The 72,089-nt window shown below is 36.7% G+C and overlaps 2 protein-coding genes and 2 pseudogenes across 2 annotated transcripts; 2 read left to right on the forward strand and 2 right to left on the reverse strand.

Moving 5' to 3' along the window:
* The first annotated feature begins 7,990 nt into the window (after positions 1-7,990).
* Positions 7,991-9,514, forward strand: LOC120174332. Its single transcript, XM_039181222.1, has 2 exons — positions 7,991-8,264; positions 8,691-9,514. The coding sequence occupies exons 1-2, from the start codon at positions 7,991-7,993 to the stop codon at positions 9,512-9,514; spliced, it is 1,098 nt and encodes a 365-aa protein (XP_039037153.1).
* Positions 9,515-14,900: 5,386 nt separating this feature from the next.
* On the forward strand, positions 14,901-19,252 carry LOC120174321 (annotated as a pseudogene).
* Positions 19,253-20,001: 749 nt separating this feature from the next.
* Positions 20,002-39,613, reverse strand: LOC120174320 (annotated as a pseudogene).
* A 5,035-nt stretch (positions 39,614-44,648) lies between these two features.
* LOC120174333 (spliceosome-associated protein CWC15 homolog) lies at positions 44,649-45,834 on the reverse strand. The gene is made up of 5 exons (XM_039181223.1): positions 45,733-45,834; positions 45,574-45,625; positions 45,407-45,494; positions 45,035-45,134; positions 44,649-44,711 (listed from the first exon to the last, which is right to left on the reverse strand). Exons 1-5 carry the CDS (start codon positions 45,832-45,834, stop codon positions 44,649-44,651), a joined length of 405 nt encoding a protein of 134 aa, XP_039037154.1.
* Between the last annotated feature and the right edge of the window lie 26,255 nt (positions 45,835-72,089).

Below are 72,089 nucleotides of genomic sequence, written 5' to 3' on the forward strand. Positions count from 1 at the left end.
TAATCAAAGATTTACAAATCAAACTAGAAGAGTTTGAAAAGAAAAATACTGATTTGCAAAATTTACTTTCAAGAGTCAATGATGATCATCAAAAGGAAATTGATGATCTTAAAGCTTCTTTTGATAAAGTTGGATCAAAACGTTTTCAAAAGAAGAAAATTCAAAAACCAACTTTGTTAGAAAAAGTTTTAGAAACTACAACCATAGAGGTCCCCAAAGAACCTCTAATGGAAAAATCGTTAGAAGTATATGGGTTCCTAAAGAACTAATTACTACTAAAGATAAGGATATCCTACACAAATGGATATCTAAGGGGACTAGGATTTTGGAAACTAATGAATATGGACCAAAAAGAATTTGGGTACCAAAAATCAAAAATTAATCTATGTTTGTAGGAAAATGAGCATTACTACAAGGCACGAGAAAAAAACTCAAACTCATGGTACCTTGATAGTGTATGCTCAAGACACATGATCGGAGACAAGCCGGTTCAGAGAGCTCAACACCAAAAATAGAGGAGAGGTGACTTTTGGTGATAACTCAAAAGGTCATATTGAAGGTATAAGCATTATAGGTAATACCTCTTCCATACAAATTAAGAATGTTTTATATGTGAATGGATTAAAGCATAATCTTTTGAGTATTAGTCAATTTTTTGATAAGGGATTCAATGTCATGTTTGAAACTAATGGTTGTAAAGTTATTGACATTGCATCTAATCGGATTATGCTTGTTGGTCATAGAATAGGAAACATTTACATGGTGCATTTAGATTCTATAGATATGACTAATTTATGCCTAGTTGCTAAGGATGAGCATGATAGTTGGTTATGGCATAGGAGACTAGGACATGCTAGTATGAGTATTTTGCAACGGCTAATTCAAGAAGACTTAGTAAGAGGGTTGCCTAAACTAAAATTTGATAATGATAAAATCTGTGATGCTTGTGCTAAAGGAAAACAAAAGCGAGTTTCTTTTAAATCCATTAATGACGTATCAACTAGTAGAGTATTACAATTGATCCATATAGATCTTTTTGGGCCAACTATGACTACTAGCTTGGGTGGAAAACAATATGAATTTGTCTTGGTAGATGAATATTCTAGATATACTTGGGTTCTATTTTTAAGTACTAAAGATGAAGCATTACAACATTTCATCACATTTTCAAAAATAATCCAAAACGAAAAAGGTTACTCTATAACTAGTGTTAGGAGTGATCATGGAACTAAATTTGAAAAAAATCTCGGATTTACTGAGCTTTGTAATTCTAATGGTATTAGTTATAATTTTTCAGCACCTAGAACCCCTCAACAAAATGGAGTTGTTGAGAGGAAAAATCGAACTTTAGAAGAAATGGCTAGAACCATGCTTTGTGAAAATAATTTGCCAAAATATTTTTGGACAGAAGCCACAAATACCGCTTGTTATGTTGTAAATTGAGTAATGATTAGGCCAATTTTAAAGAAAACTTCATATAAAATTTTCAAAAATAAAAATCGTAACATTAGCTATTTTCATCCTTTTGGATGTAAATGTTTTGTTTTAAACAACGGTAAAGAAAACCTTGGCAAATTTGATGCTAAAAGTGATGAAGGATTTTTCTGGGTTATTCCTTAAACTCTAAAGCTTATCGAGTATTTAATAAAAGAACTTTAGTTGTAGAAGAGTCTATACATGTTGTTTTTTATGATAATCCCCTTTCGAGGAAGGATTCTTGTGTTAATGATGATGTATGTAATGTACAAGCAAATGACGTTAGACATGACGTTGGAGATTCATCATCAAAGGAAGAAACAAAAAATGAGGAAACTCATGATCCCCTTGAAAATCCAACCATTGAAGAAAGGGAAGTGTCTTACCCAAGAGAGTACAACTATGTTAAGAATGGTGAGATTATAGGTGATTCATCCAAAGGGGTAATAACTAGATCTTCTCTTAGAAATATTTGTAATTATGTTGCATTTATTTCATGCATAGAACCTAAGAACATCAAAGAAGCATTAAAAGATGAACATTGGATTATGGCTATGCAAGAAGAATTAAATCAATTTGAGAGAAGTAAAGTATAGACATTAGTTGAAAGGTCTAGTAATAAATCTACTGTAGGTACTAGATGGGTATTTAGGAATAAGCTTGATGAAAGTGGTAATATAGTGAGAAACAAGGCTAGACTTGTTGCTCAAGGGTATACTCAAGAAGAGGGCATAGACTATGATGAAACATACGCTCACGTAGCTAGGATGGAAACAATTAGAATGTTATTAGCATTTGCATGTTTCAATGAATTTAAATTATATCAAATGGATGTTAAAAGTGCATTTTTAAATGGTTTTATAAAAGAATAAGTGTATGTGGAACAACCTCTTGGTTTTGAAGATTCAAAATTTCTAGATCATGTTCTTAAATTGACAAAAGCACTTTATGGTTTAAAACAAGCTCTTAGAGCTTGGTATGAAAGATTGTCAAACTTTTTAATTGAAAAAGGTTTTTCAAAAGGGAAGGTTGACACTACATTGTTTTTAAAGCATAAAGGTAAAGATTTATTAGTAGTTCAAATTTATGTTGATGATATAATATTTGGTTCTACTAATGATGTTCTTTGCCAAGAATTTTCTAAGCTAATGCAAAGTGAATTCGAGATGAGCATGATAGGGAGCTATCATTTTTCTTGGGACTCCAAATCAAGCAAAGAAAAGATGACATCTTCATCAATCAAGCTAATTACGTCAAAGATATGCTCAAGAAGTTTGGACTGGAAAATGGGAAACCACATAACACTCCAATGAGCTCATCAACAAAGTTTGACATAGATGAATGAGGTAAATGTGTGGATATTAAATTATATAGGTCAATGATTGGATCTTTGCTTTATTTAACCGGAAGTAGACCAGACATTATGTTTAGTGTTTGCTTATGTGCTAGATTTCAATCATGTCCTAAAGAATCTCATTTACTAGTCGTTAAGAGGATCTTTAGATACCTTAAAGACACTCATAGTTTAGGACTTTGGTATCCTAGAGACTCTAGTTTTAGCTTGCATGCCTTCTCTGATGCGGATTATGGAGGATGCAAATTAGATAGGAAAAGCACCTCCGGTACTTGCAAATTCCTTGGAAATATGATGATTTCTTGGTTTTCAAAGAAACAAAATTGTGTTCATTATATATCACTGAAGCGGAATACATTTCAGCCGGTAGTTGTTGTGCACAAGTTTTATGGATGAAACAACTTTTTGATTATGGAATTGAAGTAGGTACTATTCCTATCAAGTGTGACAATACTCATGCTATTTGTCTCACTAAAAATCCCATCCAATTATTTAGAACTAAGCACATTGAAATTAGACATCACTTCATTAGAGACCATGTCGCTAAGGAAGATATAGTTCTAGAATTTGTTGATACTTTGCACCAATTAGCGGATATTTTTACAAAACCTTTAGACAAAGAAAGATTTTGGACACTTAGGAGAGAATTAGGTTTAACTAACCTATCTTCACTTAGTGTTTAAAATAATTTTAGCACTTTTAATTAGTTTTAAGAAAATGCTTATAAAAATAACTATTTTGATTGCATTCTTTGCTAATAGTTAGGGGGAGTTTATGATTCATAGTGAAAATTTATTATATGTTCAAATAATGTTTAAGGTTAAAATTGATTGATTGAACATAATTAATTTTCAATAAATGAGTTGCCAATACCACTAGAGCTAAATAATTTAGCATTTTAAGTGTTTAAAATGGATTTTTGACATTTTTGTGCTTAATGTATCGATACGCATAATAGTGCATCGATGCATCCCTTTGTATGTGCATTGATACATCATGAAGATGCACCGATACACTCCTTGAATGTGCATCGATGCACAAAGCCATGCATCGATGCATCCGCCGGGTTTTGGGGTTTAGAAAGCTTATTTTCTTATTTGTTTCAAACCCTAAAACTAAACCCTCTCCATCCATTCGCCTCTCTCCCTCTCTAAATTCTCTTTTTGCTCAAAATCAACGAAAAATAGTCGAAATCTTTAAGCTTTTCATCTTCATATTCTGCTAACATCATTAAATCGTGTAAAACAACTTCTCATTCTCATCAGTCCGAAATTTTCGAGGTATTTTTCTAAAAACCTCTATTTTATTATATTTTGATTTTAGAACTAGTTTAGATTAGTTATAGGATGAACATTATATCGGGCATTGATTATTTGGTGATTAGGAACAAGATTTTACAACAAATTTCGTCAAAAACACACAATATTTCAAATTTTTATTTGAAATTCGAAAAAAAATTAAAATCTTTTGATTTATTTAGATGATTTTGACTCAATTATGTTGTTTTTCATGAAAACTATATATATTATGATTTTTCAAAAATTATTTTCAAATAGTTTTCAAAACCTTGCCCATTAGGATTTAGTATAGAGAACCTTGAATTATTACAGACTCAATTGAGTTTTGGGATTGATTAAATTGCATACATGTGTTTTTCAAATTGGAGGTTACTTTCCTTATTTCGATTCCTTAAACCATGTGAAATCCTAAACACCCTAGGACCTCTTCTAGTCGTTCTACCCGACCTTCTAATCCCGTTCCTCCTCAACCCTCAAATCTTATAAGATCCTATTTTAATATGCCTGAACGTCGTAGAGAAGAATTGTATCATAGGTACATGAATTCTTTCCAATCTTATAGAATCCGGGAAGAGCGTATTCCTTCTGTTCAAGCCATGATTGATATTGACTTCGAATACCTTCTGATTCTCAAAACATGGAAGTTTGATAAACTATTTTCCCTAAAACCTATCGTCTATCATCAGTTAGTCCGCATTTTCTACTCTAATGCGGTATGTATTCAAAACCAGACTCAATGTGGAACTATAGCAATCAGATCTTACCTTTTAGGACAATATGTTAATATTGACTCCGAGACTATAACTTCACATTTTGGGCTAGATGACGATGGTTTATATAATAAGAAAGAAATTGTGGAATATCTCTATGTTCCAAATGCTAGTGTTAGTACCCTACGATCTCATCACGATCGCTTTATTCATTTGATGATTTCTTGGTGGTTTAGATCATCCGGAGGTAGGTACTCCACTCTTCGTATTAGGGATTTATGGTAGATGCACTGTATCAAGAATAAGAACAAAATAAATTTTCCACACATTATATTTAGTGAGCTAGTGGATACCATAAACATTATTCCTTCAAAACATGTTGAAACATTAGTTTATGGATGCCTTCTTAGTAACCTTTTTATCAAACTCGGTCTTAACGTCTCTCTTGACAATCCCATTCCTCTTCAAAATCAAATCAATCTCACCTCGTTGAAGAAAGTTGATTGGAAACTGGATGAGGAAACTGGTCAATGGGTCTTTCGACCCTCTAAGGAAACTCAGGGAGCAAGTTCTTCACGAGCACCTCCTGCTCCTAGCTCTTCTCGTGCTCTTCCTCCTCCTCTGGCACCGACTGCAGATGATGATCCCGAGCTTCAAGGATTATTTCAAGACATTGACGATCCTGACAATACGTCGGCACCATACGAGGATCAAGTGCCTCCATATTTTCGTTCATTTTTGGAGACATTTGATCTACGGTTTGCTTCCATCAAATCCCATTTGACTACTAACAACAAAGCAGTGAATCATCGCTTAGACACTTTGGAAGCTCAACAAATAGAGTTTCAAAGGCAGATGCTTGCATGTATGGATGCTCTCTCTCTTGAGATGCAAGCACGGTTTCCTCCTCCTCCCGATCCCCTGATGGAGTAGATTTTTCCTTGTTATGCTTTCTTGGATTTAAAACTTGGATTGAATTTGATGTTTCTGGATTGTTTATTTTGGATGATTGAATGCTTGAATTAATGTTTTGGTTGTTTTGGCTATAAGAACTTAATACATAAATGTTTAGTTTGGTTAGAATTTTCTTATTTTTGCATCATTAGACATATATGACCAATTTACCATTTCACATTCGATATGAATATTGATTATGAAACTAATGACTAATCTCTCTTTTGATTGGGATCTTAGCAGCTTAATCTTATTATTAAATAACTTGGCTAAATTTTTTTAGAGTATTTTTGATTTAACAAAAAGGGGGAGAAACTGTATCATAGTATGGTGGAGTAAGTAGTTTTGGAGTAAGTAATTTTCAACTTTTCAAATTGATTTCAAAAATAATTTTTTTAAACAAATCTTAAAATTACTCAAGTGTTTTGTTATATCAAAAAGGGGGAGATTGTTGAAAATATTTTGATGTTTCGATATAACAAACTAAGTATAAATGAATTTTAAGATTTTTATAAGTATATTCGATTCAATTAATCGAATATCAAATTATTACTCCAAGTCTTTCAAGATCAATTTCAAACCTTACTAAATGTGTAAAATTGTGTTTTATACTTAATATATTTTTGAAACAATTTTCACAAAGTATTTTGAACCAAAATAGAGCCTAAAATCAATTTTTCAAAGGAATGCACCGATGCACCAATCTATGCATCGATGCACCAATGAATAAATTGAATATCGAATGCAATTTATGCATCGATGCACCCTCCATGCATCGATGCACCCTCCATGCATCGATGCACCCTCCATGCATCGATGCACTCAGGTTTTAATGAAAACATCGATTGCATTTTATGTATCGATGCACACACCATGAATCGATGCAATTAGGCTTATTAAAAACATCGAATGCATTTTATGCATCGATGCACACTTAGTGCACCGATGCACTAAGTGTTTAAACGGTCAAAATATTTGAATTTAACACTTGATGCACCTATGCACCTTGTGTATGCATTGATGCACTGACGCTCCCAACTGATTTTATTAATTATTTTCACACTTAAACGGCTCTATTGACTCCACTAATCATCCCCAATATTCAAAATCAATTGAAGGAGTATTTAAACAAGCTTAGAAGCCATTGATCAAAAACAAGAAACAACAATCAACAAGAATCAAGAGAGAATCAAAGAGAAAGCATCAAACCTCAAGTTTGAGCATTTCAAGCCTATTTTTCATTCAATATTCATTTTGCTTTCAATAACACTACTTGTATTCAATTGTATTCATTTTTTAGTGTTCTTTTCTTTGTTCTAGAATTGTTCAAACATCTTGCCTTGTGTGGATTTTCTTGTAAGTTTGCAAAATTTGTATTGTTCTCTTTGGGAGAGAGTGTTCTCAAGAATTTGGGTTATAATTATTGAGGGATTTGTAAGGTTACTCTTTGTCCTCAAAAGAAAGACAAATTAGTGAATTTGTGGAAAATCCTTAGTGTGGATAGCTAACATAGTGGACTTAGAATTTAGTTAAGAAAGTCGAACCACTCTAAATTGCTGCGCAATTACTTTCAATTTTCTGCAAAAGCTTCCACCAAAATTTTAAATTGCCAATTCACCCCCTCTTGACCATATTCGTCGATCGATTAACTCAATATATTGAAACGAACATTTGGTTCATGGAATATAACATTACCTCAGGGAACAAGATTACCAGAATGTTACATTACCTGACACATTACTGAGAATGTTACATTATTGTGTTTGGTTTGTTTGATAGGAATGTATAATTGCAGTGTTCGGTTAAAGGAATAAAATTTTACTAGAATATATATTTTACCAAATTTTCATTGTAATAGTTTTTTAACAAATTAAATTCCAAATATTCAAATGAAAATACTTATATAAAAATTCATAGAAAATATATTATTGTATTATTTTTAATTTATATATTTTTATTAAATTTAAATTCATAAAATTTATATAAATTTTTTACAAAATTTAAAAGATAAGTGGGTAGATTAAAAGAGTAAATATATTATATATTCTTTTAATCTTAATTAATATTAATTTTTGCAGTTATTGAAACAATTTATTTTTATAATCTTTTCGTGTATATTGAATTTGAGATATTGCTTTTGAACTTTGTTTATAATAACAACAATAGTATTGTTAATAATGATAATAAATAAAAATACCATGAAACCCTCTGAAGCTTCCAGCGCTGACCTCAGTACCGACCCCAGACTTCAAAAAAAACAACGACGAAGAGATGAAGACCCGCCCAATCTTTTCGCCATGGCAAGAGATGGTGCTACTTCTCTGATGGAGTGCGACGACTCCTCACCTGCTATCTCTTACAAGGATGATGTAACGAAGTCCACTGCTGCTCAACCAGACTCTAAAACTGTTGATCTAGAAGATGATGATATCGAACTACTCGAAGAGGATATCACTCTTGGCTCCTCTAACGGTATTCCAACCATAGATTTTTCAAAACGAGTTCAATCTCTTACCGTTAAAATCATGGATTGAACGCTCGTAGTTAAAGTTCTTGGACGAAGAGTGGGTTATAATACCCTGCACAATTGCATATACGGTATCTGAAAACCTTCTTACCCTCTCAAACTTATTGATATTGAGAATGATTACTTTCTTGTGAAGTTTAGTGATCATGGTGACTACCTAAAGGTGCTCACAGAATGACCTTGGACCATTTTCAGGCATTATTTAACAGTTGAGCTATGGTCTATCGACTTTCAGCCGAACTAAGATTATCCTAGCCACCTCATGGCATGAATTCGATTAACATGTCTTCCAGTAACCCTTTACAAAAGAAGTTTCAGTGAAACTATTGAAAAACAGGTTGATTCAGTGATAAAAATTGATTTTCAAACAGATAATGGTTGTAGAGGGCGTTTTGCATGCATAGCCGTTAGCCTCAATCTTCATCGGCCTTTGGTATCCAAACTCCTCATCAATGGTTGCCTCCAAATTATAGAGTATGAATCGCTTCCCACTATTTACTTCCATTGTGGCATCTACGGTCACCATAAATACATTTGTCCGCAGCTACCAGCACAGAGAGATGTCCAACCAATGACTGAGATTCCTCCGCGACAACCTCAGACTACAGAAAACTCAGTTTTGGATGAAGCTTTCGGGCCATGGATGCTCGTGGAAAGGAAAAAACGTAATTCCAGGAATGTTAATTATGTAAAACAATTAGTCCATGATTCCAGCCCCATCATAGAAAAATCAAATCCCGTTTTTAAAGCTATCCCTAATAATCAGGAAAATAGGTCAAAATCTAGGGTGATTGAAATGGAATCCACGATGCCATCTTTAGTATCGCCTTTAAACCCTAAAATTAGCTCATTAATTGAACCAAAGAGTAATCCTCCAGATAAAAACAAATCAAATGATAAGGCTCCAACAAATCCAAAAAAAGCCCCAGCTGTCCCTTACGCCCCCAAGAAGCAAACCCACCTTGGAGGTAAACCCGCCAAACTGCATGCATTAATTAAAAACCCCATGCAAGGATCACGTAACACAACTAATGGAGCTTCTTCCTCCAATTTGCCACGATTAAACTCGGCTGAGAATCTCGACCCTAACAAGCATCACGCTGTGAAGCTAATAAATGAAGACAATCCCCACATCCCAACCAAAGCTCTAGTTCCTCCTGCAACTAGCAAAAGCCCCGATGCCATGATGGAATAATGGGTTCTTTTGCCTTCTCTCTTCACTTTTTTCTTTACTTATGTATCTCAATATATTTATGTGGAATGCACAAGGTTGTGGCCACCGGAATTTTAATCGCGTTGCTCGACAATATATACGAGATCATTCACTAGATGTTGTAGGCTTCGTTGAAACCCGTATAAGCAGTCATGCTTCTGATAAAGCTATTGCTCAACTCAAAATTATGAACTCTTTTATAGTAGAAGCTGATGGTTTTTCTGGAGGCATTTGGATTTGTTGGTACGATCACATTCAAATAGATGTTCTATTCAATCATTTTCAATTTGTTCACTGCCGGATCCACTGTAAGTTCAATAACTGTTCCGCTCTTGCTACCTTCGTCTATGCAAGTCTAAATCCTGCTAAAAGGAGAGCTCTTTGGAAGTACCTTCACTTGCTCTCCAATCATATTAATGAGCCTTGGATTTTCTTAGGCGATTTCAATGCTACATTGTCTCCTAATGATTGAAAAGGCTGTGTTAACAACCCATCCTCGGACCAAGGCTTCAGTAATGTTGTTTTCGATTCAAGTCTTCATGATCTTGGATATCAAGGACCCGACTTTGCTTGGTATAGAGGACCTTGTGCAGTTCACCTCAACCGATTTTTATGCAATGATAAGTGGCTGGTCGCATATCCTGACACATTGGTTTATTATCTCCTTAGAATAAAGTCCGACCATAGACTTCTCTTACTATCTATTGGAAAAAACCCCAACAAGCGATGGATGGACCCTCCACAAATATTTCCATAAACTTGTGCTTGATAATTGGAACCCTTCACTCCCAATTACACATTCTATCTCTAAGTTCAATAATTCTACAAAAATATGGAATCACTACACTTTTGGGCAGCTTTCTCATCGCAAGCGCACTATTATGGGGCGACTTCGGGGCATCCAACGCTACCTTGATAAAAAACACAGTGCCTATCTCTCAAGACTTGAGACTAAACTTCAAGCTAAACTTGAATTAATCCTTGATCAGGAAGAGCTCTTATGGAAGCAAAAATCTCGCTCGAATTGGATAATATTTGGCGACAGGAACACAACTTATTTTCATAAAAACTATTATAAACAGGAGGACTAATAAGATTTATTCTCTTCAAATTTCCACTGGAGATTGGTGCTCAGACATTAATGTTCTTCGGTAAGAAGCCAACTCATACTACTAGAAACTGTTTTCGCTTCATGAGGAGGTGCACGACACCTATCCTATTTCGGGGTTTTTTCCAACTCCACCTCATGAATTCATGCAAAATTTAGAGATTCTGCCAAATCCCATGGAAATAAAGGAGGTGTTATTCGATATGGCTCCACTCAAATCTCCAGGAGCAGATGGATTACACGCACACATCTATCAAAAGCATTGGGACATTATTGGCACTTCGGTTTGCTCGACAATCTAAAATATTTTCAGTGGTAATAATATTGATCCTCTACTGAACAAAATAATTCTCGCCCTCATCCCCAAAGTCCCAAGTCCTTCAAGCTTCAAGGACTTTTGACCTATCATCCTTTGTACGATCTTATATAAGTTGGTCATTAAGATCATTATCAGGCGCCTCCAGCAAATTATGCCCCGACTTGTCGCGCCTAACCAAACAAGCTTCATTCAAGGCCGTAGCATCTCGGAGAATATTATTATTAATCAGGAGGTTATCCACTCCATGAAATCCAAGGAGGACAAAGATGGTTGAATGACGATAAAGGTGGACTTGGAAAAAGCTTTTGATTGTCTGCGCTGGGACTTCATAGCCGACACACTTTATGAAACAGTCTTCCCACCAGCAATTACATGACTCATCTTATATTGTGTTTCATCTTCTTCTATGTAGGTTCAATTTAACAGAGGTCTTAACAATGATTTTAAACCACAATGCGGAGTTCGACAAGGAGATCCAATATCGCCTTACCTTTTTGTTCTTACCATGGAAAGGCTTAGACATCGTATCCACCTTGCTTCTGAGGAGGGCGCTTGGAAACCATTTAAGCTAATACGTGAAGGTCTTCCTATCACTCATTTATTCTTTGCAGATGACTTAGTATTGTATGCTAAAGCAATTGTGGTACAAACAATTCTAATTGATAATATCCTGGAGGAATTTGGTCACTACTCGAGCCACAAAGTTAATAACCTTAAATCCCACATCTCGCCCAATACAAGCGTAGAAACATCAAATGCATTCTGTTCTCATCTCGGTATCAAGCAAGTTCCTAACTTTGGTGTTTATCTCAGAATACCGGTGATGCAAAAGCGTGCCACCTGCGAATTCTATAGCTTCATTATTGATAAAATAAAATCAAAGCTCCATGGGTGGTCGGCTAGAACGCTATCTTTTGCAGGACGAATTACCCTCGCTAACTCCGTACTCATGGCTATATCTACTTACTTCATGGAAACTTGTCGCTTCCCCTCTCGAGTCTGTCAAGACATTGAAAAGCTTGTTTGGCCTTTTATATAGAGCTCTAGTAATCAAACTCGAGGCATTCCCCTCGTTAGCTGGGATACCTTAACTCAACCTAGGCACAATGGAGGCCTCAGCGTTCGGAGGTTACAACAACATAATTATGCCTTCCACATGAAACTTTGTTATGTCATCGCTTCAGATACAAAGAAATATTACATAAATCTTCTTCACCAAAATATAAGGTGCTCTCTAATTGCTCCCTCTATATTTTCGATCGAGTACCTCTCATTTGTGGATGTTTTTATCCAAAGTCTGGAATAGTTTCTATAGTTTATTATCTTGGTCTATAGGCGATAGAACTATAACCAGATCTTGGTATGAAAATTATCTGCTGAAACTTGGGCGTCTCTTAGAATGGAAACAAGAGCATATTACTGTTGAAGATAATATGCTGGTCTGAGATGATGCCCTGCCGAACGGCAACTAGAACTGGAATCTACTTCGACAGTCTCTCCAGCCCTAAATGTTATTACTGAATGTTCAACCTCCTAATCCGAATGCTGGTAATGATCGTTATTGTTGGTCCCAAGGCAAACATAGTGAGTTCACAGTAAAATCTGCTTATGATCTTATAACCAAGGATCTTTGGGACCCCAAAGATATCAAATAGACTAAGCTTTGGCGTATGACTATCCCGGAGCGCATAAAACATTTCCTATGGCTTTCTTACAAAGATCGCTTGCTTACGAACGTTAATCGTTGTACAAGGAAGCTTACGGACGATCTTTTATGTCAAATATGTGGCTTAGCTAACGAAAATACACTACATGTTCTACGTGACTGTAAGCACTCTGCAACTCTTTGGCAACTGATTATCCGACAACAAATCCGACCGAACTTTTTCACCACTAACGCCTCTGATTGGATCACGATGAACCTAGACTCAAATAGTCTTTTTGCTGGCACAAACATCCCATAGAAAATACTATTCTCTTCTATAGCCTGACAGATCTGGAAGCGAAGAAATTCCTATATATTTTCAGATTTTCTCATCCATAATGACCAACTCCTCTCCCTAAGTAAAAATTGGTCTCTCTATATCATTGCAGTAAAGACCATCTCCCCAACAGATTCTGTTGCTTCTCGTCCAGAACTTATTCAATAGAAGCCCGCGCCTACAGACTGGTACACTCTTAACACAGATGGAGCGGTAAACAAAATTTCCTCTCTCGGATCGGTGAGTGTCCTTATTCGAAATATGAACGGTGACTAGATCATTAGATTTAATAAACCAGTTGGAATCTCAACTCCACTCTAAGCCGAACTTTAGGGATTTTTTGAAGGACTTCAATTGGCGCTATCCCATAATATTGAACGCCTTCAATGCCAAACAGACAGTGCTGAAGCTCTTAATCTCATGTCCTCGCCAATGGCTAACTACAGCCCAATAGCTCTTGTTCGCTCTATTGCAAATCTCATATCAACACAATGGACGATTGAATTCATTATCATTCGTCGTGAAGCCAATGCTACAACAGACTTCCTTGCAAAATCTACCGTTGTTACAAATGAACAAGCACATACCTATATAGAACCCCCAAGAGATTACATTACTTTTTCACCATGACCTCTATGGTCCTGCTTTTCTCCGCACTTAGTATTTCATTGTAATAGTCTTCTTTATAATTCAAAAAAATAATAATAATAATAAATAAAATTTATATTGTTCTTTTTGATATTTTTGTTTTCATTTTAATTTATTTCTTTATTTAAAAAGTGATGATAATAAATAAATAAATAAATAAAATTTTCGAAGATTGATATTCCTGGAAAAAGACCTTAAAATTCTAGTGTTGGAAAAAATTTATTACCCCATAATGGGAATCCTTACAATTCAAACAAGAATTCTAGAAGAAAAAAAATTATCCCCCAACCCCCACCAAAGTAATTTTCTTATCATCCATTCAAACAGCCATTGACAAGAGAAAGGAAAAAATAGCCATTGACAAGGGAAAGAGAAAAAATATTCAAAAGCTTAAAACATATTTTATATGAGGATATATCCATAATTATATATAAATTTTAATGATTTAATTAATATATATTTTAAAATAATCCGTATGTTTTTAAGATAATATTAATATATGTTTTAAAAAAATCTTTCTTTACCTGTTTTTTCCTTTTTTATATAGAAGCAATTAATTTTATTCAAACTAGGAAATATCTAAAATTATAATAAATATTTACAATCATAAATTAAACACATAATTAAAAAAAATTCATATAATCATTGAAATAAAATTAGTAACTTAAGATGACATAAGGATCATACAAGGAAATATTAAATCTAACCAAGAAACTCAAATAAAGGTAGACACAAACAGATATGATCACATCGGCAAACGAACCACAAAAGAAGATCAAACTATTGAAAGACCACCAACAAACCACAAATCAAATTCGAACGACGTAAAAAAGCTATCCACGAACACAAATTAGGTATCTAAATCCAATCTGAGTGTCCAAAGTAGGTAAAATCATAAGATATTAGATAAACAGCATCTTTGATCAGTCGTGACGATGTCAAATCAAACCTTAGATAAAAGGCAAATAAAAATGATCAAAGAATTGGAAAATGTCAAAAATCATAAGAAAACGTGCCATAAAGATAGATGAAAAAGTATGACACAAGTAGATTTATTAAAAAAAATAAAAATAAAGATGTAATATAAAAAATAAAGAATATCGATAATCTACAACTAGTTATAAAAAAGAGATGAGCGTCACATGAGGATAAAACTGGGTTTTTAAGATAAAAAAAATAATTTAAAATGTCTTTACCAGTTTTTTTATTTACCATTTTAATATATATTGAATAAGAATATTTATTTTTCTAAATTAATATTCAACCCTCAACATATTTATTAAATATATTGTTTATAAGTTTTTTTTGGTAAGAAATAAGAAAGGTGGAAAGAAAAAAAAAACTCTTTCCTTTCTCCACCTGAAGAAACGAAAGTCAAAGCCTCTTTCTCTCCATCTCTCTAACCATGAGTCTCTTCGGTCTGGGCAGGTGAAATTTAATTTCCACTCCTTTTTTTTCTGCAAGGTTTCTCTGAAAAAGCTTGCTTATTTCCCCATTAATTAATCTTCTTTTAGTTAATTCCTTCTTATTTGCTATTTCCAATTGTTGCTGATGAATTGTATGTCAGATCTGTTATAATTTTTCAGCCACTTCCTGATTCAATATCAACGAGCAAGTTCTACTCTTTTTTGGTCTTCATTAAATTTTAATCCGTATTATGAAAATGTTTAATCTATCACGATAATTTTCCTCCATGATTCTTTGAATCCTTTGTTAACTGAAATAACTGCAATCGAATTGTCTTGTTGGAACCACTACTAGCTGTGCTTTTGGTAACTCGGTCTCGTGAAGGTCAATCAGATCAGTGATTATGTTGATAAATCGATAGTGAATCTTAATACATGTTGGCTTCTCTTTATTTCTTGTGTTAAGCAATGAATGGTTTGTTCTGAATTCCTACGAGTCGTTTGGGTTCTATGTTAGAACTATGATTAAAAGCCATGTAACCAGTTTTCATGAATGACAACCTTAGAAAGGTTTAAAAGGCTAATATATGCTCTTTTTTGTCTTTTTTAATCCTTAAAAATTATGCTGCCACAATTGAGAAGCCTGAGCTTTGGAACATGAAGCTGAATTCTATTGAGGGAGTAGCAAACTAGGTTCGTTAGCAATTTGCAGCCATTGTTGGAAGACTTGTGGTGGCAGAATGAAGTTGAGAAAGTTGAATAAAATGGAAGAGAAGTAACTGGAATGTATAAATGTTGTCTGATGGGGGAGCTAGTTAATTTTCGAAAAACCAATTCCATGATCAGTTTCAATGGATGCAGAAGTTCTTCCATAGATTTCAAGAAGATAATAGTTCGGACCTCCACATGTCCATGTGTGCTTGATAAGTGTTGCATATTATTTCAAGCATTAAAAAGAGAAACATTCTGAAAAACATTTTTCTTATATTTTCTTAGATTGGATTCTTAATGTACCTTGCAATACACATATGAATACCTTCCTTCTTATTATATATATGTATATATAAGAAGGAACTTGTGAAACATTGAACTTTCCTATCTTAGAAGTGTGCATATTTCCAATTCCTATTCTCAATTCTGAGCTGCATAGCTGGTTATTTTTTCAGTTGAGATTTTCCTGATAATAAATTGCACTGAAAACAGAAATCAGAGAACATTCCGCCCCAAAAAAAGTGCACCTTCTGGAAGTAAGGTTGATCACTTGTTCCTTCCTTATCTTTTTAATAAAGCATAATTAGTAATGTTCATCTCTTGCCTGTTAGAATTTGTTTTATGTTCTCTTACTCTGTGCTTGAATTTGGATAGTTAATTGACTACTTTCACTATTTTTCCTGTTGGGAAATAAATTGTTTCCTCTTTCTGATGACTAGAACTTCTCGAGTGTGAGCATGTAGCTTTAGCACACTGGATGTCTATTAGAAGTGTCCAGAAATCGAAATAAAATTAATGCTAGCACAAATTAACACCAAAGCTCTAATGCATCCAAAAATCCTAAAAACGACCCTGTAAGGTTAGCCTTATTTGCAAACAAACTAAGAAGAGAAGCTCCTGTATACTTGATTAATAATGCCTTTTGCTGATTCTTCAACTAGGGTTTCTAGATACTTAAATGGTTGCCATTATTTCTAAATCTTGAATTTATTGCTTTATGAAGAATTCACTTCACCATACCATGCATATTTCTTTTTTCTTTTGTAGATTTCATTGCTTTTGAAGCCATGTATTCAAAAAATAAATAGCTTTATGTTACAGTGGTTTCTTGAATTGTCAGTTGCAAAGCTGAAATTGTACAAACTTCGATGCTATTTTGGCATTCATGACGGTCGTACAGCCCCACCTGTGTGGCCCATTCATGAATGTCAGAAGGCGTTATACACGTATTACATGTGATAATTTCTTTATTTTTTAATTACTAAACAAGTATCTATGTCTAAACATGGTAAGTAATGCTGTGTGGCTGAGGCTGGAAATAATTGATTAACCATTTTCAGGTTCCACTCAAGTTATTGAGAGGTGGCTTATTTATTGTTTCTTCATTATAAAATACTTTCTGGACTTCATTCTTCCATGTCAGTGGCTTAGAAGTCTTTGCAACTCTCATCATAGTGTTGTAATCTTGACATAATGCAGGGTGCACAGCTTAAAAAGCACATTGATGCTACCCTTGGCAGCGGAAACCTAAGGGAAGCAGTCAGGCTACCCCCTGGGGAGGATTTCAATGAATGGCTCGCAGTCAACAGTATCTCTCTCCGGCTCTTCCTCCTTTTTTATTCACATACACCCAGACAGAACATCCAGTATAAATTGTTTGATATATTTGTAAAATTTTGTATATAATCCATTCATGATTGTTCTACTTTAGTTTAACCATGCTGTTACTTACAGTCATAGCTGCTAATTTATTTGTGTTCCATTCATTAGCCAATTTTTTCTGGAATGTTTTTAGTACATTTTCTTCCCTATTTCTAGGTGCCATTTTTTTTTGAAGCTCATTGCTAAAGCATGATTGTTTGATCTTTTTCAGCTGTGGACTTCTTCAATCAGGTGAATTTGCTCTATGGTACCTTGACTGAATTTTGTACTAATGAGAACTGTCCTACAATGACTGCAGGCCCCAAGTATGATATATAAAACTTTATTCCTTTTGTTCTTTTCAATAAATTAGTTGCACAATTATAAATTTAAATATTTCGTTATTGTGTATCCATACATTATGTTTGGATCTGTTTGTGGTATTAAAATTGTTTCTTTCAAATGGTGGGTGGATGTTTGTAGTCTCCAAGGAATTAAGATAAACTGAGACTCCCTTGACTTATTGTTAGGCTCTTTAATCTCTTTGAAACATACATGGAAACTCCGTTTAATATTTTCTCAATATATATACATACAGATATAACTTGCCAAATGTTATTTAATATTCAGTCATGATATATTACACTGCCTGATCAATTGGTTTAATAATTGGGTGCTTACTTTTGTGCACCTTAATTTTGTCCACTCATTTTCAAAAAATGAAAGTGTATTTCTTGGGTTTTCTGGAGTTGATTATTTGCTATCTTACAAAACTTCACAGGTATGAATATAGATGGGCAGATGGTGTGCAAATCAAGAGACCCTATTGAGGTTTCTGCCCCAAAATATGTTGAATATCTAATGGACTGGATTGAAACACAACTTGATGATGAATCAATATTTCCTCAAAAGCTAGGTAATATTTTCATATCACGGGCTTAATCTCTTTAATTCTCTGCGACGAAGTCTTGACTCGGACATTAGTCTTTAATCCTCTTTATATATGTTATTTTGCATTTCAAATTTTCTAGGTGCGCCTTTTCCTCCAAACTTCAAAGATGTGGTGAAGACAATATTCAAAAGGCTGTTCCGTGTATATGCCCACATCTATCACTCTCACTTCCAGAAAATTGTAAGCCTTAAGGAGGAAGCACATCTGAACACATGCTTCAAGCATTTCATACTGTTTACCTGCGTACGTCTTCTTCCGCTTGATAATTATTTATTTTTTCTTAATTCTTTGCCATTCCACTATGCATCTATTTTATACAAATGTAAAAAACATTCCAATAAAGCCCAATAGCATAAAGATGTTTGATGCAACTTTCTGGACAATTAGGAGATGATTCTTTGACACAAAAACTAAGCATGATAGTGACTTTATTTTTTTCTCCTAGCCATAATGAACTCATGGTTTCTTTTTGTTCGTTTTTGAGTAACAAGAGAGCACACTGGAGGCTCAAGTTCTAGCTGTTTAAGATATTAACCTCAACCCTCACCGCCTGCTACCCACCGAGTTATGAGCCGATTGACAAGTGTTGAAATGTTGTTTGTATGTAAGAGGCAAGAATGCAGTCTTAATTGAGATTGTTGTTTTGGATGTGCAGGAATTTGGGCTGATTGACAAGAAAGAGCTAGCCCCACTTCAAGAGCTCATAGAATCCATCGTAGCCGCCTACTAAATTTATGGGATTCAATGCCAGAGTTCTTCTTTTCCTTTTTTTTTAGGGATGCAAATTGGAATAAGGGCTGTAATGTCAGAAGGGCTTGAGAAACAAGTGTCTCTAAATCTACATCTCTATGTTATAAATGCAATTTGATATGTCTGTCATGTTCATCAAGCATTTCCGAAAAGAAAACAGCTTCTCCTTGAAAGTAATCAAAGTCTTGATTTCCATTTAGTCATTCCCCTGCTTTTGTTTTGTTTTAATTCTTCATTTTACTCGTTGGAACAAAGTGCGAGCGACCTGTAATGGGTGAAGTGAGTATTATAATAAACCCGGACTGGCCAGTAGACCAGAAATATAATTATCATCGTCAAATCAAAATGGGTAAAATCATTTGACTTCAACCGTAACACCTCCCCTTTAGGAAGCTCATATGTTCAGCGCCCTAGTTAATTGTAAGAACTAAGAGGCTCATCTCCCATCTTTTTCCGTGATTTTATTTTGACTTCTTGTGATCACTAAAAGGTTTGGTCAATTATTTAAAGAGAGAGTGTACTTTTAAATTTTTTACGTCTTTAACAAAATGTTGCTTTGCTAAGCACAACGAATATTTTCAAATAAATATATTTGTATAAAGTTTAGACGATCTATGTATCAGATAAATTTTTAATATTTACATTATTTTATAATATCAAATAATATTGAGGTATGTAAAACGAAGTGCTTTTTTCAGAAAGTAGATGGGCACTTTATAGAAGGTACATGAACAGCGGTACCGTTATGAATGAGTTTTGCATATTTGTAAATTGATGATTTAAAGAATGATAAATGTTTTGTTTTTCCCTTTAACGAATCTTACGTTCACACAACTAAATACATCAATCCAACATTCTGGCCTTCTGAACCAAATGTAAGCATCTAATGTTTGTAAATCACACTGCTTTAGATATTCTAAAGGCCGAAGTTTCATAAAAAGCACAATCTTATTTAGGTTTGCATCTTGCTGCCAGCTAGAATTCGTTGGATTTGAAGGCCTCGGCTGAAAGCTTGGTTGAATAGTGGTCTGAAATTCCAAGACGAAGGGGAACCATGCTAATATAGCTATTGGTGCAAACAGTGCCACCCCCATCATGTATTCGTACCATCTTGCTAGCGACCTCACCGACCCCCACATCCCTATTCCCATCACCAATGTCCGCCATGCTTGTGATATCTAAATATCATCATTTCAAGGCCAATCAAAACAAAAATCAACTCTCTTCCTTTTTCTTTTCCCCTAAAGTTTCCGATATCCAACAATCATATTGGATCCCAATTATACTTGGGAGTTGAGTCGAGTCGAACTTAAATCCGAGAGAGGAGAAAACTCTCCAAATAACTATTTTTTTATTCGTGAGATCTAAGACGAACTAAACTCCGTATGACTAAGCTCAACAATGTCTTACTCTTGGTAATAAATAAAGCCAATAATCATTGATTGGTTTGTTGATAAAACACAAATAAGGTCAAGAAGTACCTGTAGAAGAGCCCATCCTGTCGGAATAAAGGCGAACATGCTTTGAAAGATATCTCCAATTGTGAGATCAAGGAGACAAAACAGCATTGCAATGGTGACTATACACCCCACGAACATGAGTAGCTTAAGAAGTCTGAACATCAGCTGGAGTCTGCACTGAACTTCATTCTTCCCATGGACACAACCTGCAGGTTTAAATAGTGAATCGGTTTTCAGAGCCAACCAAGAGATGATTCTAGTTTTCGAGTGATTTATATGGGGTTTTAAGTCTCACCTTTAAAACAATCAACACAGCGACAATGACGAGCCAGGAAAGACCATAAACCTAAAATCAGGCACAATAAGAGGCACCATGAACATTCTTGGTATTTGCAAACTGACAACCCCAAAACTCATGATCTTTCAATTATATAGCAAGGTTAGAGAATTCAACTTGCAGAAAGATATCTTCCTTGGTATTCGTCCTTAAATAAGAATATACCATCATGCATGCATCTTAGGGAAACAAGAGGATGTAAAAAAAAATCATCGAGCTTTTTTCTTTTCTTTTTTCTCCTAGAATTTGTATGTTAGATTAATCAAAGAGAACGAATAAAAAGGCCAAATTTTGAAAATGTTTTTACCCTGGAAAAAAGTTGAGAAATTAGATTAGAGGCTCATAGGTTGGATACTAATACTCACCACAATGCTCTGCCGAATACCTGGTCTGCTACTGGTGGTCATGTTTAGATGATAAACAATTCCATACTGGTAAATTAAGAAGCGTATGGAAAGAACAATCTCAATTAGACATCCCATAAACCCAGTGTGGCGCAGGTGCTCCTGTTCTTCCTCCCACCAAGATTCCCAGCTCTTAACTGAGGGAACTCCAATACCACCTCTGCAGCTAATCCACTTTGACCAATCTTCCCAGTCTTCTACTATTTTTTGCCATTCAAATCCAGATGGATTCAAAAGGAAAGGAGCAAACAGCCACGATAAAACTAAGAACCACATTGAAAATGAGAAGTGCATAAGAGACAGCATGACTTGCTGCGGAGCCATATATCTTGTAACATATAAGCAATACCATTAGCTCCAGCCCTTTTACAAAGTGACTCCTTGAGTAAACGGTAGTTCTCTGCAAACTTTCATGTCGGACCACAAAACCACGCCCTGTTGCTCTGTATTTAGCCCCACCATGCAGGATAGTGCGCCCAAAATAATGGACTGTTCCAAGGGGAAAGTGAAGAACACAGATGCCAAACTGAAGCTGCATGGTTATGATGTCACTTAATGCAGTTCTGAAAACCCCTCTCCAATCCGATCTCCATCAGCATGGGTAGTACTGTTAAAAAGCCTATGAACTAGATTGCGAAGCCATGGCTGCCTTCAGAGAATCATTTCCCTTAGCTGAAGCAAATTTGACTATTGCCTTCTCTAAACCACTTAATGACAAATAAAGTCTTCCATACAGGAAAAGGTAGAGTGTAAAGACAACTAACTGCACATTAACAGCAAAAGATTCAAATTAGCTCTAAAAATGTAACATAACAAAGTCAAAAGAAATGAAACTACAAATTACTGAACTTTCTAATTAATCTGAAGCTTGAATTGCTGGTACACTCCATAAATTTGATGTTTACATGGACTGGCACTTACAAAGTTATTATTCAGATGACTAGACAATTTACTCTGCCTCTATTTAATTATAGATTAATCATGGGTTTGAATCATTAAAAGGTAAACGAATTACCATTGAGCTGAAATAAAATCCAACCGTTGTAAAGTAGCAAGACAACATGCGGAAAAAGTCAAAGCGATGGCCTAATCTGTAGATGTCTCTGCTGAGTGTCTGTTCCCCGGTACCACAAGCCACTTTGGCTTCAAAGAGTGAGATTTGGTTTAACCCAACATCCCTACCTTTCCCAACTTGAATATACTCATGATGAGTAATATTCCCTCGTCTAAGGGTTGAGTTAAAACCTGTTAAAAGTGCAGTAAGAAAAAGATAATATAGTCGTATATATAGATATAAATTCAATGAAGACTACGGGGTTTGATAGATGTAAGATCATTACCGGCAAAGATGTCCTCGCTCAAGTTGATGCCACGAGAACCCTTGCTGATGCCTCCACGAGTTATGTGAAAGATTCTATCGAACACATCTGGATGACCATAATGGAAACGAACCCTAAAACCCACCAATATTTTTTTTAAGTATATGATCATCATCATCATACACGGGAACCAACATGAGATCACTTGCATTAAACAGTATGCAGAAAATATAACTGATATTTCTAAGGTTTTTGTATCTATGATTTATAAATGACAATGCACTGTCATTCGTTTGTCATAAAGCATTCTCTCAGCAATATGGTTTAAAAAAATTGACAGTTGATAGTGCTTTTTCTCATGATATAATGGCCTTGATATAGTTACCGCAAGAGAAAAGTAAACTTTTAGTAATGAAAACATACTTCAGTGGTTTGCAAGAACTCTTGACCTATGGTGACAACGCTTGTTTCTTGATTTGACATGAACCAAGCCAAAGAAGAGACACTGCAAATAGAGATTTCAAAGCATAAAATAAAGCCACCAGATGTTCACATAAGTAACAACAGATACCAACAAGAACCAAGCAAACAAAAAATAAGCAAATATTAATGTTCATTCAGACCTTCCTGTAAATATATGCTCACGAACTCCTAAAATTGTAGGTGGTCGTACTCCATGATCCTCATTAAATTCTTCCAAAAGATTGCGCATTTTGAATGCTTCTTCCAAGTAATTGTCCTGGAAAAATTTACTGAGGAATGTTATTGGATCTACTTAAAAATTAATACTACTTCGATAATTACAAAACATTAGACCTTACCTGATTCATATCGATGGTTTGAAGAGCTTCTCCTCGAGTAAAGACCAAAGCATGGTTCTGATTTTCAGGTTTTCCTTCGCGTAGCTTTGCATTTCCGGGCAACTTTATTCGATAGATTTCCTTGTAAGAAATTAAAAAAGGTCTAGTCAACAATTACGGTGGCACTCTAATGACACAGGTTACTCTGTCTGCAGTTTATAAGGATAATTACCTGGTCAAGATTATCAACGCCTTTAATCAGTACAGAAAAGTAAACTTTCTGAGGTCTTCCAACTTCCCTTCTTCAACTTCGTCAATGTACGCCACACGAAGAGAAGGATTACTGTAAGGAACGGGTTAGAATGGAAGATTTGCAGACAAAAAGACGTAAAGAAATACATTATCACAATGATACTTACTTAACCATCAAATTCAGGATGTCAGTTGCACGACGGTCTCCACTCCTTTTCTGATTTCCATAGTTTTGACATGTAGCAACATATGTAAATTTCAGCTCAGCCACTGCCTCCAACTGAGCATATATGGATTTATGATTTTTCTTATCTTCATTAGATGGAGTTAAGATCGCTTTGTATCCTTCTAATATTTCTGCGCGGACAGCATGAATCAAGGATTCAGGTTAACTAATCAGGGTTTATATTAGAATTTAGATCGAAGGGCAGTAAAGGGAAAAAAACCAATGATACTTGAGCATAGTATTTAATGCTATGAGTTGCTAACATGATAAGAGGTAAACGAGCTCATCAGGAAGTACTGGATTGGAATGCCAGATACTCATCTTGCGACAAGACTGCCATCAAATGATTGACAACAAATTTTCTTATCCATAAATTCCCAAATATCATCTTATTATAATCAGCTTGCATAGACCCTAGAAAAGAATCTCTGGGTCTGACATACGAAGTCGTCAAAAATTGTATCAACACTTTGAAGAAACATATGTTGCACTTACCATTTTCGGTAGCCATGTCCAGGAAAGCCTGAATTATCAAAGCTCGCCTGTAATACATCATTCCTCTAACTGCCATTCCAACAATAAATTGGAGAGAGGTACATAAATTGATAGATCAGTCAAGGGAGAAATAATGCATTAAGCACCCGCACTGCTCCTGCATAGAGATACATGAATTAGAGTGAGAAACTAAAGCATCAGGTACCTGTCCTGCACAGAGTTTGTCTCTCAAGGAGACCCAGTGGCGAAGCTGTAAGATTTTTTCGTCATTTTCCAAAATCATTCTCCTTACAATTGAGTCGCTCAATAAAGTTGTTCCACTCATCAAACAAAGCCAGTGACGGTAATGGCGTTCAATTTATCTGAAAGAAAAAAGAAACTGCAAGAGATTATAGTTATATAGGATGAAAGTTTATGATATCACAAACCTGGGAAAATTTTCTGCAGATAGAAAATGATAGATACACCATCCTCGTTTTTCATCTCAAGTTCAGTTTTGGAATAAACAGTCTCTTCACTATAGTATGGAGTTAGGACACTGACAATGGCAAGAAGGTAAATTCAATTATTAACACTTTCAAAAAAAAAATTATTAACAAAAAAGTTGAGACTTAACATATGCTGAAACAAAAAAGTATACAATCACGTTTCAGAACTGCTTTGGCAAATTTATGACCTTTGAAAGTAGTATGTCAAGAAAGTAATTCTACCTTCGAATATAGTAAATACCTAGACAACAGAATGACTGAGAATGAAAAAATCAATTCATGTTACACGCAACATTAACATATATTCAATGAGACAATGACGACATTTAGCAGACATGAAATACCTGAATGAAAGCATGTTATGAACTCGAGGAGCACATGGCATACCCATAAATAATGAATTTGCAAAAAATGCAATCCTTCTACGAGCCTCAAGATTTGACGGTATGTCAGTGTCAGATTCTTTGACATTCCAAATGATATGAAGACGTCGCATCTAAAAACCGGGATCCTATCGTTAGAAAATGTAAAAGATTCCAATCAAATATAAGTTCTTCGAACCATAATATTTGCTTCAACTAATACAAGTTTGTATATTTTATTTTATGATGTACATGTACCTGTTCTACCCAATGTGCAGTTAGCACTGGAGGGTACGCTATAGCAGGTTTTTCATCAGTACCAGCAAAAATTTGCCTTCCTGATTCCTTGTTACTATGTCCAAGCTCTACTAATTCACTGTCCATTATTGACAAAAAAAAAAATAAGGGACTTAAGCTTCAGTAGAAAAAGGCAACCGGTATAATACATTTTCTACTATATAGAACAAAGAAGATTTCACTAACCTAATCTCGTTAACCATCATATCACGGGTAACTACTTCTAACATATCTTGCAGCAAGAAAACCACAGCATCCTTTTTGAAGGGATCACCATCTTTCTGAAATACAATATAAAAAAAGACTATTACTCCAAATGTATAAAAGCAAAACGAAGATATAATTATGCATATCCTTTTTTATATCAAGCTGACCAAGACCCCAACAAGCTCTACGAATTTCTTGCAAAGGACAGGTAAAAAAGCCATTCTGAAATTTGAAACAAGAGTATTCCTTGAAATGTCACTCTCGATTTCCTTGATGATAATTCTGATTATCCTGTTACATTGTAAGTACGTACAATCATAAAAACCAGCATAAAAGGTAAATAAATTTAACGTACTATTCGAAAACAAATCATCAATCATGAGGAAAAACTTAAATAAAGATCAATGAAGAATAGCAGCCTTTTTTCATTCTCTCCTACCACCAGAATGTTTAGAATAATTTTGAAAGACTCATAGCATTGAATCACAGCACATTTAATGTATTCATCAGCACATATGCGCTTCCAAAGGTCAGAGTCCTTCGAGCGGAACTGAACTGCCATATCCAATGCAATCGGAATCTGTAGAAGACATAGGTCAACAAAAACTGAAGCATCTAAACCAAATGGGAGTGTAAAGGACCTTACGGACCTTGCTTGCTAGCAAAAAGGGTGGCCACTGAATCAGTTTCAGAATAGGATCCGATGTACAAGGAACCAGTAAAAGGTCCATCTCCCTGTTGTAAATAAATACCCAGTTTAACTGCATGTAGAGTAAAATATAATAGACTGGAGACGAATTAAGCATCTCGTAGAAGGAAAACTTTCCTGTCACTAATTAGGTCTTCTTCACGAAAGCTACATATTACTTCATTCCATAGATGAGCGAATTTTGCATTTTCACTTCTATTTGCAGTTACCTGTGCATGAATATGATTCAATCATTAGAGTATATGTTATCCTAATCGCTTACATAATTGTAAAAAAACATAATGATTTCAGGCAGGAGTTTTAACTTTTACCTCCGTAAATCGCTTTGATAAAGAGAATCCTCTCTTTCGCGATTTATCAGTAGGTACCAAGTATGTATTAAATGCAGCAGGCAAGGACTGAAACCGTGATCTTAACATGCCCAAAGTTCTTATCTGAAGAAAGAAGAGTGTAAGAATAAAAAACTCACTACGTTTTGTGTGCCGGTTTTGCAAAATTAATTCATATTCACAAGCCAGCTCTTGATGTGATCAACTACAAAGTTACTCCAAAAACTCCATATGCAACTTGCATGGATGCAGTGAAAATATAAACTGATAATTGTTTTGAGTCATGGAACTTATTCAAATTCTAATACAACTTAGGAAAAAAGGTTCATATAGAATTAGGGAAAACCAAATAACCTTGACGAGATAATCCACAATCCAGGTAGAGTTTCTCATAAAATTGGGTTCATCGTCTATCCATCGACAGAGAGCTAAAAATGCAGTTTACCAAACAGATAATTTATATCGAGCACCACCACAGGATGCCCAGGTAATCTAACCGTGGTCCGTGTCACACTTTTTGCAGAGAAGAATGAATATTATGTAAATGGAAAATAAACTAATCAGATAAAAGATTTCCAACAATCATGGACAAGGCATGAGTGTAGATCAAGAAAGAAGATGGGAAAAAGAGAGAAAAAAAAGAAGAAAAGAACTCCAATGGATTACCTCTCCAAGGCGATCAAAAGCCCCACTAACACCACCAGATATGGTTGAGAAAATAGAATACCAAATTTGAGTGTCCATAAAATAAATCTGAAAGAAATTTCAAAATTTGTATGAAATGTTCACAAGATATTGTTAAAAGTTTTAAAGTTTGGCAACCAACTTTGAAAAATATTTTTTTAAAGTTTGATAAATATTTTTTTGAAAAATATTTTTTAAAGTTTGGTAAAATTTTAGTAGATGTTTGTTGAAAATAGGAATGGGTAAATTCACTTTAGTCATTGCAATTTAAGGTATTTTCAAAGATTAGTTCTTAAGTTTCTACTATAAATACCCTTACCCATTTAGCTTCAAAATCATCCCAAAACATTTCTTTCTTCCTATACTAGAGAGCTTTCTTGTGAGTAGTGAGTGTTTTGTAAACACCTGTAAATTTTCTCTCTTAGTAAAAGATCTGCAGCAGCCCGGAGACGTAAGCACAATTGGCTGAACTCCGTTATCAATTTTCGGGTATTATTTTTCCGCTTTTATTTCGCATTCTCACTAATCTGGTTATAGAGAAATTACTTGTACTCGGTTTATTTTTCCTAACACTGGTAATCAGATCTTTTGGTTGTGAATTTTGTCAAATTTTCTGCGAGGTTACTATTCATTACTATTCACGTGAATAGTGAATTCGTGAATAGTGAAATTCGGTCGGCGATACAAATTTGTCGACGGCGGTGTTCTAATACACGGTGATTCGCAAGAATTGTCAGAAACGATCCAAACAAAGCCAGATTCGAGTGGGAGCGATGGCTGCAGACGAAGGGAAGGTGAAAATTGAAAAGTTCGATGGTGCGGACTTTGGCTTTTGGAAGATACAGATTGAAGATTTTTTGTACCAGAAAAATCTATATCAACCTCTCTCAGGAAAGCAACCAGATGGCATGAAGGATGAAGATTGGGCTCTTCTCGACAGACAAGCCCTCGGAGTTATTCGACTGACGTTATCCCGCAATGTTGCTTTTAACATAGCAAAGGAAAAGATCACGATGGGTCTTATGGCGGCTCTCTCCAGTATGTACGAGAAGCCATCAGCCTCAAACAAAGTTCATTTGATGAGGCGATTATTCAATTTGCGGATGGCGGAAGGGGCATCGGTGGCACAACACCTAAATGAACTCAACACAATCACAACTCAGTTGAATTTAGTGGAAATTGAGTTCGATGATGAAGTTCGAGCTTTAATTCTCTTATCATCTCTACCAGACAGTTGAAATGCTACTGTTACAGCAGTCAGCAGTTCGTCGGGAAACAGCAAATTAAAATTCGACGATTTTCGGGATCTGGTATTGAGTGAAGAAATTCGACGAAGAGAATCGGGTGAAGCATCAACCTCCTCAGCCTTGCACACGGAGTCTAGAGGGAGAACTTCAGAAAGAAATTCAAATCGTGGCAGATCAAAATCCAGAAGAGGCAAATCAAGAACATGAAATAAAGATTTTACCTGTTATAATTGCGGCAAGAAGGGTCACTTCAAAAGAGATTGTCGAGCACCGAAGAAAAATACCGGCGCACAGGAATCTGCCAACATGACGGAGGAGACAGGTGATGCCATGATTTTAAGCGTCAACAGTCCGATTGAATCATGGATCTTGGATTCAGGGGCATCTTTCCACTCCACCCCATACCGAGAAATCATGGAGAACTATGTCAGTGATGATTTTGGGAAGGTTCATCTAGCTGATGATGAAACCTTGAAGATCGTCGAAAAAGGAGACATCCGACTAAAGCTGCCAAACCATACCACCTGGAAGCTGACAGGAGTGAGGCATATTCCTGGCCTCAAAAGAAATCTGATTTCTGTTGGACAGCTTGATGGAGAATGATATAGTACAACTTTTTCAGGCTGTGAATGGAAGATTACCAAAGGAGCACTCGTCATTGCTCGTGGTAAGAAAACCGGTACTCTCTATGTAACCTCAAATTTAGAGAATATCATTGCAGTAGCAGATGCTGATGGAAAATCAAACCTATGGCACCAAAGGCTCGGCCATATGAGCGAGAAAGGAATGGAGATACTTCTGTCAAAAGGGAAGCTGCCGGATCTAAAGAATGTAGATGTCGGACTATGCGAGGATTGCATCTTTGGAAAACAAAAGAAAGTCAATTTTACAAAGATTGGCAAGACTCCCAAGGCAGAAAGGTTAGAATTAGTTCATACTGATGTATGGGGACCATCCCCTGTTCCATCTCTTGCAGGCTCACTATTATGTCACCTTCATCGATGATTCAACAAGAAGGTGTGGGTTTATTTTCTGAAGAAGAAATCAGAAGTCTTTGATACCTTCAGAAAATGGAAGGCCATGGTGGAAAATGAGACTGGTTTGAAAGTCAAGCGGTTGAGGTCTGACAATAGAGGAGAGTACAGAGACAGTAGTTTCAGAGATTTCTGCGCAACCAATGGGATCAAGATGGAGACAACAGTTCCCATAACACCGCAGCAGAATGGCGTAGCAGAGCGCATGAACAAAACTCTAAATGAACGTGCCAGAAGCATGAGGATACATGCCGGATTGCCCAAATTTCTATGGGCTGAAGCTATCAACACTGCAGCTTACCTGATCAACCGTGGGCCCTCAGTTCCTTTGGATGGCGGAATACCAGAGGAAGCTTGGAGCAAGAAAGAAATAAACCTTTCACACTTAAGAGTGTTTGGTTGTATTTCTTATGTACACATAAACTCTGCTGAAAGAAGTAAACTTGATGCCAAGTCCAACAAATGCGTCTTTGTTGGTTACGGTGGTGATGAGTTCGGTTATCGGTTTTGGGACTACGAAAATCGAAAGATCATCAGAAGCAGAGACGTCATTTTCAATGAAAATGTGATGTACAAAGATAGGTCAACCGCATAATCAAGTAATACCGAAGCTGAAACAAAGGAATTTGCTGAGTTCGAGGAGATTTCTGGAAATGATGTTCAGATCAATCCTGAAGCAGTTCAAGAAGAACCACACACACCAGAACTGAGACGCTCCTCCAGAATTCCTAAACCAACCCAACGGTATTCGCCTTCTTTGCACTATTTGTTGCTGACTGACAATGGTGAACCAGAGTGCTATGATGAAGCAATACAGGTGGAGGATTCAGTCAAGTGGGAGTCTTCCATGAAAGATGAGATGGACTTGCTTATGTCAAATCAGACGTGGGAATTAGCTGAATTACCACCAGGCAAGAAAGCGCTCCATAACAAGTGGATTTACAGGATCAAAGAAGAACATGATGGGAGAAAACGCTACAAAGCAAGATTGGTTTTCAAAGGTTTTCAGCAAAAAGAAGGTATTGACTACAATGAAATTTTCTCTCCAGTCGTAAAACTGTCTACAATCAGACTGGTGTTGAAAATTGTATCTACGGAGAATTTACATCTTGAGCAGTTAGATGTAAAGACAGCTTTCCTTCATGGTGATTTGGAGGAAGAGATCTATATGAGGCAGCCAGAAGACTTTATAGAGGCAGACAAGAAAAACCTGGTATGCAGGTTGAAGAAGAGCTTGTATGGTTTAAAACAAGCTCCTAGACAGTGGTACAAGAAGTTCGATAGTTTCATGAGTAGCAGTGGTTTTACCAGATGCCAAGCAGATCATTGTTGCTACATCAAGAGGTTCGACAATAGTTTCATTATTTTATTGTTGTACGTTGATGACATGCTCGTTGCAGGCTCAAACATGCAAGAGATCATAAACTTGAAGCAAAAATTGTCGAAGCAGTTTGCTATGAAGGATCTGGGCGCTGCAAAGCAGATTCTTGGGATGAGGATCAAGAGAGACACAAAGTCGGGGACTTTGATGTTATCACAGGCTGAGTACATCAACAAAGTACTCTCCAGGTTCAACATGCAAGATGCTAAACCAGTAAGTACACCTTTAGGTGTTCATTTCAGACTCTCCAAAGACCAATCACCAAAGACGGAGGAAGAACGTGCACACATGGTGAAAGTGCCGTATGCCTCAGCAATTGGAAGTCTGATGTATGCCATGGTTTGTACCAGACCAGATATTGCTCATGCAGTGGGAGCTGTTAGCAGGTACATGAATAATCCGGGCAAGGTACACTGGGAAGCAGTCAAATGGATCCTCAGATATCTTCGGGGTACCACAAACAAAGCACTTTGTTTCAAAGGTGGAGATACGATATTGACAGGCTATGTAGATGCTGACTTAGCCGGAAATGTCGACATCAGAAGAAGCACTACAGGGTATGTATATACTCTAGGAGGAACCGCAGTGAGTTGGGTTTCTCAACTACAGAAGATAGTTGCTCTCTCCACAACTGAAGCAAAATATGTCGCTGTTACGGAAGCCAGCAAGGAGATGGTTTGGCTCCAAAGTTTCTTGGAAGAGTTAGGCAAGAAACAAGAAAACAATGTCTTGTATTGCGACAGTCAAAGTGCTATCCATCTAGCAAAGAATCCATCTTTTCATTCCAGGACGAAACACATACAATTGAGATATAATTTTATCTGGTCTCTTCTGGAAGATGGGATTTTGAAACTTGAAAAGATTAGTGGAGCTCAAAATCCGGCAGACATGTTGACAAAGACGGTGACTACGGACAAACTGAAGTTGTGTTCAGCTTCAGTTGGCATGCTAGAATAACAAGACCAGACATGCTGCTGCATTGATCAAGGTGTGAAGACATATTAAAATCAGTCTTCAAGTGGGAGATTGTTAAAAGTTTCAAAGTTTGGCAACCAACTTTGGAAAATATTTTTTCAAAGTTTGGTAAATGTTTCTTTGAAAAATGTTTTTCAAAGTTTAGTAAAATTTTGGTAGATGTTTGTTGAAAATAGGAATGGGTAAATTCACTTTAGTCATTGCAATTTAGGGTATTTTCAAAGATTAGTCCTTAAGTTTCTACTATAAATACCCTTACCCATTTAGCTTCAAAATCATCCCAAAACATTTCTTTCTTCCTATACTAGAGAGCTTTCTTGTGAGTAGTGAGTGTTTTGTAAACACCTGTAAATTTTCTCTCTTAGTAAAAGATCTGCAGCAGCCCGGAGACGTAAGCACAATTGGCTGAACTCCGTTATCAATTTTCGGGTATTATTTTTCCGCTTTTATTTCGCATTCTCACTAATCTGGTTATAGGGAAATTACTTGTACTCGGTTTATTTTTCCTAACAGATATGCTATAGTAAGTTGATCAAAAGAAGAAAAAAAAAGGAGCTAAATAGTAACACACCAATACTACTGGTGCCCAAAGAGACACAACCCCTATGTGGTTCTCAGCTGTAATGAGTGTAATGAGAAGATAGCCAATAACAAAACATAAAAATCAAGCAGAAAACAAAAAAATCTTCCAATAAAAGAAGAAAAAGAAACAAGTACCTTTAGGGAAAAATTCATGCCAAGCATATCTAACACGATGAATGCTCATTATGTCTTTTGTTGGCTGCACCAATGGTTTTATCTGGAGGAACAGTGCTTAAGGGGGTAAAAACAGATCTCAACAAATGAACTGTATATTTTGAGTAGCAAAATAAAAGTTAAAACCAAGATCACCTGGACAAAATAGCTGAATGCGAACTTGTAACACAAAAGTAGTAGCCAAAAAAGAGTATACCTGAAACAAGAATAGATTTAAACATGATGAAATTTCAACCAACAGAAAAATGGATGCATAAATAGAAAGTGTTTTTCCAGGGCATAAGGCGTATATATTTTCGTACTTACTTTATAAGCTCAAACTGACTTTCATGCATTCCCCTCCCAACATAAACTCTAGGCTGCACACAGGGAAACTCAATGAAGAGATGATACAAAGCAGCTGATGGTTTAGCTTCATGATTTTTTTTTGAAAAATTATAGCTTAATGGTGTTTAAATTTTTATCTCCATATCTCATGCGATAGCAGAAAAATAGGTTTAAATTTATATCAATAAGGTGAATAACCAAATGTTGTTAAGACAATAAGAAAACGAGGTTCTGTGAGACTAGAAATATAAGATTAAGATAAAAGTTCCAGTCATATGCTTTTCTCAATACATACGCCTTTCACTATGTGATTCATGAAAGCCATTCTATATTAAATCGACAAAATTTGATTCAAAATCATGCATCTCATATGATATAAGAACCTAACAATGAACTGTATGGAAATGGAACATATTCAGTACCTGTGACCACCATAATAATAACCTAATAATGTGCCAATCTGAGTTTTCAATCCAACGCCGGAGCATTGGAAAAATGAACAGCACAACTGTCAGTAAATTTGGAAGCAAGTATAGCGCCACAGCCATGATATATAGAGGAGAAACACCCTTTACTTGATTAAGAAACGACAGCATATCTTTAACGTTCTCAGGGACAAAAGACAATTCATGCACATAGAATAGGGGAAGAATGATGACCCATGCAATACAGACTATTATCTTCAGAACGTTTCTCAATACGTCAGTGAACCTCCACCTATGATATCCTGGAAAGTTGAGAGCAAGGTCCAAAACACCTGAAACAAAGGAAAGCGAAGTTATAAAGTAAGCAGAAACTTTAATATTACCCTTATAGAGGAGACGTTAAGGACGTGCGGAAAAACAAGTTCAGAAAATTGAGAAGATTATAATCAGTTTATTTATTTATTTATTTTGCCATCATGACTCCATGTTTATTAGTTTATATAATTATATTAATAACCAGAAAAAAGACGCTTTTAAATTATGTTTAATATAAAACGCTCCCACAATCTTGATTATCTAATAGAAGTCAACCTTCTTATATGTGTGTAATATTCTAGTCTTAGCAAATTTCAGAGTATATTTAATGTATCTATAACAACAAATAGAAACTATTGTCTTTTAAGAAGCCAGAGGCACGAAGCAAATAAAATCCTGAAGGAAAAAGAGACTTTGTAGAAGACTGCAATTTAAGTAAGAATATCGTACTCTGAATGCAACGCAGAATGGCTGCTGTGATGAAAATACTGGATATGTCATACAATAAATCCTTTTGAAAGATTCCTGTTAACGAAGCTCCACTCCATGCAATAATGATCATTACCTGCACATAAAAGATTGGAATATTAATATGTACAAGCATCAAAAACGAGGAGAAAGGGTAACATTTTAATACCTGCAAAGCTAGAATATAAAAAGTCCATAGCCGATCAAAACTTCGAAATAGGTGCCAAAATGTTCTAATCTCTACAAAATTTGATTTGCCCGGGCTTACGCATTTTCCTCGAGAAGTTTTCTTTCCCTGGCACGGGAGCTGTAATAGATACACAATCACTAGCTTATTCAAGAAAAGTGAAGACAACAACTGCTAAGGAATACCATATCACGGATTGATTGGAAAAAGTCACAATCATCACGCATGGGCCATCCAAGAGAGAAGCAATCAGAAGACCTGAAAACGATGCAGGAAAAGTACGGTAAAACTAAAAATGAGTATCTGAAACCAAATAAATTCCGATATTAAAACCATACAAACCAGAAATACTCGTTCAGATCGTCATAATTACACCAGTCTGCATGAGAAGCAGTTCCATTTTTGTTTTTTTGGGCTTCCTGCAATATTTGAACTCTGTTACTTGTATCTAGAACACAACGTCCAAAGTCTAAGAACAATTGGTAAATTCGTTATCAAGCATACCCTTTCAATGACACAGTATATCGGTGTTATAACCTTCCGCAAGAATGCCTCATCATCTCCACCATATGAGGGTTTGATATTTTCCCCAGTCACGATGCTAACATTTCCAGCCAAAAGGCCTTGGAGTTCATATGCCATCTGAGAATACAGTGGGATGCGATTCAAAACAATAGAAACCATATATTTCTTCTTGAAAAGAAACATTAGGAGAATAAAAGGCTGAACTTTGTTGAACAGAAGCAGAAGGCAACATTTAGATATTCGAAGAGTACTCACATTATGAAAAATGTAGCACAGACATTCTGGCATGTATCGGACATTAGCTGCTTCACCCCATATGAGAAGATATAATCCCATATATAATATCTTCCTCTGCTGTGTTTCTTGAGAGCTTTGAGGCAGCCTATACATAAATAACTCGGTACAAAATAGTCCCAAAATTGTATCAAATTCATGGAGCGTAGAGTTAAACAGAACAACAGTAACGTGTGCAAATATCCACTTGTAATTAGATGTAAAAGCTTTTATTTTTTTACCTTAAACTATGTTTACTTCCTAAGAATTTGCACCATGCTTTATAATTCTTGAAAAGCTTGCTCATAACTGCATCAACTGCTCGTTCATCAAGCTGCATATAAGAAACGCGTTTAATCAGTATACAAGCATTTTATGAAAGGGAAAATCCTCATGAAGAATATCAGACATGAACGCCAGACAGATATTCACTTCCATGATCGTAAGCTTAGAAGAACATCTAAAAGAAACTATATATACTCTTCGATTAGAAATTTCATTAACCACTAGCATGCAATTGAAAAAGAGATTTAAACACTTATGCATATCTTATCAAGAGGTTCAGGCTTGGGGTGGAGTCTTATATGATTATTGGCAAGAAGCAAAATCAAGTGCTCCCTCATGTTCCTGACATTGTCCCTCTGCAGTGAACAATGTAAGCCAAATTCATGATATTTGAAGAAGACTGTTTAATTCATTCGACCACAGGCCTTTTGGCATGTGGCTGTGGGGTGTTCAAAACATGCCTGGAATCCAAACATGGCTCTTAACAACTTGAAACATTCAACAAGTCCAAGCAATGCTTGAACTTGTCTGTTGTAACTGGTTTGGTGAACATATCAGCGGCATTCTCATCAGTGTGTACTTTCTGAAACAAAATCTCTCCAGATGCAACCAACTCTCTGATCTTGTGAAAACGTACATCAATGTGCTTAGTTCTAACACGATATACCTGATTCTTAGCTAAGTGAATAACACTTTGATTGTCGCAGAGCAGCTGAACTCCACCTTGCTGAACACCCAACTCCTTCACTAAACCAGTGAGCCATAAAGCTTCTTTTGCAGCTTCAGCCGCTGCCATGTACTCAGCTTCAGTTGTAGATAGTGCCACAACAGATTGAACAGTAGACTTCCAACAAATAGGTCCTCCACCAAGAGTAAAATCATACCATGTCGTAGATCTTCTATTATCCAAGTCACCTGCATAGTCTGAATCCACATATCCTACAACCAAAGGATTATCTCGTTGACTATCAAAAAACAATTCCATGTCCCACAGTACCCTTTAAGTACCGAAAGATCCACTTGACTGCTTCCCAATGTTGCTTACCAAGTTTAGACATGTACTTACAAACTTGACTAACAGCATGAGCTAAATCAGGACGAGTACATACCATTGCATACATCAAGCAGCCAACAACATTAGAATACGGAACCTTTGTCATATCTTCAGCTTCCTTATCTGTCTTAGGGCACTGTTCTGATGAGAGCTTAAAATGGTTCGCCAATGGAGTGCTAACTGGTTTTGCGCTGCTCATCGCAAACCTTTCTAGCATTTTTTTTAACATAACCCCGTTGAGATAGCCATAGTTTCCTTGAGTCTCTGTCCCTACAAATTTTCATTCCAAGAATTTTCTTTGCAGCACCTAAATCTTTCATATCAAATTCCTGACTCAATAAAGTTTTCAAACCGATAACATCATCCATGTTCTTCGCAGCAATCAACATATCATCAACATACAGTAATAGAAAAAATAAAAGAACCATCATCAAGGCTCTTAACATAGACACAACAATCATACTCACATCGGTTGTAGCCAATATTGATCATATAGGAGTCAAACCGTTTATACCACTGTCTCGGAGACTGTTTCAACCCGTACAAAGATTTCTTCAATTTGCAAACTAAATGCTCGTTTCCAGGTTGAGTGAAACCTTCAGGTTGCCGCATGTAGATCTGCTCCTCTAAATCACCATGCAAAAAAACAGTTTTAACATCCATTTGCTCTAAATGCAAATCCCAACTGGCCACCAATGCAAGTACTGCTCGGATTGAAGTGTGCCTGACCACAGGAGAAAAGATTTCATCATAATCAACTCCTTTCTGCTGTGAAAAACCCTTTGCTACCAAACGAGCCTTGAACTTCTCCCCCTCTTTTTCTGTTACTGTTGGTTTCTTCTTATACACCCATTTGCAACCAATCGGCTTTTTACCCTCAGGAAGGGGAACCAACTCCCATGTACGATTGTGATTCAAAGACTCCATCTCCTCAACCATGGCTGCCATCTACTTGTCGTTTTCCTGACTAGTAACAACATCATGAAAAGTAACCGGATCATCACTGCTAACAATAAGTGCAAAAGAGACCAAGTCTTCAAAACCCAATTTACTCGGAGGCTTTATATTCGTCCGTCTCACCCTGTCCCTGGCGAGACTATAATCCTGCAAATCATCCGTAGTGGAACCACCAGAAGTCGGTTGAGACGTTTCTGGTTTCTCAACTGGAAACTGCTCGAAATCCACCACTGTCGTGTCTTTCTTCTGTTGCAACATGGATTGTTCATCAAAAACAACATCTCTACTGATCACAATTTTCTTTGCAACTGGATCCCAGAACTTGAATCCTTTGACACCTTTCTTGTAACCCAAAAAAATGCACTCCTTCGATTTTGCATAAAGTTTGGATCCCTCATCAGCAGGTACATGCATATAAGCAGGACAACCAAAAATCCGTAAGTTATCAAAACTAACATCATGACCAGTCCATACCTCTTCTGCAACTTTCCCAGCCAATGATGCCCTTGGCGATCTGTTGATAAGATAACACGCCATGTTAACAGCCTCGACCCAGAAGTGTTTGGGAAGCCCCGCATTCAACCGCAAACATCTGGCTTTTTCATTCAACGACCTGTTCATCCGTTCCGCAACACCATTCTGTTATAAATAGAGATGTAACCTAAACCTATTATCATTGAATAAAAATTTTCTAGCGCCGCCTAGGCACCGAGGACGTAAGCACATTACCGAACCTCATTAAAATTCTTGTATTCTTTCGTTTACTTTACCCGATTTATCAACACCAATCTAGAAGGTCCAAGTCCCCAGTTTTTTTCATTTGTAGCTCAAATCCCACAGGCCAATTCAAGCCACGGATGTTCCCTAATGCAGCTACAGAAGCCTTAACCTGTATTAAAGTAGAGTTCAAATAGCATCCAAAAATACAATAAATAAGCTGCTGGAATGACACTGACACGCGTATAGTTAGTTCAAAGGAGGTCATTCATGGAGCTTTGAAAATAAAAAAGCTACTTCTTCTCGCTTTGATCCCACTAGACATGAATAATATATTTTACTGAAAGAACTCAAACACGATAAAATTTCATCGTAAATGAATAAATTATTCTTTAATTGATAAGTTTAAATATCTACTTATAACGAATTTTATGTATCAATATTTTTTACTATAAACATGTATTGTTATATTTTTAAACATGTATGAATGCTTTATAAATGAAAATAATAGATACAGTAATATTCACGCATGATAATTAATTAAGTACATTATTATATATGCAGTAGATGATTAGTTTACAATTTAATGCTCCGGAAGATAGAAGGGAAGAGGACGCTTCATTTGCGTAGTAACTTATTTTATTATTATTATTATTGATAAAGAACACAAGATACTAAGCACTAACTTGCTCATCTCTAAGTGTGACTGTGTGAGTGCTGCAGGCGGGGTGTCAATAACCATTTTCCGCCAATAAGTTTACCACAACTCACCTTGGCCATTGTATTCGCAGTGGCGTTTTTCTCCCTTTTAATAAGTTTAATACTAATCTCCCAATCATCATGAATAAAGCTTAAAATCTTGTCCGCTAGTGCATAGTAATTTTATTTTGTTATACAGTCATAACTCTTTATTTATTTATTTATTTATTTTTCTTAAAGAAGTATTTAAGTAGTTCTAGTCATTTTAGAAAACCACCAATCATAACATGAGAAAAAAAATACTCTGAACACCGGTACTGAAAAAAATAAGAACTGTAGATGACAATTTTGGAACTACGTTATTCAACTGTTCTCATATTATTTGCAAATTATTAATATATTTGATTTTCAAATGTTTTATAATGTTTGAAATTTTATGTCAATTTCTTCATAATTTGAGGTGTGCATATATTTTTCATATGGTGCTAATTAAATATGATTTTATCCCCCTCTTAATCAGCTGACATTATGTATTGTTACCTCCTCAAGCTGCATGATAGACTGAGAAGACCCTGCAGCATCCAAAGGAAGAATGTTGTAGGGGGTATATGTTGGGGAAAACGAGTTATTTCCTACACGAACGTAGTTTTAAAATTGACCTAAAATGTCAAGATTAAAACCACCAAAGGTTGCACAGCGGATAAACCTGTCAAACTATTGAATATTGAAACACAATGGAAAAGAACTGAATAAAAAACAATATAGGAGAGAACACACCAAATTTACGAGATTCGACGAGAATATCGTCTACTCCTCGGGCACCACACCGGATGATAACTTCACTATATCGCCAATATTACAACAAATGGAATTCTTTGGAATTCTCAAAGTAGGAGAATGAAGAATACAAGAGGAAGAGAGAACTTGTTTTTGGATGATTTCTAATGGAAATACTTAGGCCTATTTATAGTTGAGTTTCAAGAACAATATGTTCAAAGTTTGGCCACCTACCAAAGAATTTTTCAATGTGTACAAGTTAGCCACCAAATATGAAATTCACATGTTCAAAGTTTGGCCACCAACCAAGATGAACTTTCCAATAAGTTGGCCACCAACCAAGATGAAATTTCCAACTTGTCAACTTAATTTCTAGACAAATCTAACAAATCTCCACCTTGGCTTGAAATTACCAAGCCTACTCAACTTCTTCAACTCCTCAAATTTGTAGTGCCTCTAATTGCGCTCACAAGCGCCACACACCCGAAGGTGTTCATACTTTCAGGATGTTAATCAAGTTCAAACAACGATTGAACTTGATTACTATTACCACCTTGGTCATCATATCTGCAGGATTTTCTGATGTCGCAATTTTCTGAAGTAGAATCTTTCCTTCTTCAAAGATCTCCCGCACAAAGTGATACCTCACGTCGATATGCTTAGTCCTTGAATGGTAGACTTGATTTTTCGCTAAGTGAATAGCGCTCTGACTGTCACAATAGAGACTAATGTGACTTTGAACAACTCCCAAGTCTTCCATCAACCCGTTAAGCCAAATTGCTTCCTTTACAACCTCTGAAACTGCCATGTATTCTGCCTCTGTAGTAGACAAGGCCACCATAGATTGCAATGTAGATTTCCAACTTACTGGGGCTTTAGCAAGAGTAAACAAATACCCAGTAGTTGATCGACGCTTATCCAAATCACCAGCATTATCGGAATCAACATATCCAACCATACACTGACCAAGTGCTTCATCCTGTTCAAAAACTAAACCAACATCCACGGTTTGTTGGAGATACTGTAGAATCCATTTCACAGCTTGCCAATGTCCTTCTCCAGGATCATGCATGTACCTGCTCACAACTCCAACTGCTTGTGAAATGTCAGGATGCGTACACACCATTGCATACATCAAGCTCCCAACTGCATTAGTATATGGAACTTTTGCCATATACACTCGTTCTTCGTTAGTTTTAGGAGATAATTGAGAACTAAGTTTCAAATGAGAAACCAATGGGATACTTACATGTTTGGTATTTTCATTCATGCCAAAACATTGTAATACCTTTCTCAGATACTGCTTTTGTGTTAAACAAAGCTTCCCTCTCTGTCTATCTCTGCTTATCTCCATACCAAGAATCTTCTTGGCTTCACCTAGATCTTTCATCTCAAACTCTTGATTCAACTGAGCCTTTAATTTGTCTATCTCCTTTTGACTCTTCGAAGCGATCAACATATCGTCAACGTACAAGAGAAGATAAATGAAAGATCCATCTTTGAGCTTTTGCAAATACACACAATGATCATATTTGCTTCTAGTATACTTTTGCCTCCTCATAAAGCTATCAAATCGATTGTACCACTGCCTCGGAGATTGCTTCAATCCATATAGCGATTTGTTCAGCTTACAAACCCATTTCTTACGACCACCATCTTTGTATCCTTCTGGCTGAGTCATATAGATCTCCTCTTCTAAATCACCGTGCAAGAAAGCCGTATTTACATCAAGTTGAGCTAGCTCCAAATTCAACTGTGCTACCAAGGCCAACAATATTCTAATGGAGGAATGCTTCACAACAGGGGAAAATACTTTATTGTTGTCGATTCCCTCCTTTTGAGCGTAGCCTTTAGCTACCAACCGTGCCTTGTAGCGAACATCTTTCTTGTTATGAGATCCATCTTTCTTTACAAATACCCACTTGCATCCAATGGCTCTTTTACCTTTCGGTAATTGTGCCAGTTTCCAAGTGTTGTTCTTTTAGAGAGATTGTATTTCTTCATCCATGGCACTTTTCCACTTATCACTTTCCAAGCTTTGTATTGCTTCTTGGTAAGTGATAGGGATATCATCATCAACAACTGGAAGAGCATAGGCCACCATATCAACAAATTGAGCAGGTCTACGAATTTCTCTCCTTGGCCTTATAACTGCAAATGTTTCTGGTGTCTCCAATGGTTCTTGGATTTGAACCTCTTCATCCTCTGATTCTTCTATTGGAGTTGAAGAATCAACTGCATCAACTTCTGGGATCATCATCTGCTGAAACTCCACCTGTTTTAGAGTATACTCCACCTGCTGCGGAGTACTACTTGTCTGGATAGCTTCACTTGTTACCTTCTTTACTAGGGCAGATTCATCAAAGGTAAAATCTCTGCTACAAATTATCTTCTTGGTGTCTAAACACCAAAGGCGGAACCCCTTCACTCCATGGGTGATTCCCATAAAGAGAGCCTTTTTTGCTCTCGGATCAAGCTTGGATTCCTTCACATGATAATAAGCAGTGAATCCAAATACATATAAGGAATCATAATCAGTAGCAGGTTTTCCAGACCATACCTCCAATGGTGTTTTTCCTCCTATCGTTGATGACGGCAGACGATTAATGAGATGGCCAGCATATGTCACAGCCTCAGCCCAAAATGCATTGCCTAACCCAGCATTATACAACATACATCGAACTTTCTCCAATAGTGTTCGATTCATACGCTCTGCCACCCCATTCTGTTGTGGTGTATGTCTAACAGTGAAATGTCGAACAATACCATACTCATGGCAAACGTCAAAGAATGGGTCACTTTTATATTCCCCTCCATTGTCCGTCCTAAGACGTTTGATCTTTCTACCAGTCTGGTTCTCGATCATATTTTTCCATTTCAGGAAAATTTGAAGCACTTCATCTTTAGACTTCATCGGATACACCCAAACTCTTCTGGAAAAGTCATCCACAAAATTTACAAAATAATGGTTTCCTCCAAAAGACGATGTCTTTGAAGGACCCCATACATCTGAGTGAATATAATCTACAATACCTTTTGTATTATGTATAGTGGTGCCAAACTTCACTCTCTTCTGCTTTCCCAGAACACAATGCTCGCAAAAGTTCAATTTGCAAGCCTTTGCACCTTTCAACAATCCTTTCTTTGCCAGAATTTGCAAGGATTTCTCTCCAGCATGTCCCAACCGCATATGCCACAACTGGGTTGCATCCAAATCATCACCTCCGGAAGCTGCTGCAACTGCTCCAATAATTGTACTACCTTGGTAGTAATACAAATTATTTTTCCTGATGCCCTTCATCATCACAAGTGCGCCATATGTGACTTTTAAAACTCCATCTCTCATAGTGACTACTGAGCCTTTGGATTCTAAGACTCCCAACGAGATGAGATTTTTCTTCAAACTGGGCACGTATCGGACATCCGTCAGAACTCTGGTTGATCCATCTTGATTCTTCAATCGAATTGAACCTATCCTAACAGTTTTACAGGCATTGTCATTGCCCATATAAACAACTCCTACATTTAGTTCCACTAAATCGGAGAACCACTCCCGATTAGGGGACATATGATAGGTGCAACCCGAATATAATATCCACTCATCGAAATGGAATGTTGTTGATAAAGAAACCAATGATATGTCAGAGTTATGTGCATCATGCTCTGCAACACATGCATATGGAGCAGCTTTTCCTTTATTCTTCAACTTCGGATAATCTTTCTTCCAATGGTCTTTCTCATGACAAAAGGCACATTCATCTTTTCCCAGTCTGGACTTCGACTTTGATCTCCCTCTCCACTTTGGCTTTTGACTTTTCGAGCGACCTCTTGCCACCATGGCCTCTGCTGCTTCGTACTTGCTCTCCTTCTTGGTTTTCTTCCTGTGTTCATAACTATACAAAATAGCAGTTACATCTTTAAGGGTAATATTATCCTTACCATGAAGTAACGTTGTCTCAAGGTGCTCAAATTCATCTGGAAGAGATGACAACAACATCAAAGCCAAATCTTCATCTTTGAAGGTTTCATCTATGCCCAATAAGTCTTCCACTAGCTCATTGAACGCAGTGATGTGTTCATTCATACTGGTGCCTGGTTGATAATCAAATCTGAACAATCTTTTCTTCATGTGGAGACGATTCTGAGAGCTTTTTTTCAGGAATTTTTTCTCCAAAGCTTTCCACATCTTACTTGCAGAAGTCTCATTCTTGTAGCCATACTTCTGCTCCCTGGAAAGACAAGATCGAATCGTGCTGCACGCCAAACGATTGATTGTTCTCCATTCTTTCTCCTTCATATATTCGGGCTTTTCTTCCTCAATGGCGATGTCTAGACCTTGTTGGAATAAAGCGTCTAACACCTCTCCTTGCCACATGCCAAAATGACCGGATCCATCGAACAACTCCACCGAGAAATTTGCATTTGACATCACCCTCTTCACCGGTCCAGATGAAGAGCTTGATGTCTCAACTGATCCGTATTTTGGCATTTTAATTCTAACGAACAATATTCAATATCACAAACTGTATCTTTTCAGCAACGGAACCACCAAGATAACCTCAACCGAAGCTCTAATGCCAATTGTTGGGGAAAACGGGTTATTTCCACACGAACGTAGTTTTAAAATTGACCTAAAATGTCAAGATTAAAACCACCAAAGGTTGCACAGCGGATAAACCTGTCAAACTATTGAATATTGAAACACAATGGAAAAGAACCGAATAAAAAACAATAAAGGAGAGAACACACCAAATTTACGAGGTTCGACGAGAATATTGTCTACTCCTCGGGCACCACACCGGATGATAACTTCACTATATCGCCAATATTACAACAAATGAAATTCTTCAGCCTCTTTGGCTTTTAGCTGTTCTTCTTGCTCTAGCTTTTCCTGCCCAAACATAAGCCATTTCTTTCGTTATTGATGAAATATTTTAAACCATACACTCCATAGCTGTAAAATCAAGAGGATATCTAAAAGCATAGAAGCTCTAGAGCAACTAGCAATGAAACTATGGTATCAAGCAGGGTTTCAAATCGCGGTCGCGGTCGCGTTTTCGGTTTTTTCGGATTTACAGTGATTGCGGCTATCGCGAGCGCGATTGCGGACGCTATTGCGGCCGTCGTGGGTAACTCGGACGGCAACGAAACCGCTATATCACGGCCAAAATCGCGGTCGTGAACCGTTTTTTAAAACCCTGATATCAAGTTTACCTGACAGAGTTTCTCCTCAGCCTTCTCTTTCCTTATTCGTTCAAGCTCAGCCATAAGAGCTTCTCCGTCATCCTCATCATCCTCGTCGTCGTCACCGTCACTAAGACAAAAATTAAGATATTTAAAAAGAGTAGAAAAGCAGCAATATCCATAAGTTACCAATAACAACAGGGATAGGTCTTTCATAGATTGCACACACAATGTAACTACCAGCTTTTTCAATTTACTGTTCTATTGACTTCAGAAAGACAAATCATCAAACAATATACCATATGTTACAGCGTGCCTTCTAAACGATCCAATAAACTTAATTTAATCATCAGAGATGAATTGGACAAGCATAAAAATAGAGATAGAGGAAGCAAATAGAACCTTTCGTCATCATTGTTCAATTCCACATCAGAATCATCAGCGTCAACACTGCGTGGAAAAATTCGGTCTTCAGTCTCCCTTTTCCCCCCTACAAGTCACATACACAGTTGGTAAAGTTCTTTGAGAGCTCATTAATTCAATAACAAACAGGCCATCAGACAATTTACCTTCCAAAAGAAGATGGTTCCCCTTCCTATGATCTCTATCATCAACAATATACTCTCATATTAAGAACAAAACGATAGGGAATTTATGGTGACCATAAATATAGAAGACAAGAATTCATGTAAATAAACAAAGGATGGCTAAAATGCTCTCCTCTTTACCATTATAGGACTTGTCCTTTGATGAGAAATGCCTCTGTTCACACTCTTCAAGCTCATCACGGAGGTTTCTCTTCTGCAACTAATCCCGGGTGTCTTGTCCATCCTTTCTACATTTTCGCACAAGAAAAACAAACCGATAAGTAAGCTCATTTATGATATAAATAGAGCTACAATACAACTCTTAATGCCTGGAAGTAGGATTTTAAACTATGTCATTCCAACTCTCCATTTGTCTTGAAATAACTACATCTGAAACTTGTGTCTAAGAAACGGGCATGCAGATATGACCTCCAAAAATCCTCCAAATACATAAAACTAAGAAAAATTTGATTATACCCATATGTGACATACTCATATCCGACACTCGCAGATTTTGGATATAGAAAATATCCAAAATCAACCCTTAGAAACACATTACATCAACATCATAATGAAATGACAACAAAACCAGGATAACAATAACTATTCAATAAACAAACAAGATTTAAAGGTTAGAGGCGAGGGGCGGCGGTGAGTTGGTGACATAGCTGCTTCGTGTCTGGGTGAGCGGCGTGCGAGCGTGAGTGAAGCAGAACTTGAATTGAAAACCCAGAAGCTGATGTCCTTGCTATTTGAATATCAAAGAATTCGATGCTCAAAATTTGAAGAAAAACTATGCGGCTGACTTTGCTCTTTGAGAAGTAGATAACAACCTACTTATTAACAGTTTTTAAAAGGATAAAATAACCTCAATGACCAAAAATCCCATATAATATATGATTTTAACCAACTTTTTCCGGATTTTCCAAAATGACCAACAAAATCGCAATGCGATCGTTAATTCGCAACGCGATCTCCATTATCGCAAATCAGTTTCTAGATTCGCAACGCGATTATGACTATCGCAATGTGATTTTCCAATTTTGCGTTGCGATTTTCCCAATTCGCAATGCGAATAAGTAAATCGCAATGTGATACTGACTATCGCAATGCAATTTTCCTAATTCGCATTGCGATTTACGTATTCGCGTTGCGATTTTCATAATTCGCAATGCGAATTAGGAAAATCGTAATGCGAATACGTAAATCGCAATGCGAATCTTACTATCACAATGTGATTTACATAGCGCCATTCGTATTAACGCGTATTTTTTTTTCAAATTCCAAACACGTATTTTTTCTTAATAAATCGGAAACTGAACCGTCCACAGTAATCGCAACTCATAACCTCAAACCTAAAATCACAACACTCAGTCCCATCTCCATCTCTCACTCTCTACGGCGAAATCCGTCCCAATCTCCGAAGATTTCCGTCCCCATCGCCGGCGAAATCCCTCACAACCATTCACAGTCAAAAATCCCTCACAATCATTCAGAAATGGAAAATCAACCTCCGAGGGTTAGTTTTGTTTTATTTTTATTTTAAAATTTTTGCATTATTTTAGGTTTTTCATATTGAGATTGATGATAAGTTTACTGGTAATTTCAATAATAGATTAACCATTTCACTTAGATTTCTTATTAAATTCATTCGATTGTTGCCAATACTGCTAAACTGTTTAGCCTGTGAAGTTAGTATTTGTCTTTGTTTTGTCTTTTGGTTGAAGTAATGCAGAAGAAGAATAGTTTCGAGAATGAAAATCGCAACGCGGAAATAACTATCGCAACGAGAGAATCGCAACGCGAAATAAAAATCGTAACGCGAAACCAAAATTGCATTGCGATTTTCATTTCGCGTTGCGATTCTCTCGTTGCGATTTTCATTTCGCGTTGCGATTTTCATTTCGCGTTGCGATTCTCTCGTTGCGATAGTCATTTCCGCGTTGCGATTCTCATTATCTCGTTGCGATTTTCATTTCAACCAAAAGACAAAACATTGTTGCAAATTTTAGTTTCAAGAATAAACTACTATTTATGTTTATTGTTTTTGGTATATCTTGACAGTGTAGTTTTGGTATATCTAACTTGGTATGTTTATTGTTTTTGTAGAAATTTTTTTCGGCTTCATTGACATTAAGGAATAAAGTTAGCCTAGCCACTACAATTGCTTTGAAGCTTTCACCTGCACAAAGAAAATTGTTTGAGGAAACCTGCTTCGTGCCATGGCTGAGAGTACAGCATCCGGGTGGAGATGCTAATTTGACCCATTTGTGGCTTCAGACCATGATTAGCGATCTACCCGACAGTATACAACGTGGTGAGGAAGAGATATGGTTTCATTTTCCACCGGCGTATACTTGTTTTGGGCGGAAGGAGTTCTGCTTAATCACTGGTCTACGATTCGGACACGATGATGTAGGCCGGTACACTCGTCATATCACCCGCCCATCATGGTTATCCAGGGTTTTTCCTGATGAGTCAATAGAGAAGCCGAACTTACACGTCGACGACATGAAGAAATTGTTTAATAAGAAAGATGATTTTACTCGGATGAATGACGTCGATGTTGTCCGAGTATGCCTTCTACTACTTTTGTATGCCGGCTTTTTAGGCAGAGAGGCCAGACAACCTATTCCTCAGGAGCTAATATTATTGGTAGAGGACCTAAATGCATGGAATCTGTTTCCGTGGGGTTCGTATATATGGAAAGCTACCTGGACTAAGTTGTCGTCTGCCTTTGATGACCGCAAAAGTTTGCGGGGCGATGGGTCGAAATACACTTTGTCAGGCTTTGTTTGGGCCTTTAAGGTAAGAATTTCTATATAATGTTTTCAAAATTATAATTAATTATTTAACAATTACTAATGTTTGTTATTATATTGTTTGTAGATTTGGATATTCGAGGCCTTTCCCGCCATGAAGACATATGCAATAAAAACTTCAAATGATATTCCCAGGGCTATTTCCTGGAAGAGGAAACGTCTGTTGGATTGGGAAGACTTAATACCATATGCGACAATAAATAATGTAAGTTAAGACAAATACTATCATATATAAACAAGTTATTAATAGTAGACGTTTAACTTTGTTTGAGTTTTTATATTTTTAGGAGGCCAACATTCCATTAATGAGACTGACACCCATGGAGGCTGAGCTTGCCACTGATTGGTGGCAAGCTAGTCAGCGTTTTCTTGATGGCACGAATGATGAACAGCCTCCACTTCCTCCACTTCGAGAGCCATCACCTCACCCAGAGCCATCACCTGATCGACCCGACTATACACCTCTACAACGAGAGCCATCACCTATCCTGTCACATCATCGAGCCTCTTCTCCACTATCACCTCATGATAGGCGACCGAAAAAGATGCCACGACTTCTATCTCCCTGTTCTCCACCTCCACGGGATGAGTCAAGGGAGTTACGTGATGAGGTCAATGCCTTGCGTGAGGAGATCGGTACTCTACGCGATAACGATGGTGCATGGCGTGTGGAGGTGTCTACTTTACATGGTGAGGTTGCCGCTCTACGTGAGATGGTAGTATCGTTGCAGAATGAGGTTCATACTCTACACAACGAGGTAAGTTTAAGATTTTTCATATTTAACTTGATGATAAATTTACTCGTAATTTCACTTAAATTAACCATTTCACTTAGATTGCTTAGTAAATTTATTCGGTTGCTGCCAATACTGCTAAACTGTTTATTAACACTGTGAAGTTAGTATTTGTCTTTTTGTTTTATCTTTTGGTTGAAGTAAATTTATTCGGTTGCTGCCAATTCTGCTAAACTGTGTATTCTTTAACACTATGAAGTTAATATTTGTCTTTGTTTTGTCTTTTGGTTGAAAGTTTGAAATATATTTGTCTTTGTTTTCACTGTTTAAATATCATGTCTGTTTATTTACTGATATTTGTATTTAATTATTTAGCGGACCGATAAGGTGGATGCTTTACGTCGGGTTTTTCTTGCACGACAGAGTTCACGCATCAGACGGCGTGCACGTGCTATTAAGTCTCCGTATACCCCAATAGTGCGAAGACACCGCAAGAAGAAGCCCGACTCGCCTGTCATCCCTCAAGAGTCCACTCCTATCGTTGAAGAGGCCCCTATCATTCCTCGAGAGTCCCCTCCCATCATTCAAGAGGCCACTGTCATCGTTGAAGAGGTCCCTCCCACCATTCAAGATCCCGATTCACATGGCGTCATATGTAGGATTCTTGAGAAACCCTCTGACGTGCCGGACATGATGGATTCAAGTTGGCTCTCGTATGAGTTATCGGCCAGTACTATACCGGTATCTAAAGTGGAGAGGAAACAACTACCGGACATAATTCTGGATAACACCCTTTGGGCTAAGACCGCAGTTGATTTTTATCTACATGAGCGAAGCCAGGGGTGTTTCACTGACATATGCAAGCTCAACGATGATATTTATTTGTTACTTGATCGGTCTTGGTGGGGCGTATTATTAGGGGTCGAAGACAATGGCTATTTCGATGGAGGGGTAAGTCTTATATTTTTCTTATATTTTAATTTGATTATTTTTTTTAAATTTATGTAAGTTACTAATATATGTCTTTTTTTGTAAAACAGCATATCGATGCGTGGGTGTCACGTCTTCTAATAATTAGGAAACTTAAGGAAAATAAAAGAAATACACGATATACAATTATGCCGACGTCTTTTAACGCCGTTCACTTGAAGAATCAACGAGATGAATCATTTGCGTTGGGCAATGGACAAGCTAAACTTTATCCTGCATGGTGGGAGGTCGATAAGGTTAGTGTTTATTTTAGATTGAGTATAAAGGTATTCATAAATAAGTGCGCAAATGAATGAATTATTACTTATGATTGCAGGTGTTTATCCCTGTTTTGGAACGTAACCATTGGCTTCTCGTCGAGCTTCAGATCCCATCCCTTAAGACAATAGTATATGACAGCATGATAAATTACATATCATTGGCTGATTTAAGAGATATTATTAAGGGATGGAGCTCTTATTTGGATAAATTCTTGGATGCAATAAATTATTGGACTCTTTCTGGAAACAAGAAGCCAAAGAAGCTCAATGTTACAGTTAGCAGAGACGAGACCGCACCACAACAAATGAAAGGACCCAGAGGGGATTGTGGTCCTCTCGTATGCTTGGCGTTGGACCGTTTGATCACAGGAAGTATAAAGTATCTACCTCCCACCGATATAGATAGAGCTGCAGTAGGCTTGTGGTTTCGATATTATATGGCTAGATCGATATATACGAGACGCTGCCTACCTGCATCCGCGTTATAAAAATGTCCATAAACAATTGGTATGTTTATAGGCTTGTGGTTTGAAAATGTTTGGTTAAGTACCTAGAATTCAATAATTTGTTGTTTGTAGGTTTTAGATGTGTAGAAAGTGTTGTTTGAGCAAATGTTTGGTTTATGCAGGTTATTCTCAGAAGTGAGCTGCGTGAAAATGATGTATGGTTGTAAAAGTTGATTCAATAGTAGAAGTGTTATTTTCTCTAAGAATTATTGCTTATTTTTTGATTGTTTAATTGATTTGTAAAAGGTGATTTGTAAAAGTTGATTTGTTTAATTGATGTTAACATAATTCTTATTTGTGCTTGTTTAATTGATTGAAATGTAATGGTTGATTTTGTTGATTTAAATCTGCATTATGTTGAAGGCAAAAAGTACTATCGCAATGCGAAATGAAAATCGCAACGAGAAAATTCGCGTTGCGATTTTCATTTCGCATTGTGATTCTCTCGTTGCGATTTTCATTTCGCATTGCGATAGTAATTTCCGTATTGCGATAGACATTAAGATGATTGCCTATTAAGTGATAACAACTGAACAGATCATAGCAATTTTCAAACTCAAGTTACTAATACATGCCTAACTGAAAATGTTAAAAGTTCACACATAAAATCTACATAATACAACGTTTGCATTTAAAAATCACCTAAGTTAACAGTCCCAAAAGGTGAAGCCAGTTGTGATTGGGATTTTAAAGATGATTGCGATTTTGATTGCCTTTTTCTTGACACCATATGAGCTTTGGATTTTGATGATGATCCATATTTTGGTAGAGGAAAAGATGATTGTGATGGCACTGGTGATCCACATGTCAACCTTGTATGACCACTTTCCTTGCACCGACTACATGTCGATCTCTTCTTCTCTTCACCCTTAGACGGTATACGATCGTGACTTTTTGGTCGGCCAGGTAGCCTTCTGTCCATGGCTGGTGGCAAAACTGTTTGTAAGTCATCTGGTATGTCCCACTCAGAAGGATGTGGAATAGGGTAGACAATCTCGACATAAGTCTGTCGATATACTTTTGTAGTGTAGCAATCCATAGCGTATGTGCTTGAATCATCTTGGTTTAGATGAAGAGCAACTTTTATAACATGGCCACACGGATAACCAGATGTTTGCCATTTTATACAACTACACGTCCTTGCATTTAGATCGACAATCCCATTTATGTTATTATTCAGTACTTCAAACAAAGTGTTTGAACATGGTTCAACTCTCCATGACGTTGACTTCACAACACGTTTCGTTATCTTTTTTTCAGTCCATGGTGTAACACGATGTTCCAATGTTACTGTAAATTTAAATAAATAATACTTAGTAAAATATATGATAAGTTACGAATTCAAAGAAATAATACCTGCATGGTTTCTTTTCTTGTAGTACCACTGTTGAATAGAGGCTCGAGAAAACTCCATTAACATAGTAATGGGTAATTTCCGGGAATGACGACTTAGAGCGTTGATTAATTCTGCACTATTAGACGTCATGAAACCATATCTTGCTCCAAGTTGATGTACTCTTGACCATCTTTCAAACCCGACATCTTCTAGTGTTTGAGCACACTGAGGCAAAACACGTCTTAAACAGTTTATATGCTTATTGAAATCCACTTCCCGATAAGCTTTTACAGCCTTCCAGTATGTCCATTTGTGCTTTTTTATACCAGCAGACCTTGATTTTAGATTTCTATACAAATGAACACCACAAAGTCCATGAAAAGCATCTGGGAAACACCTTCTAACAGCGTTGTCAATTGAGTTTGCCCTATCGGATATGATTGTCAAATTGCTAATAGGACCTATGTAATCCCTAAGATGCCCCATAAACCATGTCCATGAATCAGAGGTTTCAGATTTACCAACCCCGTAAGCTATTGGCAATATCCCATTGTTAGCATCCATGGCTACTGCTAATAAGTTTATTCCAAGGTATCGACCTTTCAAATGTGCTCCGTCAACTATAATAACTGGGCGCATGCAAGTAATAAACGAACGAATCTACAAAATAATATACACAAGAAATATAATCATTTAAATGTGAAATGCATGTAACTAACAGAAATGAGTCAACAGAATTATATTGATTTACTAACCGCAGCACCAATGGCGATAAACAACAACTCAAAGCGTCCATCTCTATCTGTTTTGATATGAGTTACCGACCCATGATTTTTCAGCTTTAAATTGTGACAATAAGCCGGCAGTTGGGCAAACGATGCTTCTGGCGACCCCCTCAACAATTCCAAGGCATAACATTTGGCTCTCCAAGCTTGAGAATATGATATACTAATCTTGAACCGAGCATTCATGTCAGTCATAATTTCATGTCCCCGATATACCCTGCCATTCAAAAACATTAACTCAGCCAGAAAACCACCCAACACCTTTTTGTTTGCCTGTCTATGGTGAGGAAAAACTTGGGTTCTTGAACATGTATGTTTATCAATAAAAGTCCTAACTTGAAACATTTCGCAATCTTTTATCCTCTTTGCAATCATACGCCACGTACAGTTTTTGTCAATCATACACCTTGTTTCGAAACGATCTTTGCTTGATTTGTTAACTTTTAGTTGATAGCCATCTTCCACACATTTCGTATACAAAGCTATCTTCAAGTATTCCTTTGTATCAAAACAATCATCTTTCTTGATACGAATAACTTTTGTGTAACAATCAACTGCTTTCTTTACCAACTCTTCTTCCGGTATCTGAAGTAATTCTGGCATATTCCAGTTATACTCCCGTGGCATTTTCTTTTCTTCGGGGACTTTTTCTTTTTCTTCTTCTTTTTCTTCTTCAGGATTATATGAATTACAGAATGGATGTTCAACATGTTCATTCACAGCCTCCACTTCCTCCTCATTATCATCAACAACATCTTCCTCGGCAACGGTTGTTTCATCATCAAAATTCGGGTATTGACCAATATCAAAATCATTACACGTAGGGTCTGTTTCTTCTTCTAAAACATCATCAAAATCCGAGTATTGACCAATATCAAAGTCCGGGTATTGACCAAGATCAAATTTCGAATACTGACTAGTACTCACAATTTTTTCTGTTGGCTCATCATCGTCTAATTGGTCAATACGAAAACCGGAATTTGGTGCTGAAAGTTGATTTGGATTTTGGATTAGAGAAATGTTGTGGGTTTTGAGAAAAACTTAATTGATTACTACCCGCTACTGACCCAACAATACTACTTCTAGGTTCAACAACATACAATGTAACATCATCACTTGAAACACTAATGTAAGCAATGAATCGTTCAACATCTTCATTGTCGGTTAACAAATAAACTTTACCATTCCTCTGATAAGATAGCCTAAATCCACTTAGGGGCTCTAAATTCAATTTCTTTGAAACACGTAACATTAGAGTTTCATAAGTTAACTTTTTTAATGACAGTTTTAGTTGAAGATTCATGGGTAAAGGCATATATTGTAAAACACCATGAACATTCTCCCATGACCCTCCAAAACACAAATCTATCCAAACATGATCAACATTAGATGATTTCATGGTTTTAAATTAATTTACTAAACAAACGAGCTGCGAAACTAAGACCTGTTGCCGGATGGGGGAAGGATGTAGGAACGGATATAGGAACAGATGTCGCCGGAGAGAGTGATAGATGGAGATGGAATGAGTTGCGATTTAGGGATTTAGGTTATGAGTTGTTGCTTCTGCGTAGATATATACACAAAAAATTTGTGTTGCGAAACTAAAACCTATTGCGAACTTTGAAAATCGTATTGCGATTCTGTATTATCTCGTTGCGAAAGTAAGTATCGCATTGCGATTTTCCTAATTCGCAATGCGAATAAGTAAATCGCAATGCGATACTGACTATCGCAACGAGATAATACAAAATCGCAACGAGATTCTGACTTTCGCAACGAGATTCTGAAAATCGCAATCATCTTCAAAATCCCAATCACAACCGGCTTTACCTTTTGGGACTGTTAACTTAGGTGATTTTTAAATGCAAACGTTGTATTATGTGTATTTTATGTGTGCACTTTTAACATTTTCAGTTAGGCATGTATTAGTAACTTGAGTTTGAACATTGCTATGATCTGTTCAGTTGTTATCACTTATTAGACATTCATTTGACTATCGCAACGGGGAAATCGCAACGCGAAAATGGCTATCGCAACGCGAAAATGGCTATCGCAATGAGAAAATCGCAATGCGAAATGAAATCGCATTGCGATTTTCATTTCGCATTGCGATTTTCTCGTTGCGATAGTCAGTTTCGTGTTACGATAGTCTGTTTTTCCTTCAACATAATACAGATTGAAAATCAACAAATCAACTATTACATTTCAATCAATTAAACAAGCACAAATAAGAATTATGTACACACCAATTAAACAAATCAACATTTACAAATCATTTTTTACAAATCAATTAAACAATCAAAAAATAATAATAATTCTTATTTCCTCATCAATTATTGAATCAAAGAATCAACTTTTGCACCCGTACATCCATTTCACGCAGCTCACTTAAGGATTAACCTGCAAAAACCAAACATTTGCTCAAACAAGACTTCCTACACATCTAAAACTATAAACAGCAAATTATTGAATTATAGGTACTTAACCAAACATTTTCAAACCAAAAGGAGTATATATGTTAACAAAACTTGCATTTGACTTACCAATTAACAATGGATACTTTCATAACGCGGATATAGGTAGGCAGCGTCTAGAATATATCGCTCTAGCCATATAATGCCGAAACCACAAGCCTACTGCAGCTCTATCTCTATCGGTGGGAGGTAGAAACTCTGTGCTTCCCGTCGTCAAACGCGCCAAGCACATGCATACGAGAGGACCACAATCCCCTCTGCCTCCCGGCGATTGTTGTGGCACAGTCTCGTCTCTGACAACTGTGACATTGAACTTCTTTGGCTTCTTGTGTCCAGAATGAGTCCAATAATTAATCCCATCCAAGAATTTAGCCAAATGAGAGCTCCATCCCTTGATAATATCTCTCAAATCAGACAGTGGTATGCAATTTATCATGCTGTCATATACTATTATCTTCAGGGATGGGACGACGTTCCAAAATAGGGATAAACACCTGCAATCATAAGTAATAATTCATTTATTTGCGCACTTATTTATGAACACCTTTAAAAAATTTAAAAAATAAACACTAACCATATCGACCTCCCACCATGCAGGATAAAGTTTAGCTTGTCCGTTGCCCAACGAAAATGATTCATCTCGTTGATTCTTCAAGTGAACTACGTGAAAAGCCGCCGGCATTATTGTATATCGCGAATTTTTTTATTTTTCCTAAGCTTCCTTATTATTAGAAGACGTGACACCCACGCATCGATATGTTGTTTTACAAAAAAAGACATATATTAGTGAATTACATTAATTTTTAAAAAAATTAATCAAAATCATATATAAGTCAAATATAAGACTTACCTCCCCATCGAAATAGCAACTGTCTTCAACCCCTAATAGCACACCCCACCAAGACCGATCAAGTAACAAAAACATTTCATCGTTGAGTTTGCTTAAGTCAATGTAACACCCTTGGCTCCGCTCATGTAGATAAAAATCAACTGCGGTCTTAGCCCAAAGGGTATTATCCACAATTGTTTCCGGTAGTTGTCTCCTCTCCACTTCAGATACCGGAAGGGTACTAGCCGGTAACTCATACGAGAGCCAACTCTCATCCATCATGTCCGAAACTGGTGGGGGTTTCTCAATACTTCGATATATTACCCCATGTGAATCGGGCTCTGGAATGGTGGGAGGGACTTCTTCAACGATGACAGTGGCCTCTTGAACGGTGGGGGGGACTCTTGAGGGAGGATAGGGGCCTCTTGAACGATTGGAGGGGACTCTTGAGGGATGACAGGTGAGTCGGGCTTCTTCTTGCGGAGTCTTCGCACCATTGGGGTGAACGGAGACGTAATAGCACGTCCACGCCGTCTGATGCGTGAACTCCGTCGTGCAAGGAAAACCCGACGTAAAGCATCCACCTTATCGGGCCGCTAAAAAAAATTAATACATAAATCAGTAAATAAACAGACATGATATTAAACAAAGACAAATATGTTTCAAACTAGCTTTGTATTCACCCAAGTCATTATTCTATCATAGTTCACAAAATGCTCAGATAACTTTCTAGAAGTAAGCACTTATATAAACATTTAAAAGGAGAACATATATAAACATTCCAGAAGAAGAATAGTTTACTTTCGCAACACGAAACTTAAAATCGTAACGCGAAAATGACTATCGCAACGCGGAAATGGCTATCGCAATGCGAAATGCAAATCGCAACAAAAAATCGCAATGCGAAATGCAAATCGCAACGACAAAATCGCAATGCGAAATGAAAATCGCAACGACAAAATCGCAATGCGAAACACAAATCGCATTGCGACTTTCATTTCGCATTGCGATTTTGTCGTTGCGATTTTCATTTCGCATTGCGATAGCTATTTCCGCTTTGCGATAGTCATTTTCATGTTGCGAAAGTAAACTATTCTTCTTCTGCAAATTGAAACTTGAATGGATTGCATTACTTCAACCAAAAGACAAAAACAAAACCAAAAACAAATACTAACAAAAACAGTTTAGCAGTATTGGCAGCAACCGAATGAATTACGAGTATGAAATATCTTAAACTTACCTCGTTGCATAGAGTATGAACCTCATTCTGTAACGATGCTACCATCTCACGTAGAGCGGCTACCTCACCGCGTAATGTAGACACCTCAACACGCCATGCACCATCGTCTTTGCGTAAAGTACCGACCTCCTCACGCAAGGCATTGACCTCATCACGTAACTCCCCTAACTCATCCCGTTGAGGTGGAGAACAGGGAGATAAACGTCATGGCATCTTTGCCGGTCGCCTATCTTGCGGTGATGGTGGAGAAGAGGCTCGATAATGTGACAGAATAGGTTATGGCTGTCGTTGTGGAGGTGTATAGTCGGGTCGATCAGATGATGGCTCTGGGTGAGGTGATAGCTCTGGACGAGGTGATGGCTCCCGAAGTGAAGGCTGCTCATCAACCGTTCCATCAAAAAAATGCTTACTAGCTTGCCACCAATCAGTGGCAAGCTCAGCTTCCGTGGGTGTCAGCCTCTGTAGAGGAGTGTTGGCCTCCTAACAATATAAAAGCTCAAACAAAGTTAAACGTGTACTAGTAATAACTTGTTTATAAACATATGATAGTATTTATGTTAATTTACATTATTTATTGTCGTATACCGTAGTAAATCTTCCCATTGCAAGGTCCGTTTCCTCTTCCATGAAATAGCCCTGGGAATATCATTTGAAGTTTTTATTGCATATGTCTTCATGGCGGGAAAGGCCTCAAATATCCAAATCTACAAACAATATAATAACAAACATTAGTAATTGTTAAATAATTACTTATAATTTTGGAAACATTATATAAAAATTCTTACCTTAAAGGCCCAAATAAAGCCTGTCAAAGTGTATTTGGAACCATCGCCATGCAAACTTTTTCGATCATCCAAGGCAGACGATAACTTATTCCATGTAGCTTTCCATAAATACGAGCCCCACGGAAACAGGTTCCACGCATTTAGGTCTTCTACCAATTTGATTAGATCATTTGGAATAGGTTGTCTGGCCTCTCTGCCTAAAAAGCCGGCATGCAAAAGAATTAGAAGGCATACTCGGACAACGTCGACGTCATCCATCCGAGTAAAACCATCTTTCTTATTCAACAATCTTGTCAGGTCTTCTACGTGTAGATTCGGCCTCTCCAGCTCAAGAAAAACCCGGGATAGCCATGATGGGCGGGTAATGTGTCTAGTGTACCGACCTACATCATCGTGTCCGAAGCGTAGACCGGTGATTAAACAAAACTCCTCCCGCTCAAAACACGTATACGCCGGTGGAAAATCAAACCATATCTCTTCATCACGATGTTGTATAGTCTCTGGTAGATCGCTAGTCATGGTTTGAAGAAACAGGCGTGTCAACATCGCATCTCCACCGGGATGTTGTACTTTCAGCCATGGCTCGAAGCATGTATCCTCAAACATTTTTCTTTGTGCATGTGAAAGCTTCGACGCAATTGTTTTGACCAGGCTGACTTTATTTCTTAAGGTCAATTGAGCAGAATAAAAGTTCTACAAAAACAATAAACATACTAAGTTAGATATACCAAAAACTACACTGTGAAGATATACCAAAAACAATAATAAACATAAAGAGTAGTAGTTTATTCTTCAAACTTAAATTTGCAACACTGTGAATTTCGTATTTGTCTTTGTTTTTTGGTTGAAGTAATGCAATTCATTCAAGTTTCAATTTGCAGAAGAAGAATAGTTTCTGAAAATGAAAATCGCAACACGAAAATGACTATCGCAACGCGAATTTGACTATCGCAACAAGAGAATCGCAACGCGAAACTAAAATCGCGTTGCGATGTGCATTTCGCGTTGCGATTCTCGGTTGATTTAAGAGAAAATAACCTCAGTGACCAAAAATCCCATATAATATACGATTTTAACCAACTTTTTCCGGATTTGCCAAAATGACCAACAAAATCGCAATGCGATCGCTAATTCGCAACGCGATCTCCATTATCGCAAATTCGCGTTGCATTTCGCGTTGCGATAGTTGAAAATCGCGTTGCAATTGTCTACAGTGTCGTTGCGATTTTCCCAATTCGCAATGCGAATAAGTAAATCGCAATGCGAATTGGGAAAATCGCAATGCGATACTGACTATCGCAATGAGATACTTATTATCGCAATGCGATAATACAAAATCGCAACGAGATACTGACTTTCGCAACGCGATTCTGACTTTCGCAACGCGATAATACATAATCGCAATGCAATTTTCAAAGCGCCGTTAGTATCCTGACCAAGTATTTTATTTTTAAATTCCAAACACGAATATTAATATATTGGAACACTGAACCGTCCACAGTATATCCTGTAATCGTAACTCATAACCTAAAACCTAAAATCACAACTCAGTCCCATCTCCATCTCTCACTCTCTCACCCATCTCCGACGAAATCCATCCCCATCTCCGGCGAAATCTGTCTATCTCCATCTCTCAGAGCCACCCTCACAATCAGAAATGGAAAATCAACCAAATCAACCAACGAGGGTTAGTTTTTTTAATTATTTTCTTTTTGAAATTTTTGCATTATTATTAGATTTTTCATATTGAAATTGATGATAAGTTTACTGGTAATTTCAATAATAGATTAACCATTTCACTTAGATTGCTTATTAAATCAAGGGTAAACTATACCAGAGATCATAACTATAGTTATTTTTCATTTTGACCTTCATTTTTAAATTCTTATCAATCGGACCTAATGATATCCTTAGCCATTTTTCTTATAAAATGTATATGAACCTCATCGATATAGCGTGAGTGCATGCAACCCCCATCGGGAGACTTTAACTCGTCTTCCAATTCCTCCATTTGTTTGGGAGTCTAAACACAACTATTTAAATGCATTCAATCAAACCACTATGCATTAACAGTTAACGGAAGTATTGACATAGCAGTTAATAAAATTGATATAATTAACATTTAGTCCTTATTACTTACAAAATCTATCAAAATGGCAAAATATATCAAAATGGTCATAATTTTAAATTAATTCAATATATTTAATCTTTCATCTATATGATAACACGTGTCACGATATCATTGGAGGGCTTTTATTAATTTAATTTATATTTAATTTAAATAGCATAATTTTTTTTAAAGATGGTACTTTTTTTTATAAACGTAACAAAGTACACCACCTCAATGACCTCATTAAAAAAACCTCTCTATCCCTAAATGAAGGAAAAAGAGTAAACCTTGAGGTGGAGAGAACCTGTACAAATATAGTTCTTACATCAAATGAAACATTCCCCAAACTACAACCAAACTCAAACTAACACCAGAATAAGAACGAAACACTGCTCGACATGAATCCAAGGTGGAAAAGAACTGCTAAATTGATCTAAAGCAAACACATCGAACTCATCAACAATGAAATGAACCGACTTGCAGTAACACCCAAAATACCCAAACCTACTGAAGAACAGGGCACTATACACTACATAAACCCAAACTATATCAATCTGCAATCCTATGCAATATCAATCCACTCTCAATATCAAACTAACACCAATACAACATAAGCATGTATAGGGAAATCTATCAATATGGACAACACGACAAACCGTAAAAACTCAGCAGCAAGTGGAAACATCAGCACATCAACAAGACCATAATCCTCGAACATAAACAATCTCTCCACAGGGGTGTAGACAAAGACCAGCAATAGCCTATCGTACAAACCAGGAAAAAACACAACAACAACACTGGATAGAATCATCAACATTCTACTTGCACTAAAAACCTCCGAAGAGAACTAAAGCAAATAACAGAAATAGCAAGTCCCTTTTAAAAAAGGGATCCTATAGACCTCTACTAGTAACATGTTCAGTGCTATTATAAAGATGTAAAAACGTAGAACTAAAGATCGAGATGTCTTCTGCCTTAATAACAGATATAAGAGAAACTAATTCATTCAATCGAACCCAGCTGGATTAATAAAACATGAAGTTACTCACACCCAACGCCAAGAATGATTGGCTGAGGAGTACGCAAAAAATCTTGGACAACCGGAATCAACGTTGGCCATAAAGTGCTCGCCTAAACCTTAATCTGAAATAAACCTTGTAAGCCTACCCCCAAATTTCCAAATGGGGTCTTCCACCTTATCTACGCAAGCTAATTTATTGCAAAAGGATTTAACATTGTAAGAGCCATCTACATAGCCTATCAATTTTAATTTATCATCACTAGGGGCTACACTAACAGCTCTGTTAATAACTAGCATGAATTCGCTCCACAAAACCCTTTCCCACTCAAAAAGATGTATTCTTAATTCAATCTCCCATATCCACACTCCATTAACCCAATGACCAAACTCATAAATCTTTCCGGCTTTCTTAATCGATAACCCGAACAGTCTAGGAAAAGACGCTTTTAAAGAAACCAGTTTCATCCAATGATCAGTCCAGAATTCAATTTTTGAACCATTTCCCATAACACATCTTACTTCAAACAACAAAGTAGTACCACTAGACTCTGCTGGATTTATAATATTACGCCAAACCCAAGAATATTTCCTGACATTATCAACTTTTGGAATAATAGACTCCTGATCATACTTATATTTTGCTGCTACAACCTTTTTCCATAAACTATCCCCTTCCTCACTAAAGTGCTAAATCCATTTGTTGAGCAAAGCGTGATTCCTTGAATTAGCATCAAATAAACCCAGACCCCCATGAGATTTGGGCCCACACATGTTTTCCCATTTAATCCAGTGAATTCCTCTCTCATTTTTGTCTTTCCAAACAAAATTTGCTATACATTTGTTAATCATTGCAGCTATAAGCTTAGGGATTGAGAATACAGACATGTAGAACACAAGAAGATTAACCAGCATTGATCTAACCAAAGTAAGCCTACCCCAAAAAGAGAGAAGCTTACCTTTCCAGCTGTCCAAGCGAGAACTGATTTTATCAAGAATCGGCTACCACAATGACTTAGAATTTTTTATGCCCAAGAAGGAGACCAAGATAAGTTGTAGGAAGTATCGCTGAACCGTATGAAATCAAATCTGCCCATCTTTTCACTCTGTTTTCATCCACGTTTATGCCAAATAAATTTCTCTTTTTCATGCTTAATTTCAGACCTGTAGCAACTTCAAAGATTTTTAGAACCCGCTTGACATTCTTTATCATACTACCATTTGCTTCAGAAAATATGAGCAGATCGTCCGCAAATTGAATATGCGAAAAAACAACTCTACCGTCCCCTATGCTAATTCCGCTACAAAGACCGAAATCTACAGCTCTCTTTAGCAGCCCACTTAAAGATTCTCCCACAACATTAAACAGAAAAGGCGACAATGGAAAACCCTGTCTTAAACCCCTTTTAATTAAAAAAAGTAAGGAGAAGGACAACCATTAACTAACACAACTATTAAAGGGGTCGAAATGCATAGATTAATCCATTTCCTCCATCTCTTACCGAAGCCCATCTTATTGAGAGTAAAATTCAGAAAATTCCAATCAACGGTATCGTATGCTTTGCTAAAATCAGCCTTGAATAACACTGCTTCTTTCTTTCTTTTGACCACAAAGTCAATAACTTCATTCGCTATCAGCGTACAATCTGAAATCTGCTTACCCTCCATAAATGCAATCTGATTTTCACTGATCACTTCTTTAATGCAACTTACCATCCTCTTAGCCAAAACACGAGCCACTATCTTATACATACAACCTACCAATTAAATAGGTTGAAAATCCTCAAGGTTAAAAGCTTCGACTTTCTTAGAAATGAGGGCTATGAATGAATTGTTGAATGAAAAGCCTACAATTCTGCCCCAATAGAAATCAGTCATGAAATTCATAACATCGGTTTTAATTACCTTCCATAACTTTTTAAAAAATCCAATTTGAAGCCATCCAGTCTTGTAGCTCTTGAACCATTTGACGATTTGATAATAGACCACACCTCCTCTTCCAAAAATGGATTTTCAATGCTCCTTCTAGTCACAGGGCTTAACCTCTTTAAAGGTATGTCAAATCTTTTCACTGGCACTGTCTTCACATCATTGAAACCCGAACGGAAGTAATTAACAAAAGCCTATTGAATACCTTTATGATGCTTGATCATCGAGTCGTGTAACTTTATTTTAACAATATGATTTGCTCTGCCTCTTTCCGCAGTTGAAAGTTAAAATTTTTTTATGTTCTTATCTCCTTCTTTAAACCACTTCAATCTTGATTTTTGTAGCCATTCACATTCCTGCTTTCTCAATTCTGCCCATAATCTTGCCTTCAATGATAACAACTCAGAATGAGTTGTACAATTACCAGGATTAGTTATACATATATTCTCGAGACTGTCAATCTTTCTACCCATCTCTTCAACTGAATCTGAATTATTATCCCGGACTGCCGACACCCAAGCCTTCGTTTCTTGCTTCGACTTCATCAAAATTTCTTTCATGCCTTTGCCTTTATTTGCCTCACACACACCCTTGATTTTCTGAAACAAAGTTGGATTATCCGCCCAATGATTAAACCATTTAAATAGATAGGCAAACTTTTTTAAGCTCCTCTCTTTAAGCAAATATGGTTTATGATCTGAAAGACTTGTAGAAAGGGTAAATTGCACTAGCTGTGGGAACACACACACTATTTCCGTTGATACCAAAAACCTATCCAATCTGCTCACCGACACATTTCCACCTCCCCTAAACCAAGTGAACACGCTGCCCGAAACTGGAACATCAACCAAATTCCAAAGAGATGAATTCTTCAAATTTTCTCATAGCAGCCGAAAACTCTTGAACCCCTATTTTTTCCGACACCACCCTAACTGTGTTGAAATCACCCCCCACAATCATAGGAACATCCAAATTTTCTATGACTTCACTAAGTAATTCAAAAAATTCCAATCTTTCTCCTTGAACGTTCGGACCATAAACGTTAATGATGCCAATCTCTAAATCATTCAACAATAATTTACCTTTTAATGCAATAATTATCCTATGCAATATTTTCAAACTCACCATAAACACTTTAGGATCCCATAATGAGATTAACCTTCCTGAAGCTCCCTCAGCTGAAGCAAAAACCAGCTCCCTTCCTAGTGAACCTTTTAACCTCCTACCCGCTGAAACAGATACTTCGGACAATTTTGTCTCCTGAAGCAATACAACACTGGCTTTATTCGAATTCATTACTCGGCTGATATCCCTAAGTTTTTCTCTCTTCCGTAAACCTCTAACGTTCCACGTTACCATTGAAGTACCCAAATCCATAATAAACTAAAAACACACATGACACAAAAACTAATAACCATCAATTACAAGATTCAATCCTTACCCGACACCTCAATCTGCTCAAAGCTTTGAAGAATTACCTGCCTCGGAGCTGCAAATTCCACTCCCAATGCCTCCGTAGTTCCTAAAGTCGCCTCTGCTTCTATTTGAAGCTCTGAATTTCTCCCATCAATTTCTCCATTATTTTCCAAGACCCCGCTTGGAATAAGCACACCACGCCTACTGACACTGTTTCCTTTCTTCCGTTTAAAGCTATTTTTTTTTCTTAGAAATGCAATTACTCCCCATCTTCGACCCTTCTTTCCTAGTTGTAATTTTGCTCACCACCATAGGAAGGATCTCTGCTTGGCTAGGACTTTTGATCTGACCATGATCCTCCCTAATTTTCTCAATTGAAGAAACCTCACCCGAATCTTTATGAGTATAATCCTCCTCAATTGACACGTATAGCAATATAAAACTATTAGATATAGATTGGGCTATCCTCACTTGGTCTGAAATCCTGTATTTTTCCATTAGCCCAAAGCTCTCGTCTACCAGCTGACAACCCGGCTCATCAAACGATATCACCGGTACGACGTGCAGCCTATTCTTCAAAGCTGTAGAATTTTCATCATTTCCATTTTCATACGACTGGCCTACATATATAGATACACTGTCAGTTTTATTTTCCTGACTCAACAGTTCCTTATGTACTCCATCAGTATGAAAATTTTGTACACCACAATCAACAACAACAACTTCTTCAAATGCTGGGACGCCCATCGCTCCTTCACCGATAGTATAACACTCTCCCACAGCTACTTCCCCTGCTACTTCTGCACCGATTGAAAACCTCTCTCCCCCTGCTAATTCCTCCAGAGAATGCCACACTCTACCTCCAGCCATGGAGCCGTCAATGAATACACTATCCTCTTCATATACTTCTGTGTAAATTCTCATCCTAAACACATTTCCATTAAGGATAATGGACACTTTTTCTGGAATGTCCGCTTCATACTGGACGTCCAGCAATATTCTAGCAACTTCGAACCTACTTCTATTGGACGTATCTTCATCAATCTTAATAACTTTTCCCCACCTACCAGCTAAATCCTTGAAAAACATATCATTCCAAAATATGAGCGGCACGTTCTTCAGATTAACCCAGACTCTGGATTTAATCCTGCGATCATATCCTTCCAATAATTCTAGTTCATCAAACCATTTGTCGACCCAATCGTTTCTCCTATCCCAGCATGCCTGACGTTCTTCAATATTCTTGAACTTGATAACCACCAGAATCGCTTGCCAAATACTTACCTTAACATCATACCCTGCCACTCTCAAAGCTGTACAGATTATTTCAACATTATACATGTTTTTAATTTTTCCAACCAAGCATCTCCCTCTCCACATAAATTCACTCTTAGGAATGAAAATGTTGCTACCTCCGGCTCCGATAACTTGACTAGATCTCGTAAGTCTCTCATCTCCAATATTAACATGAACAATGTTTTCTGCTCCACCATCTATATGCGAATACAGGTCGACACCATTTTTCTGTGAATTTCTGGCGACACCCTACACACCTTCATACGTTCCCTTCACACCTCCAAGAGCTTCCCTAAAGAACCTAGAATCCCTTAAAGAAGGCCTCCACACTCTGTTAATCGATTTGGCAGCCTCTGTTTTCCTCATTTTATCCCCTTCACTTCTATCATGAAAAACTCTGATACTAAATCCGTCCAAAACCCGACCATCCGCCCAACGCACCGTTGTGTTTACTCTAGCCTTGTTTCTAAATCTAACAAATGCAAATGTAGAACCTGCTAATCTTCTACTTTTGTTTCTGTATGCAATGAAGACATCAATCACTTCTCCGTACGATTGAAACGCATCCTTAAGCCTTGATAAAGAAATCCTCTTGCTAACATTATTGACAAAAACAGACCAAACCTTGGACACCCTAGGACTACCCATCTTCCTCTCCAGCATTCACATAGACCAAAACACACACATGTGGGCGAAAACTTCATTAATTCACTGAACAGAACTCAGACAACATACCTCTCCAGCATTCACACAGACCAATACCCAAACAGATGGACGACAACTCCACTTGTTCACGAAACAATATCACTTTGACTTGAACTTTGAAACTCCTTCTTCATGGAAACTCCTTCTTCAATTTGTTGTCTTTCCATCACCATCTGATTGGAGAAAAAATATTTAAGTTAAATATAAACTAAATTAATAAAGACCCTCTAATGATACCGTGACATGTGTCATCATATAAATGGAAGATTAAATATATTAAATTAATTTAAAATTATGACCACTTTGATGGTTTGTGTAAGTAAAAAAGACTAAATGTAAATTATACCAATTTTATTAATTTTCACGTCAGCACTTCTGTTAATCGTTAACGGTTAACGACTAGTGGCATGATTGAATGCATTTAAATAGTTGGTGGTCTGATTGACAAGAATTCAAAAAATGATGGTCGAAATAAAATGAGGCTATAGTTGGGTAGTCTATGGTATAGTTTACCCTTTTTTAAAATAACTTTTAAGTTAAACTACAGTAATAGTCACTAAAGCTTTAGGTTACTTTCACTTTGGTCACTAGAATAAAAAAACTTCAATTGGAGTCACTCTCATTTCAGTCATTGATCCGTTAAACCATTAACGGCGGCTGGCGTAGGACACTCACATGCCAACGAAAGTTGATTCGACATGCTTACATATCATTTTTTAAATAAATTAATATCATCCAATAAGGTACAACACATGTCACCATCTTATTGAGAAAAAAATGGTGGAAAATATGAAAAATTCCCTTTGAGGGCGGGATTCCAACATTTTTGAAATGCATTGATGTGTTCTATTGTTGGTCACTTCATGCACAACTTCACAATTTGCATAACATATTGCTTTTACATTATTACCATTTTGCTGTGTTAGAAGTTAGAAATAGAACATCATATATTTCATTGATGTCTACTGTCCAGTGTTTCAATCCTCGGGTTGGCATTGGTTATTGAATTCTATCAGAGCGTTTTAATATTTACTGTAGAGGAATTTGTTAAAGTTTTTCTTGAACAGAGTTCTACTAATTTCATTCTTCTGATTTTCAGGTTTCCATTTGATGTGAAAATGATTTTTCATCCAATTATTCGTTCTGCACTCTCTGCAGATGTTGCAGTATTTGCCTTTGCATGCATTTCGCATTTGGGAGCAGGTAAGATGAAAAATTATTGCTCGGAGCCCATAAAATGCAGTTAATCCATGCTAAATTTGTTATCTGTATAGGTTAGTGGATTCATTTGAGTGGATATGTTAACTTATCCTTATTGCTTGTAGATGCCAATACCTCTCTCACAGCTGCTGCAGTTGCGTGACCCAATCCCCGGCGGCAACTGCATTGAGGTATGCCTCAAGACTCGAGAGGCAACAAAACCAGTGAAAGCTCATAGTTATTAGTATTACTCTGCCTGATTACCGACTTGTTGTCTTTCATTGTTGTATAGTATAAGTAGGGACGGAGTTAAGATTAAATATTGTCTTTTTGTGCCATTGCTTGTGGCCTCACCGGTGTATTTGGCTAATTGCTTTGTTCAGTCCCAGCAGTAAGGCAAAGCCTGCTCGCAGTGACATATCCTTTGTCCCTCGTCAAAAGGACTAGAAAATAATAACAATATTTTCTTAAAAAATAACAATTTGGAACTTGATAGTAAATTCACTTCATGTCAGTATAATTAGGGGGGAAAATGAAGAAAGTGAAATTATAAACGTCACAAATGAACTAACATGATTATGCCACATGGCACAGATTTCTATGCTAGTTGGTATCTTAAAATCTATTTCACTTTCATAGTTTCCTTTTCAAAAGATGTATATGTCTATGCATGCAAATCAAAGAGTTGTGGTCAGTAAATGTGGAGTTTCTAGTATACCGACGTGACATAACTTCCAATATTCATCCTACTTCTTCCACCTTCTGAAGTCAACACACAGTCACACAAACTTTATCTCTGAACTGTTCAAAGCCCGACTTCGTCAAGGGTTTGGTTAACCCATCAACAAATTGTGACTCAACTGGTACATAGCTAACCTGCAACTGGTTTGTTGAAACTTTCTCCCTTACAAAGTGAATGTCCAAGTCAACGTGTTTTGAGTGAGAATGATAAACTGGATTGGATGACGACGCTACAACACATGTATTGTCGCACCAAACTGTCGGCTTGTCATGCTGAGCAACACCAAGATCAGTTAACAACGCACGAACCCAGGTGATTTCAGCTGCAGCATCGGCTATACTCTGCTATTATGCCCTCATGGTTGAATGTGATACAACCTTTTGCTTTTTTGAACTCCATGCAACCAAGCATCCCCCTACAAACACACTATAGCCGGAAACTGATCTACAATCGTCCACGTTTCCACCCTAGTCTGAATCAGAAAAAGCTAATATTTGTAGAGTAGGATCCTTCGGAGAAAACAACAACCCATAGTCTAAAGTTCCTACAAGATATCATAGAATTCTCTTGACTGCAACTAAATGTTCTTCGCGGGGGTCATGCATAACATAGTATAAAATAACGACTGCAACATCTGTCGCGGTTGCGGTGTCGCGGACTTTACGTAACGTGTTGCGGCTATCGCGGGTGTGATTTCTTCCTCAAAAATCACAATACTTCTAAAATATTATATTTATACATTTTACAACTACATTTTAATATAGTGATATCATTTGACTCTCCTGTGTGGTAGATAATAACAATAGGTAAGAGACATAAATAATCTCATTAAAAGACATATCAAAGTTCTCATATTTTAACATAAGAGAATTCATTTTACATAACTTAAAAAGAAAAAAAAATACATAAATACAAATACAAAGTTTTATTTCTTCACCATCAAAATGAATGGTCTGGTGGTTCTAAAGCATTTTCATCTTCATCATTGTCTTGGTTTTGATTCCTTCCTATTCCATGTGAAGACATCACATTGTGTGCATCATAAGATGCATCATTGGTAGGAAATATGTTGTATGATAAATGATGATCAATATATCCATAACTTGGATTTTATTCAAGGTAAGGTGGATAATAAGCATTTGGTTGGTTGGAATGAGAACCCTGAGATGATTCACTATTTCATTATCATTTGTAGCTAAACTATATGATGATGATCCTGCAAATGAATCATAAAAGTGTTCTCTCGTCCTCATATGAGTTATATCATCCTCGTCTCTTCTATTTTGCAAACCAATAGATGTATTTGTTCCATACAAACTTGAATCACCAGCATAAGGATATCTGGACGTACCTTGATCTCCATAAAAAATATTGGAATAAGTGTGCACATATTCTGGTTGGTACATACATTCATTATTGTTAAGTTAATCAATTGACAAAATAGCCAAGAGGGGGTGAATTGGTAATTAAAATTTCGGTGGAAGCTTTTGCAGAAAATAAAAAAATATTTGCACATCGATTTAGAGTGGTTCGACTTTCTCAACCAAATTCTACGTCCACTACCTTAGCTATCCACACTAAGGATTTTCCAACAAATTCACTAATTTGTTCTTTATTTTGAGGACAAATAGTAACCTTACAATCCCCTCAAGAATTATACCCCAAATTCTTGAGAACACTCTCTCCCAAAGAGAAGATTACAAATTTTGCAAACTTACAGAAAAACCTCACTAAGCAAGATGTTTTCACAATTCTAGAACAAAGAAAGAACACTCAAGAATAAATACAATTGAGCACAAATGGTGTTCTTGAAAACAAAATGAATATTAAATGAAAATAGGCTTGAAAATGCTTAAACGATAAGTTCAAGGCTTTCTCTTTGATTCTCTGTCAATTATTATTGATCAATGGCTTCAGAACTTGTTTATATACACCTTGGATTGATTCTAGCTGTTGGGAATCATTTGGGTGATATTAGAGCCGTTGTAGTGTGAAAACCCTCTTGAAAAAGGCTGCTGGGAGCGTGGGGTATCGGTACCTGTAGTGTAAAATTCAAATATTTCGACAGTTAAATGACTAGGGGTATCAGTACCTCTAAGGGGGTATCAGTACCCATTGGGCATTCTATTTTTCTAGGAGCTAAAATTGGCATAGGGGTATCGGTACCCTATGAGGGGTATCGATACCCATTTGGCATTATGTTTTTCTCGGAGCCAAAATTGGCATAGGGGTATCGGTACACCCTATGAGGAGTATCGGTACATCCCTATTTAAAACTTATTTTTGGCTAGATTAAGGCTCAAAATACTTTGTCAAAATTGTTTCAAAAATATTTTAAGATTGAAACACAATTTTACACTTAAGTAAGGATTGAAATTCACATTTGAAAAACTTGGAGTAATATTTTGATATTCGAATAATTTAATCGAATATATAATTTAAAATATAAAATCTTAAATTAACACTTAATTTTTTATATCGGAATATCAAAAAGTTTTCAACAATCTCCCCCTTTTTGATATAACAAAACATTTTAGTAGTTTTAAGATTTTCTTTGAAAAATCATTTTTGAAATCAATTTTGAAAAATTACTCCCCCTTACTCTATTCTCCCCCTTTTTATTAAATAAAAAATACTCTAGAAAACGATTTTAAACAAGAGTTTAAAATTTAAGATAATTGATATTTAGATAAAGCTTAAGCTGCTAAGATCACAATCAAGAGAAATGTTAGCCATTATTCCATAATCAATATTCATAAATGATGTGTAATGGTAATTGGTCATATATTCTAAATAATGCAAAATGTAATATTTAAAAATTAAATTGAAGCTCAAATAACTAATAATCATTCAAATATCATTCAAACCAAAATAAACATCCAAAACCAAATACATAAATATTTAAGTTCAAACATCCATATCATCCAAAATATATCAATCCAAACACATCCAAAATGTTTTAACAATTAAGTTCTAAGTTTAATCCAAGAAAACTAAGCAAGACAATGTCTAATCATCCATAGGTAGATCAGGAGGAGGAAAATGAGCTCGCATAGCGGCCATCTCATGTGTGAGCGCATTGATTCTTTCATTCATTGTTTCATTGTTCGCATGCATCTCCCACATAATTTCCAATTGTTGAGCCCCCATAGTGGTTAAATGGGACTTTATGAATGTAAACCTCAGATCGAATGACTCCAAAACGATCGAAAGTATGGAGGCATTTGATCTTCTTGCTGTGTCGGCTCATCCTCGGGTATGTGATCGTCAATATCTCGAAATAGATCTTGAAGTTTTGGATCATCATCCGCTACCGGTGCC

Source organism: Hibiscus syriacus, unplaced genomic scaffold (genome assembly GCF_006381635.1).
Source record: "Hibiscus syriacus cultivar Baekdansim isolate YM2019G1 unplaced genomic scaffold, ASM638163v2 tig00112047_pilon, whole genome shotgun sequence".
NCBI classification, from domain to species: domain Eukaryota; kingdom Viridiplantae; phylum Streptophyta; class Magnoliopsida; order Malvales; family Malvaceae; genus Hibiscus; species Hibiscus syriacus.

What these genes read in the sequence shown, in the direction of transcription:
- LOC120174332 (XM_039181222.1), top strand. Translation starts at nt 7,991, where the DNA reads ATGAAACCCTCTGAAGCTTCCAGCGCTGACCTCAGTACCGACCCCAGA. An exon ending in CACTCTTGGCTCCTCTAACG is followed by an intron (nt 8,265 to 8,690) that starts GTATTCCAACCA and finishes ATTTTCAAACAG; the next exon opens with ATAATGGTTGTAGAGGGCGT.
- LOC120174333 (XM_039181223.1), bottom strand. Translation starts at nt 45,834, where the DNA reads ATGGACAAGACACCCGGGATTAGTTGCAGAAGAGAAACCTCCGTGATG. An exon ending in AAAGGACAAGTCCTATAATG is followed by an intron (nt 45,626 to 45,732) that starts GTAAAGAGGAGA and finishes TTAATATGAGAG; the next exon opens with TATATTGTTGATGATAGAGA. An exon ending in CTGAGGAGAAACTCTGTCAG is followed by an intron (nt 44,712 to 45,034) that starts GTAAACTTGATA and finishes ATGTTTGGGCAG; the next exon opens with GAAAAGCTAGAGCAAGAAGA.